General features: G+C 43.7%; 4 protein-coding genes and 1 long non-coding RNA gene across 5 annotated transcripts; 4 read left to right on the top strand and 1 right to left on the bottom strand.

The window, feature by feature from the left end:
* Window positions 1-13920: 13920 nt before the first annotated feature.
* Window positions 13921-21243, top strand: LOC127776620 (protein decapping 5-like). Its single transcript, XM_052303098.1, has 8 exons — window positions 13921-14154; window positions 16532-16632; window positions 17013-17081; window positions 17192-18439; window positions 18578-18655; window positions 20234-20416; window positions 20493-20603; window positions 20688-21243. Exons 1-8 carry the CDS (start codon window positions 14016-14018, stop codon window positions 20838-20840), a joined length of 2082 nt encoding a protein of 693 aa, XP_052159058.1. The 5' UTR covers window positions 13921-14015; the 3' UTR covers window positions 20841-21243.
* Window positions 21244-39182: 17939 nt separating this feature from the next.
* LOC127777679 (transcription factor PHYTOCHROME INTERACTING FACTOR-LIKE 13-like) lies at window positions 39183-40590 on the top strand. The gene is made up of 2 exons (XM_052304289.1): window positions 39183-40002; window positions 40148-40590. The coding sequence occupies exons 1-2, from the start codon at window positions 39388-39390 to the stop codon at window positions 40415-40417; spliced, it is 885 nt and encodes a 294-aa protein (XP_052160249.1). The 5' UTR covers window positions 39183-39387; the 3' UTR covers window positions 40418-40590.
* A 5748-nt stretch (window positions 40591-46338) lies between these two features.
* Window positions 46339-55005, top strand: LOC127776914 (uncharacterized). Its single transcript, XM_052303478.1, has 5 exons — window positions 46339-46627; window positions 47059-47183; window positions 47250-47447; window positions 53551-53607; window positions 54925-55005. The coding sequence occupies exons 1-5, from the start codon at window positions 46339-46341 to the stop codon at window positions 55003-55005; spliced, it is 750 nt and encodes a 249-aa protein (XP_052159438.1).
* Window positions 55006-59638: 4633 nt separating this feature from the next.
* Window positions 59639-61674, bottom strand: LOC127775776 (uncharacterized). The gene is made up of 4 exons (XR_008018034.1): window positions 61299-61674; window positions 60623-60667; window positions 60285-60362; window positions 59639-60024 (listed from the first exon to the last, which is right to left on the bottom strand). It is a non-coding gene; the product is annotated as an uncharacterized LOC127775776 (long non-coding RNA).
* A 5878-nt stretch (window positions 61675-67552) lies between these two features.
* On the top strand, window positions 67553-70550 carry LOC127778077 (cysteine-rich receptor-like protein kinase 44). Its single transcript, XM_052304726.1, has 7 exons — window positions 67553-67927; window positions 68015-68128; window positions 68207-68352; window positions 68416-68629; window positions 69126-69363; window positions 69473-69623; window positions 69918-70550. Exons 1-7 carry the CDS (start codon window positions 67816-67818, stop codon window positions 70245-70247), a joined length of 1305 nt encoding a protein of 434 aa, XP_052160686.1. The 5' UTR covers window positions 67553-67815; the 3' UTR covers window positions 70248-70550.
* Window positions 70551-71256: the final 706 nt, after the last annotated feature.

The following is a 71256-nucleotide window of genomic DNA, read 5'->3' as shown; positions in this document are numbered from 1 at the left end:
TTGTCGTCTTCTTTATGTACATGCGCATGGTTTTTTCTTTTCTTTTCCGGTGAACAGTAGTGAGCTATTGTTTTGTTTTTGTGTACGTAAGTACATACGGGAGAAGAACGTGGTTTGCATCGTATAAACTTGTACGTACATGACAACAGTAGTAGTAGCGCTTAAATCGTATAAAGAGGAAGTTACTATTTTTTTTAACAATAGATCTTTAATCTAATGGCATAAAATAATGGGTCCACCAATTTAAGTAAAAATCAACCGAGAGATTTGATAATATCATATGGCGGTTTAGGAGCATTTGTAGGTGTGCCACGTGGCGGCTTGGAAGCGTTTGTAGGAAGTTTAATGGACTTTTAGTATATAATAGATAGATAGATAGATAATAAAAGATAGATTACATCCTACAACCGTAATATCTGATATAACACATTTCTCAACTTAGAAAACCAGAGTACATTAGGCCTGCTGGGCGGTGCGTTCTTCGCCGACGGTACAACAGTGTAGCATTCCGCGGCGGCACCTGTTTATACCCAAATTTGGTACCTATGGACGAAATAGGGGAAATTGCCAAAGTTTGGAAAGTGCCGGGTTTCCTTCACAGGGCCGGTTAGACCGCAGGTATGTGGGCGGCCTGTCCGGCTAGTAGGGTCGGTCTGACCGTAGGTATGTGGGCGGTCAGACCGTCAGGGTCTAAGTCCGAGTCTGTTTTCGTCGGGTCTCGGGTTTCCTTGCTCGGGAAGATATGTTTCGTATTTCCTTTGGTTTCTATCCCGAGTTGGACGTGGAGAAGGGCCTGTAGAGGGCAAGACCAACCCCTATTTAAGGAACAAGGCCGGTTCGTTGTAATACCCCGAATACAATCTATTTGAATTGTTCTTTTACCATATTTTCTACTTTACCCTAGTTTTAGTTCATCTTTGTTGATTTGCGTTGTAAATCGTCCGCCGCCGTTGCGAGAGTGTGACACCTCTTTGTAGGTTTGTCCTGAAAAACTTCCATTTTACCCACGAGACGGGTAGTTATCCTCATATCGATTTAAATTGGCCTAGAGGCTGATTTTAATCTCTAAATCGGCTCTACTAGCCGGTTTAGCTATTTTTCTATAAAACACATCTTAATTTAGCCGTTTAGCTAGATCGAGGTGGTTCGCGACTCCATATCACCGCAAGACATTTAGGTGCTGCGATCGTGCTTGTCGACTTGTCAAAAAAGTTACCAACATAATTTTTAGCGACTTTGCTGAGGAACAATCTAATCGGCTATATGGCGGCCGAATTTTGTTTAATCTAGTAGTTTTCGTCAAATTGAGAGTGTCGGCTAAACAGCCGAAATCAATTCATATAATCATCACTGCTGCTGTCACGTTTGTCTTTGCGCCGAATTGATCTATTATTCGGCGGCGACGTTGCATAGTCAATAGGAAATCAATCTACTACGTCGGCGTTTAGCTGTTACCAGTCCGAAGCCGATTCAAAGACGAGCAGCATTGACTAGTTTTGCCTGTGGTGCTTCGGTTTTGTGCTCCTGCATACACGCATACATCCAAGCCGGCAAGCAAACAGTCCTGTTCTTTTCTCCAACAAGAGTTGAATAGTTGAATGAACATTAAAATTTTTGTGACATGTTTTTCAAACTGCTAAACGGTGTGTTTCGTGCGAAAACTTTATATATGAAAGTTGCTCTAAAATATCATATTAATCCATTTTTTTAAATTTGTAATAATTAAAACTCAATCAATCATATATTAATACCACCTCGTTTTGCGTAAAAACTTAATCTTTATTTTTACATCTTCAGAAGATTCAAACAACACCAATCGAGAAGAGAAATCAAGATCGGTTTCAAATAAAAATCAAAGCCGATCCAATTGTATCGGCTGTCCTGTGAAGCAACAAGCAGCAAATACTACTTCTTCATCCCATTGTGCACGGTTATCATAGGAGAGATTAGCAAAAATAATTAAGGACAGTTGCTAAACATAGGAGATCGGCTGGCCAAGGCTAATCTCTTGATTTTTGTAAATTTTTGCTAAGTACAGTAACATACATAGGAAATCAAAACCGTATATTAATTTATTCGGTCAAAAATTTTGGCTATGAGCTATATGGCCAAAATTAATCAAGGATTTTCTTCATCAACTATGACGAGCAAGAACGAGATCGACAAGATCACATGGGAGGATCTTGATGAGGAGCAACGTCAAGTCATGTAGGAGTGGATCAAGGCGATCATGCAGGAGATTTTGATGAGATCGTGCATCAGGACTCGTCAAGGTGTGGTTCTCAAGCCTGAACCGTTGCCTAAAGTCATTTTTGATGAGGTAAGTACTGAAGAGGTATCAATTCCTATCAAGAACATGTAGCGAGTACAATAGATTCATCCATTGCTGCTTTAAATACTAAATTAGATGCATCTATTGAATCTCGCTTTGATGATTTTTTAGGAATAAACTCGGTTCTTTCTTAGCCGATTTTATATCCAAAGAGAGCCTCTACCCGTGCTAGTAAGCCTCCTGTAGATCAAATATATAGTAAAACCGATGGAGCAAATATGCAAACAACCAGCGAGGGATGGACCGTGCACTCGGCCGGTCTGACTGGCCGGTCAGACCGCGGCTTTGCCACTGGTCAGACCGGCCAAACGGCTGGTCAGACCGGGTTTCCCCCCGGCGGTCAAACCGGACTCCAGACCGGTCTGACCGCGCCTCTGGATGCCGGTCAGACTGGCGCAATAATCCCGATACAGGGATTGATTCTATGACCAATAATGGGGTTTTATACCATATTCCAATACATGACCCCCCCCCCCCTTATCTACTGTTAATACCGTTAGTCATGCTACTCCACATATCCCTAAAGCTTACAATGGTCCTAATAGCGGATATCTTCATGACACTGGGTATGGCCAGTACAATAATATTGTGCCGCAACAACCACCTCTTAGGCTACCAAACCCACCACCAAATCGACATAAGCCTGAAAATATGGAGGAGTTAACTAGTATCGTTATTAGGGATAAATTTAGGATTGAAGCGATGGATCGTGCTAAGGAGTACCAAAAGCTGTATCCTGATTATTATGACAATCTCCCATATCCGCATGGTTATAGAATTCCTGAATTTACCAAGTTTAGTGGTGAGGATAGTAGGACCACATGGGAGCATGTAGATTAGTTTTTAGCGCAATGTGGTGAAGCTAGTAGTTCTGATACTTATAAATTGTGCTTGTTTTCTTTATCTTTGTCCGGTACTGCTTTTACATGGTTTACTTCTTTACCGGCAAATTCTATTCATGCTTGGGCTTAATTAGAACAAAAATTTCATGATTATTTTACACTGGTAAAACTGAGCTTAGGTTGTCTGATTTAACATCGGTTAGACACGAACACGATGAATCTGTTGTTGATTATATTGAGAGGTTTAGAGATGCTAAAAACCGATGTTTTAATTTGAATATAACTGATAAAGATTTGGCCGACATTGCATATGATGGATTGCTTGATTCTATTAAAGAGAGATTGAATGGCCAGATATTTCTTGATGTTGATCATGTGTTGCATGAAACTCTGGCTCAGGAAAGCCAAGTGGATGACAATAGCTTAAATGCTAGTTTAGATGATAGTGCAATATCATGTGTAGCCGAACCAAGCGATGGTTCGGATTGTGCTAATAATTTGTGCAATGATGCCGTAACGAGTATAGCTGAACTAAGTGCTGGTTCGGATTGTGTTACTAGTTTAGACAATGATGGAATAACCGAACCAAGTGATGGTTCGGATTATGTTGCTAGTTTAGACAATGACACCATTGAGAGTATAACCGAACTAAATGACGGTTCGGATTGTTTCACAAGCAAAAGAGAAATAGCATTGTCACCTAAGACTGAATCACATATCGGTCATGTGGATGTTGGAAAGGATGATGACAATATCTTGCGGGATAGTAGTGAAATAGAATCCAAAGTAGTTATGCATATATATCAAAGGCCGTATTCTAAACACGTAGGTCCCATACCCGCAAGGATTTGAGGTGCCCAACTTCACAAAATTCACAGGTGAGGTTGCTAGAACAACAATGGAGCATATCAGCTAATTTATTGATCAATGTGGTAAGGCCGTTAGTGATGATTTGCTTAAGTTAAAATTGTTTCCTTTTTCTTTGTTAAACTTTGCATCTACATAGTATAGTTTACTTGCTCCTAGTTCAATTTCTACATGGTTACAAATGGAGCGTGAGTTTCATGATTATTTTAAAGATGCAAGCTTGATGGAGCAAAGACCGATTGATACTTCATCGGTCACTTGTGAAACTATTTCGGTTACACCTATGCCTAAAACCGGAATTGTTAGTAATCCTCTTCCTATTGCTCCTATTGATTCTGACAAGAAGAAAATGTTGATTCGGCCTAGTCAAGCCGAATCCACAAAAGGGAAAAATGTTATTATTGGGGATCCTCGGCCCGAGATAATTAGGATCAATAATGCAAAGGCCAAAGATCGTAAAGTTGCAATGGATGAGTCATCTAGTTCCCAAAAGACTAAAAAGCCGAAGCTCACTTTTGAGGTGCTTATGGCTAAGTACAAGAAAGGATTAGCCGGTCAACGATTTGATAATCAAAGTAGTGATTAAAAAGACCAAGATCGTCTCATAGGAAAAGATTTGGTCAAACACCAAAGCAATCGGAGCCATCAACTATACCAACTCCATACAAACCTCAGGTTGTGATGCCATGGTATCCATATCCAATGTCACTATATGGTTATCCTTTTATGTATTACATGACGTGGATGCATCAACCACCTATGCCGTGTCATCAAGAATGGAAGCAATCACCTAGGACAGTATCAAGTCATTCTAACTCAAGACAAGACCGTTTACCACAAAAGAATCGGTCCGGTGGATTAAAGGTGAAAAAAGTGAAGAAAGTGTGGGTGAGGAAAGAAGCCAAAGCTCCGGAGGTCGTTACTATCAAGGAAGAGTCTCAAGATGTTCAAGTACCTACTGGAGATGCGGCAAAAACTATACAAGCAGAGAAGACCGAAGCCGACACCATGATTGTCAAAAGCGGAGGTCTTCCCAGACAGCTGGCCGGTTTGACCGAGACAGCTGGCTGGTCTGACCGCCAACCTGTGGCTAGTCTGACTGACCCTACTGGTCGGTCTGACCGACGGCTTGTAACCGGTCTGACCGGGCCTAGAGGCCGATCTGACCGGGGGGCATTGGAGAAGAGTGGGAAAATTGAGAGCAACACAGGAGCTTCCACTTTGACCAAATATATCAAGAATCATTGTTTAGCTCTTGGAACACAACCACAGCTGAAGTGGATACCTTCTGGCTTATCTCACTCGCAAAAGAGGAGGCTACAATGTGTTCGGGCCATAGGTCAAAAAGAAAAGGAGGCCGAAGATGTGAAGAACGAAACATGTAATAATTCAGAGCCTCGAACGACACCTAAGAGAGTGTGGAGACCCAAGGAGGTAAAAGTTGAGAGACCGGTGGTTCCCCAGAGTAGTGATAAGTTCAATTTGATGAGAGAAGAATCATCGGTCATTAGAGAAGACTCTTCTCTACATGATGCTATCGGTGTTAATGTTGTATTCGTCTTGCCTTTGAAATCGTGCAATCAAGAAAGCCGATTTTGCTTGGGGGCAAGACATTAATATGCTCATGAAGAAACCAAGAGAGATGAACGGTGATGGATACGACATCACATCTTTGAGCCGCCGTTTGTTGGATGCTAAGGCAAGGTATGAGTTTATTGTGTTTACCATTATATTATATGCCTATGCCCTGTTATTAGAACATTGCTTGCTATCTAGCACATGTGTGTTTTTGCTTATCAAATTGATATTATACATACATGTTGCAAATGCCAGTTCTAAGTAGTGGAATTGATAAATTGGCATATAATTTGTTTAAAGTATGATTTGGCTCATGAGTCTTTGATATTTATTTAAAGCCAAATCGTATGTGTTTTTATGGATCACCATATAAGATATAGATTTCATACTTATTGCACCATGAAAGTTTTGCTTATTAGTAATTCGGCTAATGTCAATGGTCCATATGATGATAATGTCTAATGTCAATGCCGGTCTGACCGGTGGTAGCCTGCGGCCTGACCGGTTCTGCATGGCCGGTCTGACCGGGCGGACAGAGCGGTCTGACCGGCATTGCGTGACCGGTCTGACCGGTCCTAGACAGGAAGCTGGGGGCACGAGACAATTGATTTGGAGGCCGAAATAGTTGTAAATTCGGACATTTGTGCCCAAGAGTTAGAAAAAAAATTGGAGAATCCCTTTGGTTGAATATTTGAAAGATCCTAGTCTTAAGGTTCATCGGAAGATTCGGCGGCGAGCGTTCAAATACACTTTGCTTGATGGAGAGTTATATCGCCGAAAAATAGATGGAGTGCTTTTGAAGTGCTTAGATAATGATCAATCTAAAGTTGGCAGGGAAGAAGTGCATGAAGGGATTTGTGGAATTCATCAATCAGCCCGTAAGATGGATTGATTGCTTAGGAGAGCAGGATTCTATTGGCCGAAAGTGATTGATGATTGTTTCAAGTACTATAGAGGATGTGAAGTTTGTCAATGGATCGGCAATGTTCAATTGGCGCATGTCGCTATATTAAATCATATCATCAAACCATGGTCGTTCTGAGGTTGGGCTTTGGGTTTCATTCGTCAAATTTATCCTTCGTCATCAAAAGGGCATCGGTTCGCGTGCTAGTTGCGACGGGTTACTTCACCAAGTGAGCCGAAGCAGTGCCGCTCGAGAACATGATTCACACGGAGGTAATTGACTTTATTTTGAAGCATATTCTTCATAGATTCGGTATTCCTGAAACATTAACTACGGATCAAGGAGCTTCTTTTATGTCCATGGAGGTGAGAAGTTTTGCCAAATTTTATGATATTAAATTGTTGAGTTTTTCTCCTTACTACGCTCAGGCTAATGGATAAGCCGAGTCGAGTAATAAAACATTGTTGAAATTAGTCAAAAATAAGATTGAAGAACACTCAAAGAAGTGGCATGAGGTGCTTTCTGAAGTATTATGGGCTCATTGGATATCTAAACATGGTGTTGCCAAAGTCACTCCTTTTGAGTTGGTTTATGGACAAAAATCCATTTTGCTAGTTGAGGTAAATCTTGGCTCAGACGACTTGTCGGTTGAAGATTACAAGACTTTGATGGGAGGTAATTGTGAAGACGTCATCGATAAGCGTTTGAAGACTTTGAAAGAGATGGAGACACTTCAAGACGGTGTTTTCAGAGAGCAATCAATGGGGAATTCTTGAAGAAATACTTCCCTAGTGTTTGGCAAGATGCTTAGGAAGTCCCTTGGTCGGTAATTGGATTATCGCCCTAAGACAACATGTTCTATGCTTTTAGATTCACGATGTTCATAAAAAAGGCAGAGGGGCATGTGTTTACACCCCAATTTGGCACCTATGGACGAAATAGGGGAAAATTGCCAAAGTTTGGAAAGTGTCGGGTTTCCTTCACAGGGCCGGTCAGACCACAGGTATGTGGGCGGTCTGACCGGCTAGTAGGGCTGGTCTGACCGTAGGTATGTGTGCAGTCAGATCGTCAGGGTCCGAGTCCGAGTCTGTTTTCGTCGGGTCTCAGGTTTCCTTGCTCGGGAAGGCATGTTTCGTGTTTCCTTTGGTTTCTATCCCGAGTTGGACGTGGAGAAGGGCCTGTAGAGGGCAAGACCAACCCCTATTTAAGGAACAAGGCCGGTTCATTGCAATACCCCGAATACAATCTACTTGAATCATTCTTTTACCATGTTTTCTACTTTACCCTAGTTTTAGTCCATCTTTGTCGATTTGCGCTGTAAATTGTCCGCCGCCGCTGCGAGAGTGCGACACTTCTTTGTAGGTTTGTCCTGAAAACCTTCCGTTTTGCCCACGAGACGGGTAGTTATCCTCATATCGATCTAAATCGGTCTAGAGGCTGATTTTGATCTCTAAATCGGCTCCGCTAGCCGGTTGTCACGCCCAGAAATTCCCGAATAGAATTCCAAGCAGAATGTGCATTGAAACCCCTGTCTAGGACCGGCCGGGGTAGACAAACGACAAAGTTGACATACAGATCCACGTCTTACAAACATTATAAAAGTCTTACATAAATACAGCGGAAAATTAAAAGATAACTGGAGCTAAGCCTTGACTTGGACTGCAGCGGGAACACCACTCCACAGGCATCCTCGACGGCACGGACGAAGCCTACTCATCGGAAAAACCACCATCTGACGCATACTCAAACTCTGGGGTTTGGGGAAAATAGAGCAAGACTGAGTACTACCCACTGTACTCAGCAAGTCATACCGGAATAGAGGTATGATGCAGGATATAACCAAAGGATAGCTAGAGCGGTTCATCTGCATAAAGCGAGCATTTAAAGACAGTAGTTGAAAGGAGTAAAAACAATTATAATAATTAATCAATATTAACCGTCCACTGTCCAACGCTACACCACGTTGCAACAGGCCCAACCACCCACCTGAACTAATCAATTCCATTAGACTAGACTAGGGTGAGACTAATCACGGTGAATCTGGTTGACCGCCCATAACCGCGGGCATGGCTATTCGAATAGTTTTACTCTGATCAGAGGTGTACAACTGTACCCACAAGACACAGCCCCACGACACGTTTCTGTGCACCGACATGCCACCACGACGTACCGGAAAGAGGCCGTGACAGGACCCTTCGCATAACCCCCTCTAACCAAGCACACCACACCTCAGGTTTCACCCCCACTCCTCGCAAGGCAGCAGGCAGTCCCCTCTCGTGCCTAGGTGAATCCGGAAGCCGCATAGGCTGTTGCAGGGCCCATCCAAACTCCATCATGCCCACCCTTGCCTAGATGCGTCAGCTAGAGGAAAGCTACACTACAAGCCCAGCCGTTGCCCACGCTGGCTTGTGATAAGTACGATAAGTTCTTCCAGGGCATCCCGCGAACCGGTCCTTAAGTGCCATGGGCGCGACCATCAAAAGCATGCACCCACAGCCCACCATATGGTATATTTTAATTGACCAACACCAGGACGGTGGCAATAATCCAACATCAACACTAGAACCTAAAGTCTATGCATTAATGTGATTCCCCCATTGTGTGCTAGTTGAACTAAGCATGGCTAAGCAATCCCTAGTCCAATATCTAGTCATGTTATATTCCAAGCTAACAAAGGAGCATGGTACAAATAGCATGGCTGAAACAGTAGGTAACCATCCCATGGTATCATTGTAAAACAATGCAGTATTTAAAGGAAAACAATAGAGCATTTGCAATATAGGATCAACATGTTCAAGTGACAAGCATGACTTGCCTTGCTCTGCTCTGGAGGAACCTCGGCGACTATTTCAAAGTACACCGGAGCGTCAGGAGAGCCGGAATCTAAGCGACACACAAAGCAAACAATACAAACAGGCCATAAGACTACTGAAATAGAGAACAAAACCATTTTTAATGGATTCTTTGCATTTTTCTTGATTTACTGAGACTTGAATGGGCTTAAACGGAGCTCGGATGAATTTTCTATGAATTTTGGAAGATTCACTGTGTTTTTACTATAAACAGCAAAATCCTTAATTGATTTATTGAGCAATTATTAGCCCTGGTGACATCATCAGAGAGAGAGGGGGCAGCGCCGACATGCGGGCCCCACATGGCAATGGCTCGGGGTGGCGGTCCGTGGTGGACCAGGTCCACGGACCGGGGAGGGGGCGGCGCACCACGAGGTGCACACGTGGCGCCGACGTGGCGCGCACGTGGCGGCCACGTGGCAGCCACGCGGACAGCGGGATTAGGTGGCCCCGATCTACCCTCGGGTACGCGGCCGGCGCGCCCGGGCGGCTCTAACCGGCCCGGCGGCCATGGCGCGTGGCGGCGCGGCGCGACGCGGTGGTGGCGCAAGGCGGCGAGCGGTCGGTGGCGACGTGACGGCGATGCGGGTGGCGCTGGCGGCTGAGCGGCTAGGTGGCGGCGCGATGGCTAAGCGGCGCGGGAGAGAGAGGAAGGGAGGGGTTCCTCACCGACGACGATGATCGACGGAATGAAGATGGCGACGAGCGGCCGAACTTCGGGATCACCTAAGGAATCAAGAGAGAGGGATTATAGAGAGAGAGAGACCATGGATGGCTAGGACGCCGGCCGAAGGTGGCAGCCATGGCGAAGCTCACCGGCGTGCGGTGCGAACGGTGCTCCTGCGGCGGAAATCGGCGGCGGAGGGGCGGACGGCGTGGCCCTCGGGCTCGCGAACCCGACGGCGGCAATGGCGCGGCTCGGCGCGGCGGCTAGCGGCGACTGGAGCGGCGGCGGCGGCGGCGGCGGAGAGGAGGGCGACGGCGCTAGGGCGAAGGAGGGCACGGGGGAGCTCGCCGAAATGGTGAAAAAGAGAGAGGGAGGGGCGGTGGTGGTTTATATAGGCTCGAGGGGATCGATCGTGGCCGAGATAGCCGCGATTTCGCCGGCGGAGTGGGGAGAGGTGGGGAAGAGAGAGAGGCGGGATTCGAAATTCGAATCCCGGCCGTCTCGAGCGCGAGCGCGGGCGGGAGAGAGAGGGAGTGGGCGCGGGGAACTCGGGGAAGGCGGCGACGTGGGCGACGTGGCCTAGGAGGCGAGGGAGAGGCGGGAGCGGCGGTTGGGGAGGCCGGCCTCCTCCTCCGGCTGGAGGTTGGGGACGGGCCCGACAGGTGGGCCCCACCTGTCGGCGACCCCGGGAGAGAGAGGAGGGGGTGCGGGCTTAGCTGGCCTCGGCCGGCCCAGCAAGGGCGCGGGAGAGAGAAGGAAATGGGCCGGTAGCCCATTAGGGGAAAAAGGAGGGAAAAGGAAAAAGAAAAAAGGAAAAGAATTTCCAGGGATTTAAATAATGATTGTGCTCATTTTTAATTGGTTAAAATTATTTCTAGAGCTCTGAAAATTCCACTAAAAATCTTGTTAGCATATTTCGACATGTAGAACTAAAGAAAAATTCCACATGCCAGTTCTGATTATTATTTGCATTAATTTAATTAGGGTTTCACTCTTGCTTTTACACCGGTATTTTCTCGAGACCATTTATAAATTAAATTTAGGCTTGGGAGAAGAACTTTAGGATGTGACACCGGTTTAGCTGTTTTTCTACAATACCCATCTTAATTTGGCCGTTTAGCTAGATCGAGGTGGTTGGCGACTCCATATCACCGGCCGCAAGACGTTTAGATGCTGCGATCGTGCTTGTCGACTCCAACAGCACCCTCTGCACAAGCATCAAGATTCAGGTGCGGCTCACCACGGCGCGAAGCTTGTTCGTCTTTGCGGCCCTCCTGCGCGCCGCTGGCCCGGCCGCTTGCTGCGCAGCCAAGTGAAGCAGAGCCAATGGTTCGATGACTAGACCTTTGCCTTGTGTAGCTGCGTTGGTTTTAGGCTTGTAGCATGAGGCTTAATTAATAAGCAACTCCCCCAGATCGGTAACGGCCGCGTGGCCGGCTGATCGATCCCTCCCGGCTAAGTTCGGAACCCTGTGTTCCTGCCTCCACTCTCCCGCACGCAGACCTTTCAAATGGTTAAACGGTGCGTTTTTTACAAAAATTTTTTATACGAAAGTTGTTTGAAAAAATCATATTGATCCTTTTTAAAAAAGAGCAAATACTTAATTAATTATGTGCTAATGGACTGCTCCATTTTTTTTGCGGGCAGCTTCTGTCGGAACATCCGACAACAGAATATGTGATTGTTACAGATGTATTAGGATGGACTATTACGATTGATTTGTATCGTGGCTTTTTTTATCTCTAATTATTACTTATCTCTACTGATATATTGTCCTATATATACCAGCCTTTAAATTTTAAAGAGTCTAATATTTGTAATATTTCTTTCGCTCTAATATTTAATATGGTATCAGGGTGAGTGATCTAGATCTAGAGCCATTGCTCACCGCTCATGATTTAGCCGTTGTCGCTCCTAGGAGGGTTCCGATCTCCTAAAGGTGGCCATCGATTTTTTTTTGTCATTCATCTTCGTCGTTGTTTTGTCGCCGAGAGGGATTGATCTTGGTCTGAACTTCGTCGGTCCTCGTTGCCCGCCGATCTGGATGTGACAGTTCCCTGAGTCATCGGCCTCTACCACCACATCGAGCTCCCTCCCATCCGCCACCACCGACCATATCGACCTACACCTCTAGGATCCCTGTCACTAGCATCACTACCTCACCCACCCACGGGCCATCAGGCGGCTCCACCTCGCCACCTGACATCGCCTCCTTGACCTCTCCATCGGCCCTCGTTGTATGCAGGCCGCTGTGTGCACCAAGGGTCGTCTCCTCACCGGCTTCGCCTACCTCCACCATCATCACTGCTTCAGCGCTTCTCCGCCCTAACAATCAGCCACCGGCTTCGCTTGGATCAGCCACTCCTCCCGTCGTTCCGGGAGAACGACCACCTCTCCACTGCTCGTCGCTCGGACCTCGCTGCTCCGCTGGTTTCTTGCTACCTCTGCTCTGCCTTCCTACCTCTCCTTTTCCCGTGTGGTTGTCTCTGGCCTTGTGGCAAGAGGACAGAGTAACAAAGGAGAGAAGATACGAGTAACCCAGCCTGAACTGGTTCAATGGACCTGATCTGAAAAAGAAATGACAAGAGATAACCGCACAAATCTCTTTCAGCGTCTAATCGATTGAATGATTGATTTTAGGGTTTTGAGTCGATGGTCATAGGGCCTCACTTGCCTAACTAACCGGTATTAGCCAATAAAGTCAACCAACATCTCCTCTTGATTTTGAGACTAACTAACGAGTCTACTAAATAAATAAAGTAGCTCCTCGAGGTAATGTGTTAAACTTTTGGTGGGCTAAAACTCTAGTGGGGTGGTCTGGATCTTAACCTATTTCTAGGTCCATCCTACTAGGGTATTTATATAATTTGATGGCCCTAAACGATCACATAGCCTACACATCCCCTGATAGTATGATACATCTCTTCTTCCTTTTAACTCTCGAAGAGATTGAGGGGTGGCTTTTTCCATCTCTTTTACTATGTTATCATATGCATTATGTAATTCTAATTTTATGCGATATACTCTTTAATACTCCATCCCTCCCAAAATATAACAACTTTAGCCTTTTGAATTTGTCCCAAAATATAATAACTTTAACACCAACATTCCCTTCTCAACAGTCACAACTCTTCTCCATTCAATTTCCCCACCTACCTTCGCATCTCAACCAATCACAATCTTCCACCACTTAATTCTACCTACTTTCTTAATAACTGTGTTTAACTCTAAAACTCCTCGTGAGACGGAGGGAGTATCTTAGGCCCTGTTTAGTTCCCACGCAAAAACTTTTCACCCTGTCACATCGAATGTTTGGACACATGCATGGAGTATTAAATATAGGAAAAAAACTAATTAGACAGATTGCGTGTAAATTGTGAGACGAATCTTTTAATCCTAATTGTTCCATGATTTGACAATGTGGTGCTATAGTAAACATGTGTTAATAACGGATTAATTAGGCTTAATAAATCCGTCTCGCGGTTTACTGATAGAATCTGTAATTTATTTTGTTATTAGTCTATATTTAATATTTTAAATATGTATTCGTATTAACACGCGAAAATATTTTACCCCGCAACTAAACAGGGCCTTCGTCTTGATGAGACGAAAACATATGTGGTAACTCCACCCTCACGGTCCTCCCCTCTCGCCACCACCACATCACGCCGCCGTTTCATGCTCATCATCTCTATCCATCAAACCCCATCCCGCCGCCGTACACGGTACACCTGGACCACAAAGCAGCGGCGCGCTCGCTGCCACACGGGCCCGGACGCGTGACCCTCGGTGGGTCCCACCTGTAAGAGAGAGGCGGGCGACCTCCACGCGCACTACTCCATCACATGAAATTGGGGGTGCGATTAGCCGGGGCTTTAAAAAAGGGAGGAGAAATTGGGAGAGAAAAAAGAAACCCACACTAGTGAAGGGAGAGAGGGGGGATCGAAACCCTAGGGCGGCGAGCTCGGCGGCGATGGCGGCGGCGGCGGCGGCGGCGGCGCCGGAGTCGTACATCGGGAGCGTGATAAGCCTCACGTCGAAGAGCGAGATCCGGTACGAGGGCGTCCTCTACACCATCAACACCGAGGAGTCCAGCATCGGGCTCAGGAACGGTTAGGCTCCTCCCTCCCGAGCTCTTCCCCCTCCTCCTCCCGCCTCCCCTGGTTGGGCCGCGTCGGCGATCTGTGGGAGAGGGTGTGTGTGTGTGCCGCGTCGCCGTGGAATTATGGATTCGCTGTTTTTCTTTCCTGTTTGCTTAGCTTCCTGTTGCTATGGGTGCATATAATCTCGAATCATCTATGCAGGATTACCGTATGGTTGGGGGTCTAGCTCTCATTTTTTTTTTTGCAAGGATTGTATGCTCTTAGTTCTCGATTACACTGTGGACTAGTCATCTTTGTTGTGCGATGCGAGCTAGAATTTAGAATCTAACAGCGTGGGTAAAGATCTGGGACCGGATGCTGAACAGTTCCACTTGTACTTAGTTAATTTTGTGTTCTTCTGTGGAGTAAACAGCGTGGGCTGTGGTCTACAGCGACTAGGTATGGTTGGTGGGGGATTACTCTTCTTAACGGCCTAACAACCTAGTTTTGTTATTAATGATGGGAAGTCCTTTTGTGATAACCCATTCATAGCAATCCGAATTCAAGTAGTGTAGCATTCAGTGCCTTCTTGCCAAATCGTTGGCGGTCTTAAGTTGGGTAATGTCGTTGTACATCTGAAAGAGGCTAGGGATCTTTCCCTGTTTGGAATATATAGTTGAACCCGAGAATGATGCATGTGGGAAGGTGCCATTGCGGTAGGTGCTTTGCCAAACTTTCTATTGTGAGCTATTGGTAGGAAATGTTTCCCTCTGACAGTTGTCTCTTTCAAGCTATTCTTATTATTACTATTGATGTGTTGGTGATGCTGTGTCTTGACCTGTATCATATAACTCAATGACCCAATCCTGCAGACAACCTTTCCATGCAAAACTCACTGACTGATGTGGGCATTTGTTATTTTTGTAAGGTTTTGCATGTTCCATTACACAGCCAATCATATATTTTCTGTTTCTTAACTGACTTGGAGATGTTACTTCGTCAAACAATCAACGGTTTCTGTTTTTAGATAAGATCCTGTTTTCAACATTGGGTATTGGTGTGTGAGCTAATATTATCTGATAACTTTTCAATGCGTGGAATGCAATCGGATATGGTTTTTACAGGAAGTTTTACACCTTGATAATATTTTCTTTTCTTATTCCGTTAATATTTCAATCCAAGCTTAACTTTCATACCACATTCAAATCTGAAAAAAGCAATACTTCAATATATGGCTAATCTGAACAGTGCAGTTTGCCAATAAGAATTGGCAATTTCATGTAATTTACCTGAGGTTTTTGCTTGCAGATTTGATTTTCTATTTTTTCTTTCCACAAATTTAGAATTTAACATATATTGTAATTTGGTCCCTATGTGTATGTAGTACAGCACCAAATTCTTGTTAGAATAATAGTGATTTTTGGATTTGATCTGAATTTTTGGTTCAAAATGTTGATATGGAACCTTGTAGGGCCATTATTTGTCATATTTTACTGGTTGCAACCCTGACGTTAATGTAAGCTGGGGATGAGCTGAATAGTCTACTCCCCCCTTCTGCTTCTCCTTGTTCCCATCTCTTTCTGCATACTTGTATCATTCTAGCTCTCTATGCAACACTGTGTATTCTACTATTCCGATAGCTACTAACATCCTTCTGTACGATGAGGACATGGCCATTGTTTCATTTGTTATGTGGAGAGGCTAGTCAAAAGGGCCTTGATGTCTGTTTGACATCATTTTTGCTTTGTTTTGGATTTTCCATAGAAAGATCATTTGTGCAAGTAGGATATCATAGCAGACATAATTTATGAGCAGTGTTGCAGATGCTCCATATATTTCTCTAGGAAAGTGAAATGAAGCTTTATCCGTGGCTTATATTCCCAAAGTTCTAAATGTTTTAGTTAAAACACTAGAAAATAGACGTGGCTTTGCCGCATAATAGACCAGCCAGTATGAAATACTCCATCCGTTTCATCGCGGGTGGCGGAGGATCCGGTGGGCGGCGAGGCGTGCATCGGCCATCGGGAGGAGGGATGGGTGGATTAGGGGTCCGAGCGCTTTTGCAAAAAAAAAATTCAAGCTTCGTTGGTCCATTGCAGCGAACTTTCGGGGAGCAAGGAGACACGTGGCAGATTTTTGGGGAGGGGAAGCTTAATTTCTAGGACGCCACGTGGCGTAATCTCCGGCCAGGGATAGAGCCCTGAAATCGGTATTAGAGATTTGAAACTTAACTTGAAGTAAGTTAAAAAATTGTTACCACAAAAATGTATTTTTTTTCTCTCTAATCTTATGATTTGAGTATCCATGGGTGTTTGATATTTTCCTGTGACCTTAAGAAGAGATGCTGTTCTCATGTTCGTGTGCATGATATTATTCTCACTGAGTGCTTCACTGTACTGTTTTGCAGTTCGCTCATTTGGAACTGAAGGTCGTAAGAAGGATGGTCAACAGATTCCAGCCAGTGACAAGATATATGAATACATACTATTTAGAGGAAGTGATATAAAGGTAATGCTGGTAAATCAGAAACATTACTAAAACACTAAATAAATCTGTGATTATTGTTGAATTATTGATCCAAGGATTGTAATATCGTACTTTTGGATCATTATTTTCTATTGCTTAATTTTGGTCACATACAAGATGTGGATTAGGATTATCCCATTGAATAATAGTATTTGGAAAATATGTGACTCATTGGGGTCCAGTGATCACATTTTTTTTTTGTCAAGTTCTCCGAAACCTTTATTTAATCCTGATACAAACTTTTTCTTTCTTGCTGATTTAATGTCACTGTTTACATTTTTGTCTTGCTCTGTTTGTTCATCTTGTTGTATTACACTGGCAATCCCCTTTCCTATGTCTTAGCTTTGATTGCTCCACTGCAGGATTTACAAGTCAAATCCTCTCCACCAGCTCAGCCTACTACTTTACACAACGATCCAGCGATTATCCAGGTAAATATACATAAAATGTTAGGCATCTTTTGGAAGGATGCTGGAACTATTTCTTTTGAAGAATGGTTTGATATTTTAGATGATGAGTCTTTGCTCACTATTTTGTGTAGTCACATTATCCTCGTCCTGCCTCTACGAGCTTACCGCCTCCTGCAAGCACAGCAGCTGATCCTGCCTCACACAATGGTCAGTCAGGAATTCAGATGCCTCCACCATTGCCCCAATTTCAACCTGGGGCCAGTTTACCATCATGGAACTCATCACCTATGCCATCATCTGCAAATGGCGCTCCTGCTAGCACAACAACAGCTGATCCTGGCTCACACAATGGTCAGTCAGGAATTCAGATGCCACCACCGTTGCCCCAATATCAACCTGGGGCCAGTTTACCGTCATGGAACTCATCACCTATGCCATCATCTGCAAATGGTGCTGGCCTTACTATGCCACCAATGTACTGGCCAGGATTTTATACACCACCAAGTGGGTTTCCTCATTTGCAACAATCGCCCTTTCTTCGTCCACCACATGGCTTGACAATTCCACAGGCCTTGCAGCAGCCCATACAGTATCCTGGACTTAATGCACCTTTACCACCTTTTCCTAGAATGCCAGAGTTTGCTTTACCACAACCTGGTAGTGGTAATAACTTGACCCAGAATCTAGGTGTATCCACATCAATGCCGGTCCCTGCCTTATCAAGTACTCCAGCAACTGAATCATCTGCAAACCAGCTTCCAAATATGCTGTCATCTGTTTCTGCTAGTGTATTCTCTCTGGGTTTAACTCCCCCATCTGTTAATCCGCCAGTCTCTACAATTGAATCGACTATGTCCCAATCGCAAGGCATCTCTCCTCTGATGAACAATAAGCCAGTCTCACTTCCTCTTGACTCTACTGTACCATCTGCCAGCAGTAATAAGCCTATGAATATACCTGTGCCAACCTATCTACCTTCCTCTCAGCCACCATTGGCTAATATTGCAGCAAGTGCAGCCACTGTTGCAGAACCAGTTACATTGGTCACTCCTGGCCAACTTCTACCAACCATTTCATCTACAGTCCTTTCGGCTGATGCCTTGGAAACAGCTTCAGCTATGATTCCATCCCCTAAGGCTGCCTCCTCTATGGTCTCATCCTCTCAGGCTGCCTTGGCTGCATCCTCTCAGGTTACTTCCTCTGTAGTTTCACCCTCAGAGGATCAATTTGCTTCCTCACCTGTTCCATCACATCAACAGCTGGAGCAAAACAATGAAGATAGGCACACCAAGAAACCTGAATGGAAGGCTAAACAACACTCTGTTGCTCCATCCAACAAGGAACCCCTGTTGCCAGCACCTAAGCCTACTCTTCAGAAGGTAATAGCATACTAAATTTAATTTTTATTACACAAGTACAAGGGAAGATTATTTTTGGTACCATTATTTCCATACTCAGTTAATGTGCGCGATTTGTATACTCTGTAATTAGTCCCGTTTTCAATCCTTTGGTTTCAGCCTGTTGGAGCTTCCTCATACATTCAATACAACAATAGAGGCCGAGGAAGAGGAAGAGGCCGAGGAAGAGGAATTGGGGTATGGTATCTAAAACATGTTTTATACGCCTTCAACTGTTCAAATGTAGAAATCCTTAATGGCTAAAACATTCTTGGATTATTTTCCCTGTTTGGTACTGTTACCATGTTTGGCTACTGCTCCCATGTTAGCATTCTTCTGGATTTGATTGTACTCCCTCTGTTTGAAAATATAAGGTGTCCTTGTTTTCCACAAAGTCAGCATTTAAAATTTTTGACTATCTGAAAATATTTTCATGCGATATTAATTTTGTAGTTATTGATAATATATTATGAAAGAAATTAATGTCAAAGTATAATGTTGGAGACTATTTAGAAACCTAATACGCCTTATATTTTCAAATGGAGGGAGTAATGTTTAGTACTGGTTCTATTCACCTCTCTTCTCTGGGTATCATTCTGTACGGTATTGTGGATGCCCTTTTCTGATGTTCGTCATGTAGGACAGTATTCTCAACATTATTATTTTCAAATTCCAAGATGCTAGGTGTGCAATACTGATGTAGGACAATCATCTATTGATGTCCAGTCATCAGATCACAGTTGGGCTCATTGATGGAGTATACAAGAGAGAATGTGGTTTTTGGTATTGGATGAGGAAATCTCTTGTGGCTATTGTCAAAATCAGTTGGAAGTTATTAGGATACTCCATTGTTTTGTAGGTTGTTGATCATGTGGCTACATTTGATCCTAATAGGTTGTTGATTTTGTTTACAAAATGCTTGTAGAAGATAGTGTTACTAAATTCCCAAATGGCCAAAATAGCTGGTATTAATACTATTACTCTAGTCCTCCTCATTTATTCCTAGCCACGGTAGCACTTTTCCTGGATGTGTTAGTACACAATTTATCTTTCAATTTGCTGCTTGCCTCCACACTCATTGCTGTTATCATGCTCCCTCTCAGCCACATTGAAAATTGCCGTTTAGCTTTGTGCTATCCACCATGGGATGGGAAAATGGTTTGACTGTCAAATAATTTGGACTACCAGTAGTGAAAGGTAAATCATATGTAATTGGGTGAAGCAGATTGCAAGTAGAAAGGCATTAGTACCTCCTTTGTCTGTCTTTTGACCTAAGAATATCTTTATTCCAAATGGAGGGATATCCAGCCTAGCCGTTTGGCTCCTTTGTTTGCTCTGATTTCTGAAGTTGGGAAGGATTTCAATGCTTTTGAGGGAGGGCTAATTTGACTCTCCTCTCCTAGCTAGATTTGCTTGCCCAGGCTAGAAAAAGAACAAAACATGCCCTTCGTAACTGGGTCATCAAACTATTCGATGAGACCACGTTCCACATTTGACACTTGTTCTTGAAGTAACTGTTCCCTGTTTTGACACACAGTTTTAGTTGCTTCCTGTAACCCCATTCATCGACCTAAATGCTCCATGTTCCTGTTAACTATGAGCAATTTCAATATATATATTTGTCCAAATCATGCTAACTAGACTGTCAAAGGCACATCCCTCTGCTAGCATATGAGTTTTGATGTATTATAGGATGCTGAAATCTGTTCTGCATGAATCATATGCTATGTTATTGAAATTGTAAAATTTGTATACTTATTAGTTTCCCCTCTCCAGCAATCACGTCCTATAACCAAGTTTACAGAGGACTTCGATTTCATGGCAATGAATGAGAAGTTTAACAAAGATGAAGTATGGGGCCATCTCGGTAAAAGCAAAGGACAGTTGAACGATGATCCTAATGAGTATGAAGATGATGTTCTAGAAGATGATATTTCTCCTGGGAAGCCAGAAGTTAAGGTAGTAGCGCTGTTGCATTCTTGCAATTTGTCAATATGTTCGCTGACTGGCATTTTTCTATCTCATCTTTGTGCAGCCTGTATATGTCAAAGATGACTTCTTTGATTCACTGTCATGCAATACCATTGATAATGGAGGGGGGAATGGAAGAATCAAATTCTCGGAGCAGAGAAAAATAGACACAGAGGTAATCAACAGTTACACATTGTGTCTTTCTCGTTTTCACCTTATGACAACATGAAGTGCTTATTATAGCAAGTTTTGGTTGTAGACTTTTGGTGATTCTGCAAGGCATCGGCCCATGGGCATGCGTGGAGGAGGGAGGGGTCCCCGTGGTGGACCCCGTGGACGTGGTTACTATGGGAGGGGGTATGGATATATGGGAAGGGGGCGCGGCTACTCCTACCCAAACCACCAATCTTAGTAAGGAGGGCTATGCTTTTCCATTCCGATGAGCAGATGAATGGTGGTTGAATGGTGATGAAGAAGGAAGAGCTTTTATGGCTATATTTGTAGTGTAATCTCGCAGGTATCTCAGGTCCCGGCTTGTTGGCAACGAACGGGCCTCAACAACAAAGCAATCAATTTGATAAATTAAGAAATTCTCACAACGAGTTTTCTGTAGAGCTTTTACCTGCTTTCCTGAATCCCTGTCAATGTTGATGCTCGTTGCTCTCCCTGAGGATGCTGATGGGATATAAACTAAAAACTATTTTGTGATTCAGCGAATGATTATATCCAGTGTTAATTTTGGTACTGTGGGAGCATATATGTTAGTTCTATCAAATTGTCAATGTTTTTATTGAGCTCAGTGCTTAGTAGCTACATTTTGGAGCATTCCGTTTACTGTGTTATTATCGATTTGATTTATGTCTACGGCCGCTTGGATTTGAACTAGTGCATTGTACAGCTTAACATCCTATTGCTCGGATGAGGCAGCGTTGGTGATTGAAGCTGAATGATCCGAAAGATACTGTGAGCGATATATATCAGTGGTAGCGACAAGCAAGTGTGTAGATGGAGCTCTAGGTTGCTATGGCATAACATACTACTTCGTAAAAAAAAAAAAAAAAGAATTCTTAGCTATGAACCTTGTAGGTAGGATTTTTATTTTTTTTAACAGAGGGGGTAGTTGTGAATATGTAATAGGTAAAAAGGGTATGGATAAGTGGTGAATCCAAATATTAGAAATCGTTGATGCCTACTAACTTTTAAATTCGTATAAGTGTGTCACATCATCACTCACTAATAATTATTATCTAATTATTATCTAGAGTATTTTAAATCATATGCACTCTCTTCGTCAAAAAAAAACAACCCAATTCTATGTCTAGATTGAAACTCAGAATTGGGTTCTTTTTTACAGAGGGAGTAAGTATGATACATTATCATTTACTAGCAATTAGTATTATCTAGAATATTTTAAATATCATACAAATATTACATATCACTTACAGTTGTGTTGTATTATTACAATATATGCAAGTAAAGTCAAATTATTATTATCTCCACATCATTTTCACATTATTTAAACATATACATTTACTATTTCTATAATATATATAGCATGCATTTATTCACATATCCCACAGTAAAGCGCGGAGTATCAACTATGCCATGCAAACAAAGTACTCTCTCCGTTTCATAATGTAAGTCATTCTAGCATTTCCCATATTCATATTGATACTAATGAATCATTAGCATCAATATGAATATGAGAAATGCTAGAATGACTTACATTGTGAAACGGAGGAAGTACTACTTTTTTTCTTCAAAATAGCAAGTGTATGAGGTATTTTTCATAAGAAAGTACTGATGTTTTACCAATCATTCTTTCTCACCTATCCGCTAGGATTAACATCACCATTTCCTATACCATTCTCTTGAATTTTATAATAGTTATCTTAATCTGTGGCCGACCACTTCAAATGTATCTTACATTTTGATAATGAAGAAATATTGTTGTAACATGGTACTCTCACCCCTATTTGGCCCTATACAAATACAAGCTAGTGAATGGCAACAAGGGATGGGCTTCTACTCGATTTATCCTATGCCTAAGTAATTTCTTGGTAGCTTGTCTTATGACCTGTTTAGTTCCTAAAAAGTTTTTCCCAAAAACATCACATCGAATCTTTGGACACATGCATGGAGAATTAAATATAGATTTTTTTAAAAAAACTAATTGCACAGTTAGGGAGGAAATCGCGAGACGAATCTTTTAAGTCTAATTAGTCCATGATTAGCCATAAGTGCTACAGTAATCCACATGTGCTAATGACGGATTAATTAGGCTCAAAATATTCGTCTCGCGGTTTCCAGGCGAGTTATGAAATTAGTTTTTTTTTATTCGTGTCCGAAAACCCCTTCCGAAATCCGGTCAAACGTCCGATGTGACACCCAAAAATTTTCTTTTCACGAACTAAACAGGCCCTTAATTTGCCGACTTGTATCCCTATAATATAGGGGAAAAGTTGAACAAATCTTAAGAAACTTCATATGAATAAAACTGATTGAACTTCAAATGTATATTATAAAAACTCTACTAACCCTTCTCGGTATATCCTTTTGGATCTCCAATATTCGAATGCTTGAAAGGCATCATCTGAATATTATGATTACATCACGTCAGGCATATTCTCTACTTCACTTTTGTGCATTTGACTTGCATGAATCTGGATATAGAATATGCAGTTGCATCAATGATCAACCATTCATCCACAAGCCAAAAATAAACCTATATTTTATTAACTGAATTAAGGTGCTGACTTTGCAAAGTCAACATCTTAATTAAGGGAAGAATAACAGATTATTATGTCCAGATACTTCTTCATCAAGTGTGCAGTGTGTTGCTTCATGCCTTCTTATACTGTTGTACATATCTGTTGTGATAAGAGAAAATCACAACAGCCACATTTAAAAACTGATCTGAAAGGACGCTAGCTCGGTTTACTCTAACCTTAATGGAGAAAACATTTCTGTAACATTATTCACTCTTGGACATCAGAAATATCCCATTTGGAACAATTATTCCTTTGAAAAATAGCACATCCAAAATTCTCGGTGAAAATTTTACCGTGGTATAACAGAACTTATGTCTCAGTTAATTTCTCTTGGTTCTATACTATTCTATCCTTGTTATTGAATACGAGGTATTGACAATATAGAACTTATGACCGCACACAATATATATACATAACACACAAAGTATCTTGGATCGTCAAATCAAAATGGTATTAGGAGAATTTTTGGTCATATGTTTATACTCTCTTCAGGAAATGTTTTATTAAAAAATGAACAATCAAGCGCATATGGTAATAAGAATAGTTCGTGGTGATAATAAGCATATGGTAAAACTTGTATGTGGCCGCAACATGTGCTATCCAGTTAAAATTCATGCCATATCCTACTTTAATTATAGTAATAGGATTGTAGTAATTATAGAGATTCATGAACTATGCAAGATATATATAGGTTGAGTTGACAAAACTATACTGTGTAAATTAAAGCAAATATGCTACAGTTATATACTTATCAAATATACTACTCTGTTAAAAAAAAATATAAATATATCTATAGGTTATTTAACATAGATTAAAGCTACGGCAATACTCCTCACCAGGGGCGGATCCAGGAATAAAAAATTAAAGGGCTCAATTACATAGTTTCTTCAACCTCCAGCCATATAGGGACGTTTAATTTATCATTCATGGTGCAAAAAATCGAGAGGGTGCTTTGAGGGGTATCCATGGGTTTTGTGGGTTTAGGGGGGGACTTTGTTCCCCTGCACCCACGTTGGATCCGCCCCTGCTCCTCACTAATTAAGGGTGGATCGGTGGTGGGAGAATGATTATGGTAAGAAATTTCTTACCATAAGACAGAGTAATATTTGAGCACAACTAAAGGAATATGTCGGAGTGTCCTACCACAGTTGTTGAGCTGGTAAGTTATTCTTTGAGAGTGTATATTGTTCCATACGCAATTGCATTACACTAAACTCCTATATCTCTATAACACCAGATATTTCTTGCAATGGTTCATCATACTCAGGGTTCTGAATACCCTTTTTTTTTTCTAAAGAAACATAATGATACCCCCGAAATTAAGCCAGTAACCCACAGTTACCAGCCAAATATTTTACTTCAAAGTTTTTTGAATTGGCATTAAGTTAGATAAATACTCCCTCTAAACCATGCATGTAAGTATTTTCAAAGTTCAATTTTTTTCTACAACTCCCTCCATCCTAAAATATCAATCATATTTTTTCCATGTCTCATAATATAAGGGATAGATGCATGCATGCAATAAATTAGCACATCCCTCTCCTTTTAATTTGTTTTCTCAAATCCTCCATCCTCAACATCTCTATTCCCATTGGATGTATGGATTGTATTTATTGGAGTGATTAAAATGAAGAGACGATTATAATTATTTCTTGATCTTCCCATTACTAGTGGTTATGGCTTATAATTTAGGGTAGATGGAATACTTTCTTATCTCAAGGCCCGTTCTTTTCTGATTAAGATGCAAATTTTACTTGTATTTTCATTATCACGTTTTTCAAACTGCTAAACGGTGCGTTTCATGTGAAAACTTTACTATATAAAAGTTGCTTAAAATATCAAATAAATCTATTTTCCAAGTTTATAATAATTAAACTCAATTATTCTCATTTTACACGTCCTTCCTTATTTTTAATCTTCATCTATCTGAAACGGAGAATGAGGGCATCAAGTGTTAAAGGTTATGGATAAGACATACCCCGTGATCTTGTGTTAAGCTCGGTGGGGCCCACCTACAAGGCCACTTGGATCATATCCATATTTGTTTCCTAGTTTTACTTGGACAAGGGGATATTTATGGGTATAAATAATAGACCCCTAGGAGGAGAGGGGACATGCTCAGTCATAATATACACCAATACACGTTGTCAGACATCAACATTAGAGATAAGACTAGACGTACCCAATCTAGAGCCACAGAGGCTGCCAAGAGAGATCTAGCGCTATCTCTAATCTCGCCGAGTTCATATTTGAGGAAAAAGACTACCCCATCGTTGACTACGTTTGGTGTTCCATGCCACCAAGTCGACGATGACTAGATAGGTTATCCTAAATATTGTACTTGTATGGTTCTGATAAATAAGAGCAACACCGGCTTCGGTCAACAGAAGTAGGGCTATTACCTTACAGATAAGGGGCCCGAACCTATATAAAAATCATTGTCTCTGTCTTTTTTACCTCGATCTTGCATATACCCTGGTGTTAACAACCAAATTTGGTAACATCGGTGTCAGGAAAGAAGATTGGATCAAAGCGAAGTCGGAAGCGGAGATCGAGTTCGGAAGCAGAGCAGGAATCGGCCGGAGTCCAGATCGGCTACGGTTAGGATCGGCTAGGTCTGAGTCGGGCTAAGTAAAAACGATACAGCCGATTCCGACAATATGACTTGTACACGACATCGGGTTCAAGTTAATGTACTTCAAGATGATTGCCACGCACGGATAGAGTCCTAGGAAGGCAATTATATCTATTAATTAGGATATCTTATGTAAATTCCTTATAGATAAATATGGGCAAAAGTCTGCCGCAAAGACTTATGGTATCTTAGAGTTTGTTAGAGATAATAGTCGTGTCCGGTATGGGCATATCTTGTAATTCTCGGGTATAAATAGACCTCGAACCCTATGTAATTTAACAACACATGTTCAACACAATTTCAGCGCATCGCCACCCTTTTTGCTTTAGTTTTGTTTCGACGAGTTCTTGCTTTCGGGTTGAGCTGCATCGATTTCGATCTTCAACAAGAGGTAAAATTCGTTATGACGGATTGCGTTCTTAGGGTTAGTGCTTCCATCTTTATGATACTCTAATCCCGTTTATGTAATTCGTCGAGTTATCATATGTCTTACATAATCTCTAGCAATATCATCATCTAACCTGCCATCGGTTAACATCTGTTAATAGAGGGTAGCCGATTAGGTTAAATATTGATGTTGATCTAGATTATATGAGATATCTACCATTCTATGAAACTTCTAGCGGCTTGATTGTCTAGATATCGTTCTTCTTTTCATACTTAATGCTGCATCAGTTGAGTCTGATCTATTAAGTCGTGCTTAGAATATCGTTCTCTAGCCTGCTTTCTAGTTGCTGATTATAATAGCATCGGAGTTTCAGCCGATCGTATCTGATTTAACTTCATTTGTTCTATATGCTCCATTGACATGTTAAATCTGCCCTTTATATTAAGATATTGCTGTATCTAAATATGTTAGGCTTTTGCTCAATATAATGTACTTGCTTTAATATCCTGATATAGAGTAGAATCGGAGTATTAGCCGATACATGCTAGATCTATCTGATCGGCTATGCTATAAACATATATAGTCTTGTTATTGACATATATTTCGATCTAAGTGATTTATACTGTCTCGGCATAATGACCGATCTATCCCAATCACTTGATTTAAGTATACATCGATATAAGAAGTATATTTTGTTAATATTTACAGCCGATCGAGTAGATTTAGTCCTTCTTTACTTATTCATGACTGTCGATCGATGCACAGATGACATCGGCTTAAAGGTAAATGATATGTCGTCGGCATCTAGCCGATCGGCTATCATTTGTAGATTTAACCATGGTTGCTTTGCTTCTATTTCTTGTAGATTACATGATCAAACCAACTGGCACGCTAACAACATCCGAAAGCGAGCTTTGAACCTGCACTGGAGTTAAGCAGATCTCCCAGGCCACGTGTTTTCTATCAACACCTGGTACCAACGATCCTCATACTTTGCAAATACCGTAATCGCGATCTACTCCGTCGACATCAAGGTCTTCCATTTGTCATTAGCCTCTTCAGAAAACTTAGAAATCCTAGCTCCATCCCAAAATATAGGCAATCATTTAATTTTAATTTTAGATTAAGGTAGAAATAAATCAAATACTTTTAGTTTTTTTACGATTGTGTCCCTAAGAAGTTGAACCGGGGAGTCCCAAAGAGAGAGACATTGCAAATTAAAAAGAAATTAAAAAGAAAGAGTCTGCTTTGCATTTGTGGACGGAGGGAGGGAGTAAACCTGTAGAGGCATAGATAGTAGATTATAGGATAGTGTTCATATGAATAATAATAGTAATATAGGCCTGATACATGGCGTCTGACATTGCGCACTAGTATTAGAGCTTGCCGTTAGACAAGAGCATTAATTAGCAGAGCTAGCGTGACATATAATATTAGGAGAAAACCGAACTCGTGTGGTTTCTTATTAGCGAGACAATGAGAGCCTAGCAGTACAAGGAAGATGCTGATTGGTGCAGGGATCTGGCTACATATCTTAGCCAGGATCGAAGACAGAGGGGATTAACACTACTAATTTACACCGTCCAATGCAATTTGCAAGCATCATTATCTTACCCTGGATTTAATTAAGTCATTATGAGTTCAATTAATCTATATATATACTGCCTATGTACTCGAAAGAAAGTCGTTTAGGACAATGTTTAAGTCAAACCTTGAGAATATAAATCATGAATAACTATCAAGTTGTTGAGTTTGAAAATGTAAAAATTATATGAATAGATTTGTCTTGAAAAATACTTTCATAAAAGTATACATATATTATTTTTTAATAAATATTTTTTATAGAAACAAGAAGTTAAAGTTATGTTTTGGAGACTGTGTCGCTGTCCGAAACGACTTTCTTTACGAGTACGAAGGGAGTACATTCTTGCTTCGGTGGTGAAAACCCACCACTCCAGCTAATTAAACACACACTGCACCCTCACAGATCTAACTAACTTATGGTTCCACAATACCTGCATAGTCATATACAAAGATGATTATCATTAAAGAATCTCCAACGCTTATATATACTCGTTGGTTAATTAATTAAGAACTGTGACTAATTAATGCTCCTGGAGCAATATATAGCCTAGAGGGAGATTTAATATGTAGTGAGTTGAATACTACTCAGATTAACTAGCTGTTGCAGCTCATGCATGCAATGCACGGTGGTTGATGAGGATGTTTTGTGTACCAACTGGAGACTGCGCTACCACTGGCAAATGGATGAAAGAATGGCTCCATCTCGGCAATTAATCGTGCGAAATTCGTATGTTAATTAGATGATGGCCGTGGGAGGTGGTGGCCTGGCGGTGGGCGCCAGCAATGAGTTCTACTTACGGAGGACGCATTTGATGCCTCTACAGGAGGTTTGGGCGACCCATTTCATGAGTGCGTTGTAAAAGAAGTCAGTTCCGTTAAGAGTGTTTGCAAGACCTGTTTTCATCACTATAGTTGTTTGTTTTTAAAAGAGTAAATTGCATTCACGATAAATCAATTTGGCAAGTGGGTGCAATTTAGTGCAAGAACTTGATAAATGAGCATGATAGTATAATAACTTGGTAAGTGCGTATAACTTAGTAAAAAAAACTTAATAAATAAGCGGACGTGTACTATTTTGATACAATAACTTGGGAAGTGGTCTTAAAAACTTAATTATTTTGAGCATTCTTGCTATACATACTCGGTTTACTTATGTAGATTCATACTTTTTTTTTGTCATTCTAGTAATTAAAAGTCAAACAAATTTTTCTGTGTAAAAATTTTCTAGTTGGTATTTGAGATGGGAAAAAAAATCTAAATCGATGATGCAAATTGGATGAGCAATATATTTTTATACATTATATTAATATATACGGGATTGCTATGTGATGATATATATTAGCATCGTGAAAAAACTTACATAGTACTCATTAACAAAAATAACATATGTCTAGCTAAGTTATTGTACCAAAATACTAAATTATCAAAATCTTATATTAAAGTGCACCCACTTGCCAAGTTATTGCACTTAGGTGTCACATCCTCAAGTTCTTGTACTAAATCGCACCCACCTGTCAACTTGTTGTACCGTTGATGCAATTTACTCTTTTTAAAAATAGTGGTTGATAAATGCCTTTTCAAATCGAATTATTGTTTCTCAACTGTTTATTTATCTTTTGGAAAAGGTTTAAGGTTTAAGGAGAATCCTTTTGCCCCGAACTGAGCCAGATTTTATGATTTGAAAAATCATGAAATATGACAAGCTAATAGTCTAAATATAAATAATATATCGTCTAAGCCCCCCCCCCCCAAGGGGCATCCTCGCATTGGTAACTATCATAGGATACGATCTCCTTTGAATCCATCTAGTGGGCTCTTCTTGCTAATGGTTGTGAGAAAGAGTGGTCCACAATCAGTGCCTTCTTGTCTTTTCTTGCTCAACTCTTTTACCTTTCTTATCAAGGAATGTATTTTCCTTGGCGTCGGAGTCGCGAGGATGGAGTAGGGCAGTGGGCTGGAGTTGGTGGTGCAAGAACTTAGATGTCTCCTAGTTTGTGTGTGTCTGTGGGGGGGGGGGATAGACGTTTCCTGGTAATTCTACACTTGCATTGATCAAATTCAACATATCAAAACCTCCGATCCCTATGGTTGGATCCTCTGACCAGGTCTTTCGGTCAAACCGAGAGAGCTGGTCGAAACCTTCGGACCCTAGACCTGGGACTTCCGATCAGTTGTAAGTTTCTCTCTCTCGAGCAACTCATGGTCACACAATAATAATAAAAAAAAAGCTCAACACGTATGCAAGGCTACAACATGAAGATAAAGGAGCATGGAGAATAGAGAACAACAGCAAAACAAGAAAGCAAGTTCAACATGAGAGGACAACAAACAAGACAAGCTATTTTTAATCCAAGTTTGGGTCACAAAGACCTGCGGGCCTGTTTATGTGAGCTTTAGATTCTAATAAGCAGCTGATAGGAATCTTGCTAGTGAGAATCTAGAGAAGCTAGGAAAACTAGATTCTTGCTTTTGTTTCATTTTTTTTTTTGATTCTATAACTATAACTTCTTACAATGTAGATGAAAAATTAGCCTGTTTGTTTTGGGGAGGAGGGGGGAGGGGGAGGGGGGGGTGGTTGCCCTCACAAACTTATCTTGGACAATCCACAGCTTCAGCTTCCGAAAGTTCGCGGGCAATGCCTAACTACTTAGGATCAGGTCACACTCCAAAAGTAATAAGCTCCTAGCAGCAACCCAACATTGATTCTCAAGTGTTTAAGGTCTTCCTAACTCTCTCACAAGTGCAAATCCTGTTCTACCCTCAAACTTTTATGGGAGCTAAGGAACTAGGTGGAAGAGGTCTTGGAATCCTGGGAGAAGCTAGAAGACAAAAAAATAAAAATAAAAGTGGAATGGCAAAGGCTCTAGAGGGGATGGATGGGTTAAATACCCACATGCTTACATCAATCGTTACTCATAGATTCAATTGCTAGAACTTTCAATCCCTGGGTCCCAAAACCTCCGGCCAACACTTAGCACACGGGATGAACATATGGGTCAGAACCTCAAACCCAAGTGGTTAGAACCTCCCACCCACTCAAACGAGGCTGCACCAATAACCTATGAAAGTGTTGTGTATGGTGTCTCTGATACAGATTGAGATTTGGACTTTGAGCACTTGGTTAGACATGGACAATCATTTGGAACCATATTTTTCTATAGTTTGCCATCCTTACGGAGGGTGCAATTGCCTCTCTCACTTACACATGGGACCATATGGGTCATTGAAATGCGGATCAGGATGGCGAATTGTATGCCACTCATATGCTAAGGATGGCATATTATCAAATATCCTAGAACACCCTGAATAGTACAACTTTCCTATACTGAAGATCAAAAAGTAAGAAAGAAACTTAAAATAAGCTCCGAGTCTTCTCGTTGCGTCGCATTATGTCTGTAGTGTCTCCACGCATCACACTACGCAATTTGGGACTAATTATGGCAAACATTTCAATATAATCATTAGTCCTTAACCGTTTTATCATTAATCAATAAAAACCTACTTAGGGGGATATGATCACTTATAGGAGGTAGGGGAGAAACGAGCTTGTGGTTAGGGGGTGGCGATCGGTGGAGGCAGATTTGACATCGGGAGTTGCCGGAGACATAGAAGTTGGCAGGGTTGGGGGCACCTCACCACCGCTAGCTTGAGGAGGAGGGATTTGGGAGATGGGGAGGGGAAGGGTGAGAGGGACTTACCGCGGCGTTGACGCTTTCTAGCTAGGCAGAAGCGTGGTGGGGTTGTGGGAGTAGAGGGGGTGTTGGGGTCGAGCTAGCGTTGTGCAGCCGTGGCAAGGGAAGAAGAAAAGGAGGGAGTCAGGGTTTAGGGGATTTGCTCCATTTTTAAAACAATCTGATAGTTTAAATTTCATATGACCCAAGGGGAGGTTTTCTATCAAATGCTAGATAGACAGTCCTAATTTTGTTTCTACCATGTACCTACATTCAATATCTCAAGTTTGAAATTTTAAATAGTAAGATAAATTAATTTTGAACTTAATAGAAAATGTGATATAAAATCATTATGAAAATTTCAAACTCAAGGACTACTTACAATGTTTTAAAATCTATTTTGAATGTTATATTTTGAGATTTAGGCTGTGTGTTATGATATGATAATTACAGGGGATGATAGTATGTGAGCAGGTGAGCAGTTCGTACAATGTAACCTGTCTGTCTTCTCTAACAACAAACACTTAATTGAAAATTAGGGGCCACTTTGGATTGATGCCAAAATGTGCCATGCCAAATTTTTGGTAGTTTGAATAGTAAATATGATGGTTTGGTTTGAAGCCAATGGATGGTAATGCTCAATTGCTCATGCTTAATTTGATATAATTCTAGAAGTTTCTCCACCATAATATAAAATTTGGCTCCCAATTGATATCAATCTAAACATATTGAAGTAGTTACAATTCGTCTCTACCAAATTATTGGTAGTGCCAAAACATGCATATGTTTTGGCACTACCAATATTTTGGCATGGCACTGAACCAAACAAGCCCTAGGTATCCCCACCCAGGTTCTTCTAGGAATAGTTATAAAAGAACAACCATTTTCTTGCCATGTCAAATATTGAAAGATCGAGGTGCTAATCGCTTAAGGTGTAAAACTTATTGTCTCATCTATCTATTATATTACTAAAACATCTTCTAAAAGATTCACCATGTTTAACGTTGAGGCTAAAAATTATCATATTAATAAAAAAAAGAATTTGAGTAGGCATACGATATAGAAATAGTTGAAATTGGGAATAAAAATAAGACATATTGAAAGAAAATTAGTAAAATAAAACAATTTTCGGAATTATAAAAATAAAAGTGTTATTTCAATTAGGACTACATTTTAGAATTAAGAAAATCGAAATTAAAAATAAGAAATATTGAAAGAAAGGGTAATCAACAACACAACACGATATTTGAAAAAATAAAAATTAAAAAATAAAAATAAGAGTTCAAGTAGCCATAATATGTATAAATAACTAAAATTTGGAATAAAAATCCCCACATTAATTGGAGAAAGAAAAGCTAGAGTTAAGTAGGAATATAATTTAAAATAACATAAATGTGAAAAAAAATAAAAATATGTGAAAAGAATAGTCTATTAGAAGGAATTTCTTTTTTTTAAAAGTGAGAGATTTTTCTTTGAAAATATGCATTGAAGATGCTTTTTGGATTTGCTTCACAAAACACCACAAACCATTTGTTGTTTGCCAATGATTTTCATCAAGGGGGAGATTGTAGAATCAAGGAGTTGATTTAGATTTTGTGATGAAAATATTGGTGCTTTGCTAATGTTTATTTGGAGATTTTATAAGACGGTTGGTTTTGTGAAGTGGTAGTTTTCAGTTGACCCTGGCGGTCAGACCGGCTGAGTGCCGCCGGTCAGACCGACCGGCCCGACGGTCTGTCCGGCAGGATCCTGATCGATGTCGGTTTCGCGTTGTTTTGTTGGATTTGGATATTTCCTTCGGGGATTTGGCTTCTAGATGGTTTCTATGCATATGGATACTATTGTTATACTAATGTGAGTCAAGTTGGGACGAACTTGGGCTCGGAATATGGTTTCTTGGTTGTTGCATGTGCAAGTGTTGCTTGAGGCCTCAGGAGAGTGTTGCCGGTGATAGATCGGAGTCAACTTGGGAGAAGTTGATGTCCAGGGATCAAGAGATCATGCGGGATACTAAAGGCTAGAGGACAATGCACGTGGTGATGAAGAAATTCATATGGTATACAAGAGGGATTGTGTACGTATGGAAAGAGGAGTCAAATTTGGAAGGGAGTCCGAATTCGGGAAGTTTGATTGAGATAAGGAAAGAGATGAGTTGTTTACTTGCAAGAGAGGGTTTCCTACATGGGTTATGGAGTCCTAAGTTGTGTTAGATTCGTGGGGTTTGCACAGCCTACCTCATGTATAAATAGAGAGGGAGGGTGAGGCCTCCCGGTATCGTTTTTAGAGTGACTAGAGTTGAGAGAAAGTTAGGGTTTCGAGTTTAATTCGAGATTTTGGTGAGGAATGCTGTTGGTGCACTTTGTAAACACTAGTTGATGCAATAAAGTCAAAAAGTTTCAATCTACATCTTCGAGTTTGTCATCTACCGGTGTTTCTGGGTCCCGACGGTCTAACCGCAGGTGTGCGCGCGGTTTGACCGGTGGGATAGCGGCAGTCTGACCGTAGGTGTTTGGGCGGTCTGACCGGTGAGGCTTCACTGGTCCGACCGTGTAACGCTCCGCTTTTCGTGGGACGTTAAAAACTAATTCGGCAAAATCCTATATGCGAAAATTTTGTTCTTTGTGTGCGAGTCTAAGTCGCGCCATGGATCTCAATTCATATCCCCTTGTTCCCTATCCTCGACATCAAAAGTCAACCTCATCAAAACTCCTATTCAAATTTCAACCTTCCAAAATCTACATTCCAAAATTCAATATCTCCCTTTGGACTCATTTCCAAATATTGCCCTCGGTTCCGATAATACCAAATCCCCATTTTGAATCCCTTCGTCGACTCCTCCCTCTCCCCCAAATCCAAAAATAACCGAGTCCACCTTGAATCCATTCCTTGGCTCCTCCGTATTTCGCTAAGTTCAAATATGCAATTTGAATTCAAACCTAAACTCCAATTCTCTCCAATTCAATTCCTCTGTAGAAGTCTATTTTGCCTCCTCCTAATTTTGGATGGGCCGAATCCCCCTCCCCTCGGCCCATCTCCTCTCTCAGCCATTTCCCCTCCTCCCCTCACACGTGCGTCGCGCGTGCGCCGTGCTCGAGAGAGAGAGCGCTCGCTCTCTTCTCTTCCTCTCTCTTTCGCCTGATTTTCTCTCTCTCTCTCTCTCGTCGCTCCCCACCAGCGCCCCGCCGATTCAAACCGCCATCGCCGCTTTGCCGATTCCTGCTGCCGCCATTCGATTTTTGCCGCCGCCCGTCGGTTTCCCGTGTGTGGCTAGTCGCCCGGTCGCCGCCCGTGCCCGCGCTGCCGCCCGGTCCCGTTGCTCCACGCCGCGTGCTTCCAAAACCGAGAGGCAGAGCGCCTCTCTCACGCGCTCTCCCTCCTCCCTCTGCTCGCCCAAATCGGCAAGGAGCAGAGCTCCCTTTTCCCCTCCCTTTTCTGCTTTTTCCCCTGACCACCACCGCCATGCCCTGTCGCCGCCTGGTCACTTGCGCTCGTGACCGCCAGCTCGCGGTCCTTGCACCTTTGACCGCTCTATGTCGGTTCCCCCTCCCAAACCGCCTCTTCTCCATCTATAAAGCCCAGGCCGAGCCTCCCCATCTCATTCTCTGTCAGCATCTCTCTTCCACGGCCGCCGCTCCATTGTTGCCGCCTTGCAGCTGACGACCTCGCCTCCCTTCGCCATCACGCGTGTTGGTGAAGCCGGCGTGCACGCGAGGAGCCGAAGAGGACTCCGGGCACCCTCCTTCTTCCCCTTCCCCGACCCGAGGCCGGAGAGCCCGCCCCGCGCCGCCGGCCATCACCCAGCGCCCGTCCTGACCCGGCAGCCTTCCGTTCCCCTTCCTTGCTCTCTCTCGCCACCTCCAGCTCACGTGGTAGCTCGGCTAGCCTCTCGAACGCGCACAGACGAAGCCCCACGCCCCGCCGCTGCCCGGCATGGCCTCGCCGCCATTGCCGCCCGCTCCCAGAGGTAGCTCGCCGTCGTCGGCCTACCTCAGAGGTCCATTGCCCATCCTACGCCGGAAACGGATTCCCCGAGCCCCGGAGATGCTCCCGCCGCCCTTAATCGATCCCTCGTCGACCGCCGCCGTTTCCCCTCTTTGCTCGCCGCCGGCCACCCTCCGGTGAATCCGGACCAGTGGTTCGCTCCCTCTTGTCCCTCCCTTCACTCCGGTGTCCTCACCCTCTCTTGAATCCCCATGAACCGCTCTGCCGAACGCCGTCGCCGTCCGCCGTCGAATGCCGGCGCCCCTTTCTTCCTCCTCCCGCTGGACCGTGTGGTTGCCACGTAGGCGCCACGTCGGCGCCACATCGGCCGCGACCGGGTCAAGCACCCAGTCAGCCGCCCCCACCGCCCTTTCTTCCGTGCGCGCGGTCCACGGAGAGCCCTAAGGCTGCGCGTGGGCACGCCACCTCTTTGTCCACCCGTGTGCCGCGCCGTGAGCCGCGTCTGCAAAACCCTAGTGCCCCGCGCCGCATGAACCCTTCCCCCGTGCACCGAGTCGCTAACTCGTGGGCCCGTCCCGGGACCCGGCACGATGGATCCGGTCCACCCGAACCCTTCCCCCTCTCTCTCCCGCGCGTCCCCTTGGGCCGCCTCTCTAGGCCGGCCAGCCCATTAGAACGGCCGAGCCGTGCCTCTCCTCTCGGGCCGCGCCCAAGCCACTCGCGGAAGTCTAAATCACATCCCTCCTTCAATTTTCCTTCCAAAAAGGTTTTAATAAATTATTAAATCATTTTTCCTTTGATTAGAAAATCCAATAAACTTCGAAAATCCATATCTTCTCAACCGCTCGTCCGATTGACCCCGTTCTACTTCCAGTAGTTCCGTAAAATTGAGATCTATCTAATGGCACTATTATTTATTCTAAATAGGATATTTTTCTTGGTCTTTTTTTTAGAGTTTGATTGTTTGCGTATTGTTGCGGTTACCGAATTTTCGTCGATCGCGGGTTTTCTCGAAGATTCGTGAAGCTTCGTGAAGACCTTGAGCAAGGAAAGTCACCCTTTAAACAATTGCTCCTATAATTGGAAAATCATTATTATTTTGTTTGTAACTTGCATTATTAGAATCACACACTTAATTTGCTTGGCCTCGGATTGCGTGCCAAACCGACGGACCTACCCATTAGTTGCACTAATTCCTGTAGGCTGTACTACCGTGATTCCTTGTCGCTCCACCCTTGTGGTACTGTGGTATCCGTGCTCTCTGAGTGCGTATACCAAAATATCCCACATACACCGTTGATTGTCGAGAATTTGGGAAATGGGTTTGAGAAGCCTTGAAAACCCGACATGTGGTGTCGGCGTGTTTGAAAACAAAATGAATTTGTGAAAAATCGCGATGCAAGTGTTGTGCCTGGGTGGCGCCGTCCCGTATTCGCATATAAGGACCGATTCCTGTGGGAAATTCATCAAGCATAAGAAGTGCAACCACATGGTGGTATGGGACACCCTGGCTAAGTAATTAGCTACTTTTGGGAAATCTTGTATGCCAATAGAGGCAGAAAGCCGGGATGTGGGGGTAGAGGCATCCTGGGAGTCCGAAACAGAGGAAGGCACCCGGGAGTCCTAAGGGAAAGCCGGAGTTGGCCCGATGTTGGTTAGGGAGACCCTCTATGCGGCATGAGGTGACCCAGAGTTAGCTTTGGAAATGCCTTGTCGTGAATCTCCCTTTTCCAGCCGTGCATCATGAACACGGGTTAGGTGATGGGAGCAAGATCGCGTTGTGTGGGTAAAGTGTACCCCTATGCAGAGGTTAATTAACTGTTCGAACAGCCGTGCCCACGGTCATGGGCGGATGTGAGGTGTTTCCCGTTGCGTAGATTTGTTTGCCTGTGCTTTGTGAAAAGTTGTTGTGGAATGGGAATCGTCACCAGAATCAGCCTATGTGGCAAATGGATGACCTGAGTGGTTAGAAATGAATCTGTGTGATTCGGGATGTCTGCGGGCATCATAGACTAGGCTTCCCGAGTGGAAGCAGATTGTTGTGCTGCTGGGCAGCTAGACTCTGGGAGTCCGAGAAAATGAAAAAGGCTCTGGGAGCCGATTAATCAAGTGAAATGGCTCTGGGAGCCGAGAAGTAATGATCTGACCCAGGAGGTCGGTATATTACCATTTGAGTTGTTGAAAAGCATCTCTTAAAGTTGAATCGAGAAGCAAGTCTCTTTTCGACCCAAAACCTGAAAAGAAATAATCACTTAGTGATTCCAAAATGATTTCAAACAAAACATTTGCAAAACAACCTCGCCTCTCTTCCAAGCTTGCATTAAACACCTAAATTCCCGTGACTTGCTGAGTACGAAAGTACACACCTTTGCTCTATATAAATATATATAGTTCCTCTGCCTTGAAGTGAAGATGAAGTGAAGTGAAGATTAGGGTTTCGTCCTGGTTCCCAGCCGTCGCCTGTGGTGTTGGGTGTTAGACCGTTGGTTCCGCTGCTGCTGCTGTTGTTGGTGTTTCCTCGTCCGCATCGTCGGTTGCATTCTCAGGCTGTTTTGAGTTGCAACCTAAGTTAAGGTAAATAAGTCCTCTATTTATTTTAAGGATTGCAATGATTCATATTTGTCACCGTGGGTACCAGCGCTATGTCCTGGGACTGGTACTGAGATCGTGGTTTTGTAGGAAGCGGTTTGCGCCGTTTTTCCTACGACACGCTCCTGTCAGGTGCCGTTGTACGGCGGTGCCGGATCGGCGTGTGACAGACCGGCGGCAGGCAGGCGGTGTGACCGGCGGCGACAGGGCTTCGACGTTTACTCCGTTCGAGGGTAATCTTTAAGGGAGTAGCTATATTTATGGCGCGATATTTTTCACCAAAAAATAGTCGGCATATATTTATATTGTAAGTCCCTAAATTACATATGTAATTTTAGTGTATTTACATGTCGCAAAATTACATATGTAAGTCCTAAAATTACATACTAATTACATATGTCAGTGGTGTGTAAGTAAGGTGTAACTACTATAGTTACATAGGAATTACACGTGTAACTACAGTGTAATTTCACTATAATTATATGTAACTGCAGTGTAATTAAAGCCAGACATTGACGGTGAGCTCCCTATCTTCCCTGGCTTCTCCTTTTCTTGTCCTTTTTGCCTGCCATCTGTGCATGGCATCTTGGTTTTTTAATCTGTAATGATGAGAGATTAGAGATTAGTATAGCAATAGTAGTTACGATGGCATTAGCAGTCTCAAACATGCACGAATCTCTAAACTAATTGCACGGTGAAAAAATCGACTGTAAACTAGGAAGGAATATAGCGCAGAATTGCTATAAATATGACGCAATATTCCTCGGAATTGCTATAAATATGGCGCTATATTCATTCCCAGACAATTAATTTTTTCACCGTGCAATTAGTTCAGAGATTCGTGCATGTCCGAGACTGCTAATGCCATCGTAACTAACCGCAAAAGAATTTTGGGTTTTTGATTTTCCCTACCATTCACCCTCCTTTGGTAGTTTTGTTTGGTCTTGTGTGATCCTACAATTTACTATTCAATTAAAACGGTATTACCGTTCCATAGTATTTCTGTTGTATAATAGGAGAATTTGCATCGCAGATGATCCCGTTTACTAGGGAGAAGCCTACGCTTCTCATCACGAGGCAGGCAGGAGGTGATCATAGCAATTAAGAACATTTAATGCAACTGCGTTATTATAATGCAGCCATGTTAATCTCCTCCAGCACATGCGCTCTTGTTTAATCGTCGTCTTCCCCATTGGCCATGTGGGTGTCCCTCTCCATGGAATCCATGGCGCAGCTCAGCTCCCATATAATCCATGGCGCACACTGTCTTGCCAGTTGCCACATTAATTCAGCATCCCTCTGCTTAATTGCTTCGTAGCATACCAAGTAGTAGTGGTAGCAGCAGCAGCAGCAGCAAGTAGCACCTGTGCTTACTCGCCATGGCTATGGTGGCCGGCGACGAGGCGATGTCAATGCCATGGCACGACGTCGGCGTCGTCGTCGACCCCGAGGCGGCCGGGACGGCGCCGTTCGACGCCGGCGCCGGCTATGTCCCATCGTACGGTCAGTGCCAGTACTACTACTACTACGACGACCACCACCACCACCCGTGCAGCACGGAGCTGATCCACGCGGGCGACGCTGGCAGTGCGGTTGCGGTTGCGTACGACGGCGTCGACGGCTGGGTTCACGCCGCCGCCGCAGCCACCTCCCCGTCCTCGTCATCTGCGCTCACCTTCGACGGTCACGGCGCCGAGGAGCACAGCGCAGTGTCGTGGATGGACATGGACATGGACGCGCACGGCGCCGCGCCTCCCCTAATCGGCTACGGCCCGACGGCGGCGACCTCCTCCCCCTCCTCCTGCTTCAGCTCCGGCGGCTCCGGCGACAGCGGCATGGTGATGGTGACCACCACCACCCCGAGGAGCGCCGCCGCCTCTGGTTCGCAGAAGCGGGCACGTCCGCCGCCGTCGCCGTTGCAGGGATCAGAGCTGCACGAGTACTCCAAGAAGCAGCGCGCCAACAACAAGGAGACACAGAGCTCAGCTGCCAAGGTACTACATTACATTGCATCCATGTCGACGATCTATATATGAACCTAATCGTGCAGTGTTCATCAGTTGGATCGAGATGCAAGTTCTCCGACGAATTGAATTGAACTGAACGCATGGTTGTGTTTGTTTGTTTTGACATATGCAGAGCCGGCGGGAGAGGATCAGCGAGCGGCTGAGGGCGCTGCAGGAGCTGGTGCCGAGCGGCGGGAAGGTGGACATGGTGACCATGCTGGACAGGGCCATCAGCTACGTCAAGTTCATGCAGATGCAGCTCAGGGTGCTGGAGACCGACGCGTTCTGGCCGGCGTCCGACGGCGCCACGCCGGACATCTCCCGGGTCAAGGACGCGCTCGACGCCATCATCCTCTCCTCGTCCTCGCCCTCGCAAAAGGCTTCTCCTCCTCGGTCGGGCTAGCAAATATATCGACGAGCTTCCGATCTCCCAAAATCCAAATTACGCTTACTTGCAACTCCGGATGTTGCATTGATTTCGTTCGTCATGCATGTATAATTTCCCGGCTTTGCTATGTAATTAACTACTGTATTACGTCGTGCTAATTAGCTAATGATACATGCTATTTTGCGTTGCTAGATCGATCATTTTCTTCTTCACTAGTCCCTCTATCCCTAAATATAAGGCAAATATTTGGCTTATAATTTCTCATATACCATAAAATTTGTAGTAATAAAAGTAAATTAAAATATCAAATCAATAATATTATTTTCAGCAAATAAAATAAAATTTATATTATGCTAATGGTTACCAAATGTTTTAAAAGTTAAATCTTAAAATATGTGGGTGTTTTATATTACGGGATGGAGGGACTATGTCGGTTCTCAGATAGATAAGTGCTGGAGAAATGGGAATCCGAGTCCCCATCTCTGGCTGCTCGGGGCGCTAAAGATCTCCGGAAGAGGTCACATGGTGCTGCATCCTGCTTGTTACAAATGGAACCAAAAGCTTAGTCCCTTGGTCGAACTGGTTGTGCCATGAGCTTGGGGCGTAAGCACACGACATAATCGTGATTCAACCTACGCCTTCATTCCCTCATGTTCCATAGCCAATCTCGCATTTAATGCAAGGATACAAATCCGTCGGTTGTATACGGGGAGTGATGTACGACAAGACGACACATCCCCACCTTGGAACATGCCATCATCACCCCTAAATGCTAGGGACGTGGACTGTCAGGCGACATGGTTAACTATCATATCACTTAGCCGGGCCCACCATAACCGATGTGTCCACCTCAGTACAGCTAGCAAGTAGGCCCACTAGGCATCACCAGCATCCTAGTAACCTACTCTAAGCCATGCACCGACGCAAGGAGGAGGCGATCGGGCTACCCTGCTGCGTACAACGCTAGCTCCACCAAGAAACTCCCTAGCTAGGGACCTCCATGGGCCCTATCTGTCAACATATGAGAAGACTCTTCATACCTAGTTCTCTCATACGGATTACATTTGTAAGTGGCAGCCATTGTGGTAACCCCGAGTAAAATCGGCTATAAGAAGAGGACCAAGACTACAGAGGAAAAGGACCGAAGATTGAACCCTAGTAGTCCTAGCTAGAGAAGTAGCTTCACACACCTTGTAAGAGTTGCTAAAAGAGATTGGGAGAGGAAAGTAGGGTATTACGTTTCCGAGCGGACCAAACCTGTGGCACATAGCTCTCTTCATGTCACCCAAGCACGAGCTTGTATTCGTACACCTGCTTCTTTGCCGAATCCACTGAAAGGGTTCTTCCACTCTTGGCTATTGGAGCTCAGGCTCTGACAGTGAGGTATTGAAACGTAGAATTTAATAATAAATCATTAATAATAAACTAAAAGACTAGTAGAATTTAATACGTAGAAAAGGTATTACTCCCTCCGAATGTAATTGCAGCACTAGTAAATGAGAAGGAAAAGAAAGTAACTTGAATTGCATTTTTTAAATAGCCTACTTAAACATACTAGGGGAAAGGGAAAAAAATGCTTCGAGGAGAAAGGATTCTAATCACGAGGACTCTAACTTTTTTTACTTAAATTCAACAAAAATGGTTGTGAAAAATTCAAAAAAAAAATCTAGCAGTGTAGAGTATAGTAGCATCTACCACTCCACCAAAAAAATTATATTCAAATTCAATCTAAATATTGGGAAACAAAAAAAAGATAAATTCAAATGTTAATAGCACCAATAGTATTCAAATGTTGGATTTTTTTTAATAATTCAATGTGTAAGTTTGGTTTTGACATGATTTTTTTTGGAGTAGTTTATGTATATGAGATTAATGTTGTCATATTTTTGTAATTTTTAAAAAACAATTTGGATGATGTTTAAACTCTTGAAGGATATCTTGGAGAGTTTAAAACACTTCTACTGCTTAGAGTGTCATTTCTTAAGGATAATAGCTGTCCATGTCCTAACGACCGCCAAAAACTAAATTAGGGGCCCAATTAAAGTTACAATACTATTCATATATCGGATTTATCTTTTTATATCTCCATTTATGAGTTAATTTTGACATGATTTTTTAAGTAGGTTATGCATATGGGATAAATGTTGTCAATTCTTTTATAATATTTAGAGGGAGACTACCGAACGGGGTCCCGTTAGAACGGGATATTTTATGTGGTCCTCCCTTTTCTTTCCGTGAGCTTTCAGGTGAGTTTCCCTGGCACATGGTACCTTGGGTACCATCTGGTGGTACCTTTGGTACCGTCTGGGTATCGACTAGCACGTGGTACCTGATACCTTGGTACCGGCTGGTACCTATGTATTATAGACTTTGGTACCTAGGTACACGGTACCTTAGTACCGACTGGTACCTAGGTATCACAAACTTTGGTACCTAGGTACCATGCCTAATACTTGTGGGTACCAAGTCTGATACTGAGATATGACGACTGATACCTAATGGAGAAGGCCATGGCACGGACGCAGAAGGTCTCCTTGGCGACATGCGGTGGAGGTAGAGTAGGGGTGACCGGCGGCGGCTGTTTACTGTCCCCGACGACAGCAATAGCCCAGGCCAGCGCGGGCGCCATGCCCAGCCGATGAGAAGACTGACGAGGGCGGTGAGCTAGAAAGGCGCGGCAAGGGAGGCAAGCTTGAGGGTGACCTCGTGTCACATCCTGATTTTTGTTTCAGGATTTATAAATTATTTAATAAAATATTATTATAATTTATATTAAATGTTCATTAATTTACTAGTGAAGTTAAATGTGGGAAATCAAATTTCTTAAATATAAAGCATGGCTGGATTTAATTTTTATTAAATTCTCCATGGTTAATTCTACTATCTGAAATTTTCTCGGATTTTTCGGAGCTCAATTTCTATTTTTAATCATACAAAGAACATTTCAGTAATTATCCACATATTAAATTAATTATTGAATGGTCTGATTATAATCTTGTTGAGTACTTTGAGTGTCTAAGTATTTTCAGGATTTTTCTTGAAATTATTTGAGCACTGAAAGTATTTTTAACAATTCAAGGATCATTTCAGTGATTAATTTAATTGGAAAAGTAAATAAAATCCCCTTTTCCTTTTCGGGCTGAAACTGGAAAAGTTCACCTTTAGTCCTCTGCCCATTCTCCCTTCCTTTCAGCTGGCTTTATTCCTCCTCTGAAGTCCATTTCTTGTCCCTCCTTCAATCGGGCTGGAGAAAAAGAAGCCCAGTTAAAGTCTAATTAGCCTCCCTGCTACAGTGTCGTCTTCAAGCTTGGACAGAGCCCGTGCAGCCACCGAGCCGTGTGTGCCGCTGCCGATTCCTCCGCCCGATTCGCCCGTTCCTCTCGGCCGTTTCTTGAATTAGTTGAGGGAAAATATTCCTCCTATTTTCCTCTTCCTTTTCCCCTAAGGAATTATATTTTATCCCTTTGAATTCGACGCGAGGTTGGATTCGTTTTTGAGTTTATCTCTCCACCAAACCCTAGGTTTTCTCTGCGCGATTCCTTGCGTTCCAAGCCCTCTCTCTCTCCCGTGGCTATAAATAGAACCCCCAGGCTCTCCTCTTTCGTTTCCAACCTCTAGCTCGAGCTCCCGTGCCCTAGCCGCCTCTCTCCGCAAGCGCCTTCTCTCTCCGTCGTCGGTAGCCGCTCCAGCCGCTCTGTTCGTCGTCGTCCATCGTCGTATTCGGTCGACGTTGCCGCCTTTGGGTTCGAAAGAAGGAGAAGAAGACCGGCCTCCACCTCCGCGAAGCCGAAAGCCATCGGAGCACCGTCGTCACCGTGAAGCCGATCTATTATATCTTCAGCCGAGCCGCAACGCCGTTGCCGTCTTCGCTGGTCCTGGCTGAAGCCTCCATTGGCATCGTAGAAGCAAGGAAAGCCCGTCCACCCCTCCGTTGCTGCTGCTCGTCGCCGGAACGCCGCTGTCATCGTCGACCAGTACCTCGTCGCCCTTCGGAGTTCGAAGCCGGCTGTCTCCCGTCATCGTTCGTCGTCGTGCCGCCCTCAATGAGTTCCCCGCGTCGGGCTCGTCGCGTTGGTTCCCTCCGTTCTCGCCGCCGTGACCTAGATCGCCGGTGACCGTGATGTCCTGAGCCTCTCGCTGGTGATGACGTCATCGATGATGTCATGAAGCCCTTTTCCCTTCTAAAAATAAGTCTTAAAATCAGATTAATTTTAGAAAATTCATAACTAAATCATCGTAACTCGGATTCGAGTGGTTCAAGTTGCTAAATTCACTTAAAATCATGATCTACATGTTTGTTTACTTTATATGTACTGTTTATTTGGTTTTTATTAGTCTTTTTGTCCGTTTTGTGTGTTAGCTTGTCGTTTCCGTCGTTGCGAAGGTTCGTGAGTGCGTCGGAAGAGATTCAGAAGACTAATTGAAGACCGATTATTGCAAGGCAAGTCAAAAAGATCCTAAACACAATTCCTTTGAGCATGTTAATCCTATATTTAAATTCTCTATTTATTTCAACTGTGCATTTATTTTCGAATGTCACCGAGTGGTGTGAACCTATTCCTTTGTTATGGCCAATTTGCATTGATTACTCTATTCCTTGATACCTTGGGTAACAAATTGATTAGCTTGAACCTTATATATTGGTTTGGTTCCGCTAAAAGCTATATATATATAATTGCTTAGCCATGCTTAGAAACATTAGCTCATTAATGGGATGAATCATACTACATTATTATTTATGATTATATTTAATGGTAGCTCATGATGGTTAATCGTGTTATGATAATTAAAACTTGACAATGGTGGGTTGTGAGCACATGGTTTTGAAGGTCGTGCTCATGACAATTAAGGACCGGTTCGCGAGCTACTATTGTGAAACATTAACCGTGCCTGTCGACGGGGGATACCCGTAGACTGGATATAGAGGGTACTAGGGTACACTGGTATGAGGATCTACGTAATACGACATCAACGAAACAAGAGACAAAGATTATACTGGTTCAGGCCCCTTAGCAGGTAATAGCCCTAATCCAGTTGATATGGGATTATATGAAAAGAACCACATATTACAAAGGGAGTAGTAGAACTCGGCGGTACCGACGAGATCGTAGTCGAGTTGATTCGACTAGATCACCCGTCGACTTGGCTCCTGTAGTCTCCAACTTCGTAGGCTATGGTCGTTGTGTAGGTTCTAAGATTCGATGCCATAAGTTCCCCCAGGGTGTCCCTTTTATATCGCAGGTCAAACGGTTTCCAAGTAGGACTCGGAGACACCGGACCCTGCACAATATAGTAACGACCCAGTCCTATACGGGTAGTAACCTTTCAATTGGCAGACTTCGTGATGGATTTCCTTAGCGTGTTCAGAGAATGTCCGTATATGCACCGATATACTGTATTGCCGTATAGCATACATCCAAGGGTAGAGGATATACCTTATCTGTAACCCTGACAGTAGCCCCCGACTTCAACTTAAATGAACTCATCTAACCAATCGCGACTTCTGATGTCGGAATTGTTGTCGTTCTCGACTGGTCGATCTCGGTGTGAGGGCCGTAGAGACAAAGAGCGTTCGACAACAACATGTGAAGTCCAACGGTTATGAGTGAATTTAAATTGAAGTCCAAGAAACCGCCTCACGCAACGGACCCAGAAATTTTCGGCGGCCACCTCTCTCTTTTCCTTGGAATTTGCACCGTCGGTAGTGCGCCTATTTAAGGGAGTTTTGGGAATACATTTTGGAGTCCGGCATTTGTGAGAAACTTCCTGTTTCCAAACGTTCTTTGTCTTCTCCGCTCCCACACAAACCCTAGGTTCGCCTGCTCCGGCTTCTTCTCCGGCGATCTCCCGCGGCAATGGATCTCGACAAGTCCACCTCCAGCCGCGCGTCCATGAATAAATTGCAAGAGGAGGGCGCTCTCCCCGGTCGCGGTACCATGGAGAGGGAAACGGGAGGTACTGAACCTGAACCCGTCCTAGGCCGCATGATTGTGATTGAGGACTACATTCTTTGTGGTTTTCTTCCCCCGCCTTTCGAGTTTTTTCTTCTCGTCTTGAACTTCTATGGTCTTTCTCTGCTTCATTTGAACCCCAACTCCATAGCCCTCCTTAGCATTTTCTCTCATCTTTATGAGGCCTACATTGGGGTAGAGCTGTTTCTCGACCTCTTCTGCTTTTACTATGAGTTGCACTGGATGGAACCTAAAAAGGTGTCCGGATTTGTCGGTTTCCGACTTCGGGATGGCCTGAAGTCGCGATACATCCCCTTCCAGTGCCCCTCATCTCGCAGCAAATGGCAGGGGAGGTGGTTCTATCTTCAGATAGAAGATTCGGATCCAGTCTTCATTGTTCCTGAGGAGCAACCAGACAAGATTTCATCTTGGACCGCCAAACCCGCCTTGATCTCATCCCTCCAATCTTTCATCGATATCATTGTTGACCTCCGAGTACGGGGGTTATCGGGGTATGAAGTCGCTGTCGACTTCATTGGTAGACGGATCTAGCCGCTCCAGGCTGGAGCCCATCCAGCCTTTGACTACTCTGGGCCGGAGGACGCGAGCCGGATTTCTTCTCGGGGTATTTTTCTTGTATTTTGGGTTCCTCTCCTTTTATGCGCATTCCTCCTGACTTGTCAAAACTTGGTTCTCGATCTGCAGGTCTGAGCGGCGCAACCGTGGAACACCGTGTTGCCCAGGTGATGATTAGCGGTCCCACGACGGCGAGCAATGTCCCCACCCCTCTTTGCGAGAGGGAGGCGGCTGAGCGTGAAGCCGCGATCAACGTGAGTGTAGTCGACGGTCCTTTCCCTTTCAATACTTATACCGCATCGTGACTTCATGTTGCGCAGGCTCTGCCCTTGACTGACGTCATCGGGCCGCTCGTGGACCATCAAACGGCAGCTTTGTTGAAGGACGACGTTGCCCGGGAGGCGTCCGATGCGGCTGTTGCCACTGCTGCTGCAACGACCAGCGGTGGCAAGGTTCCGAAGACGGGGAGGAAATTTTCCTCCGTGCTCGGCAACCGCCGGAAGACGCCCACTCCATCGGTAAGCTTCCCTGGTCATTGATTCACGTAGTCGGAGAATGTCGCTGTCACATCCTGATTTTCGTTTTAGGATTTATAAATTATTTAATAAATTATTATTAGAATTTATATTCATTAATTTACAAGTGAAATTAAATGTGGGAAATAAAATTTCCTAAATATAAAGCATGGATGGATTTAATTTTTGTTAAATTATCCATGGTTAATTATACTCTGTGGAATTTTCTCGGATTTTTCGGAGCTCAATTCCTAATTTTAATCATACAAAGAACATGTGTTTGCTGTGAAATTGACAAGCTTCACACCGTTGTACCATGTCGCAATCGTCTTTGAGGGCGGTTGGCCAGAAATATCCTTGTCGAAAGGCTTTTCCGACCAATGTACAACTGGCGGCATGTGACCCGCAGACCCCTTCGAGTATGTCGAGGAGGAGGTGCTTGCCGTCGTCGGACGAGAAGCATTTTAGAAGTACCCCGTTCGGCGCCTTCTTGTATAAATCGTTGCCGATCATGCAGTAGATTTTTGCTTGACGGGTTATTTTCTCGGCTTCTGCGTCGTCTTCGGGCAACTCGTCGCTGTTTATGAATTTAATGAGTGGGGTGCGCCAGTCGTCCGTGGTCACGATGTCGGCAACGACGCGTTCTGCCTCTGTAGCCCCCGGGCTAATGTCGGGGGTTACTGGGCTATCTTCGTCGTTTGCCTCTTTCACTGATGGTTTAGTCAGGATGTCCAGAAAGGTGCCGGGTTCGAGTGGTTCTTGTCTGGACGCACACCGTGCTAGATCGTCCGGCTCGATGTTGTCCTTGCGATATACGTGTCGGACCTCGATCCCATCAAATCTTTTTTCCAGCTTCCTGACTTCTGCGAGATACTTGGACAGCTCAGGGCTAGAGCATTTGTAGTCTTTGTGCACCTGGTTTGCGACTAGTTCGGAGTCCCCTTTCATGATCAGTCGCTTGACTCCAAGTGCAGCTGCAGCTCTCATCCCAGCGAGTAGTCCTTCGTACTCGGCTGTGTTGTTGGTCGCCCTGACGTTGAGGTGAATTGCATGGTTGAACTGATCTCCCGAAGGTGATGTCAAGATGAACCCTGCACATGCTCCTTGGCTGTTGAGCGCGCCATCGAACGCCATTGTCCGTGTTTCGTTTGGCTGCCTGACCTGTTTTCAGGCATAGTCCAATCGGCTACGAAATCGGCGAGAACCTGGGAATTGATGGCTGTTCATGGTACAAAGTGGACGTCAAACTGGCTTAGCTCGATTACCCATTTCGCAATGCGGCTGACAACGTCTTTGTTTCTCACGACCTCGCCAAGAGGGAAGGCGGAGACAACTGTTACCTTGTGGGCTTGGAAGTAGTGGCGTAGCTTTCTTGACATCATGATTACTGCGTAGAGCAGTTTTTGGATCTGTGGGTACCTTGTCTTTGTGTCGTGTAGAGCTTCGCTGATGTAATAGACTGGTCTCTGCACCTTTTCTCTTTCACAACAATGACAGTACTCACAGAGTAGGGCGTAGCGGCAATATAGAGGAACAATTCTTCATTAGGTTGGGGAGCAACAAGTATAGGGGGATTTGACAAGTAGCGCTTGAGTGCGATGAACGCCTCTTCGGCTTCCTGTGTCCATACAAATTTGTCTTGCTTTTTTAGCAGTGCGAAGAAAGGCTGCCCTCGTTCTCCCATCCTAGCGACGAACCTACTTAGCGCCGCCATGCATCCGGTTAGCTTCTATACGTCCTTGAGCCTTGTGGGCGACTTCATGTTCTCGATTGCCTTGATCTTCTCGGGATTTGTTTCTATTCCTCTGCCAGAGACGAGGAATCCGAGCAGTTTGCCTGACGGTACCCCAAACGTGCACTTCTCAGGATTGAGCATGAGGCAATATCGTTTGAGGTTGTCGAAGGTTTCCCGTAGATCGTCAATCAATTAGTCGCCTGTCTTGGTTTTGACAACGATGTCATCGACGTAGGCCTCAACATTGTTACCCAACTGATCACTAAGTGCCCCTTGGACCGTGCGCTGGAAAGTGTTCCCTGCGGTTATGAGTCCAAACGGCATTTTGACGTAGCAGAATACACCAAACGGTGTGATGAATGCTGTCTTCTCCTCGTCCTCTTTTGCCATGCTAATTTGGTGGTAGCCGGAGTAGCATCAAGGAAGCTTAACAGTTCACAACCAGCTGTTGAGTCCACCAGTTGGTCTATTCGAGGAAGAGGGAAGTGATCCTTGGGGCACGCCTTGTTGAGGTCGGTGAAGTCGACACACATCCTCCACTTCCCGTTGGCCTTCCACACCATGACTGGGTTGGCTAGCCACTCTGGATGGAGTACCTCTCTGATGAAACCAGCCTTAAGAAGTTTATCGAGCTCTTCTCGTATGGCCTGTTTTCGATCTGGTGCAAATCTCCGCAGTTTTTGCTTTAATGGCTTGGCATCGGGTCGCACCATAAGTTTGTGCTCAATCACCTCCCTGGGGACCCCCGGCATGTCGGACGGCTGCCAAGCGAATACGTCCGCATTGTCACGGAGGAAGGTGATGAGCGTGAGTTCCTATTTCTCGTTCAGTGATGCCCCGATCTTGACCGTCTTGTCGGGGTTGGCACTGGAGAGTGGGACGATTTTGATTGCGCCGTCTGGTTTCGGCGTCTTAGTTGTTTTGATCACTTCCTTGGTTGGCTCGGCTGTGGCAGGTGGGCTGGGAGTGTGCTCGACCATGTCGAGGCTCCGCTTGTCGCATTGGACCGCCAGCTTTGCGTTCCCTTGGATAGTGATTGTTCCCTTCGGCCCGGGCATCTTGAGTACCTGATACGCGTAGTGAGATGCGGCCATGAACTTCGTGAGTGCCGTTCTTCCAATGATGGCGTTGTATGCTGTGTCGAACTCAGCTACATCAAATGTTATCTACTCCGTTCGGAAGTTGCTTGCTTGGCCGAAAGTCACCGGAAGCGTAATCTTGCCCAATGGCTTGGATGAAGATTGAGGGGTGATTCCATAGAAGGGTTGATCGGTAGGTGTCAACTCGCTTCGTGGAATTCCCATTGCGTCCAAAGTGCTGGCGAAGAGAAGATTGATGGAGCTGCCACCATCGACGAGGACTCGCGCTACTTTAATATTCCGAATAGTGGGTTCGACCACGATCGGATATCATCCTGGTATAACAGCAGCCTTGGGGTGGTTTTCATCTGAGAACTCGATCTTCTATTCAGCCCACTTCATCTTGGGTGCAGCCCCCTGCCATGTCGAACATACCTTACGCTCCACTTTTTTGTATTCTTGCTTTGAAGAGTATGCTGTGGAACCTCCGAAGATGTGCGAGACATGAAGATCGGAATCTGGGTACGCGGAGTCCGAGTCCTGAGTAGTTGTCTCAGTTGCCTTCTCGACTACACGTACTCGCTTGCCCTTCTCCAAAGCCAGCTGCCTTTCCAACGATTTTTTGAAGATGAGGCACTCCTCCAGAGAATGTCTGTCTGACTTGTGTATGGGGCACCATATTCTCTTTGTATCACTGCCCTGTGGGTCTGGGTGTTTGGGCGGGCACTCGTATTCAGATGCAAGGACTTCTGCTTGAGCTTTCCTCTTCCCACTCTTGCCGCTTTTCTTCTTGCTTGATTCGGATGCGTCCTTGGCTGGCTTCTTCTCTCCTCCCGCCTTTGGTTTGTCGTTTTTGCGTCTCAGCGCGTCGTCTACGTGGGCACATCAATCGACAACCTCGAACAACCTTCGAGTAGTAGTGTAACATCCTAAAAATCCTCAATAATAAAAATCACTAAAATTTTGAACTTTTTAAAACTTTTGCATCATGCTGGTGTTATTCGTTTCTCTATTGCAAATATATTGTTTAAATTAAATAATATAAGATAAGTAAGTTGAGATGGAAGTCAAATAATAAAATCCAGAATATGGCGAAATAAGAAAAACATAATACAAATAGAATATTAGTTATTGACATAGGGTGTAATAAATCAAATATGAGGTTATAGAAAAACAAAGGTTAGAATCTATAAAGTTGAGAATTAAGGAATATAGATCAAGGGTAATAATATTAATCCTTAATTCTTGGGTTCAATAAATCATGAAATTAGAAGTATATGATGTGGGTAGATCTATAATGGAAATAGGGGTAGTGGGCTAAACAAAAATTCCATAAAAATTTTCATTAGAAAACCCTAATTGTGATGTTTCTCGGGTTGCTACTGTTCATTGCGCGCCAGGTGTTCGATCTGTGCCTAACCCGTCTGAACGCTCGACGCCGCCCCCTCCAACTGCTGCCTTGCCGCGCGCCCACTGTCCCGACCTGTGCGCCGCACCGCGCCGCGCCACGCCGCGTGGGCCCATAGCTGACCGAGCCGCCAAAAGCCCGCGTCAAAGCTGCGCCGCCACGGGTGCCCGCGTCATCCCATCCCCTCGCACGTCGCCCTCGGGATGGAGTGATAACAGCCGCCACGACGACCCCGCGTCACCCTAGGGCATAGCCCTGCGCCCCTATCCAAGCCGTTATCTCTATCCGTCGCCATCGCTCTTGTCGCCGTCACGTCGCCTCTTGTCGCCCCCGGTTGAGACCGCTAGCTAATGCGGTGCCCCTTTGTCCAGCTAGCGATACCTCTCCTGCATACTACCACGTAGGCAATCATGCTGCACCTGCACATTGAACCGAAACCTGGGTGAGATCGAACCAAAGCCGAGTCATTGATTATCCTTATCCATTAAGAAATCGCCCTTCCTCTCGCTGTTATAAGCTCGCCTTTAGCTCGACTTTATCCAAGATCAACCCCTCATCTGTTTCTCTGTTCCCCAAAGCTCTTGCTCCATCTCAGAGGAAAGAAAACGCGTCGCCGGGTGTCGAACACCTGGTGGGCGGGGTCCGCGCCACCGCCGCAGGGCCTCTCGGCTGGTGTGGGTGGCAGGGTGTGTTGAGGAGGTGCTCGCGTTGCTGTTGCTGCTGTTGGAGGGAGCCGGGAGCCGCTACGCGAGGGAGGACGAGCGTCGAACACCTGCAACCGTCGCTGACCGTCGTCTGCCCCTGTTTCGGCTGCACCACGCCGCGTGCCGTCGAACTCCGCCATTCCGCCACTTCGTGGTAAGCCCTCGCGCCTGTAGTATTGCCTGGACACCTAGAAGCCAGCGGCCCTCTCGATTTGGGGTGTGCGCCGCCGTAACCGTGCTGACTTCGGCCGCCACCGCGCCATGGCCGAGCTCATCGTGGAGGGACCTCGTTCCAATACAACCTAGGCTAGATTTTTGCTTCTATATGCTCCATGTGGACCCTAGATGGTTGAATCGTCGTTGCTTGCGCTCACATTGGTCCTCATTGTGCCGCCGCCGATTTTGGGATCTTGGTGCCGTCGACCGCCGTCGCGCCGCACGCCGGACGATCGCCGCGCTTCGCCGCCGCTGCCGGCGGGTCTCCGGTGATGCGCCACCGCTTGCCCCACCGTGCGCCGAGCCGTTCTGGCTCGGGCCGTCGCATCGTCGCACGCCGCTCCTCTGCTCCGTCACGAGCGGAAGGAAGAAGACGACGGGGAGAAAGAAAAGAACGAGAGAGGGAGAGATTATGACATGTGGACCCCACTTCATTAGTGTACAGTAATCCTCGAACTAATGATATTATTGTGAACCTGTGACATGTAGGCTCAGATGCTTAGAAATCTAATTAAATTGGGCTTTAAGTAAATGTCTCAATGACATGCGGGTCCCACCGGAGGTTAAAGGTCCGGCTTGACCTCAGTCAACAGGGGGCCGGACCCACCTGTCAATGACACAGCAGGATTTCCTTTAAAAAAAATAAAAAAACCAGAAATGAAATAGGAGGATGGCCCACAGGTCAGCCACTGTGGGTGTTGGATAATGTTTCGGACAAAAAAAATAAATCATTAGGAACAGTAGCTTTTCACAATTTTCCGAATTAGTTCAAGTTTGAATCTTTAAACCCTCATAACTCACTCATTTTAACTCGGAATTGAATGAAACTTGAACCTAAATTCATCTAAAATCAAGGTCTATCTGATGATACCATTTTCTCAATATGTTTTGTACTGTTTGAATTTTGGTGAATTTATTTGAATTCTAATTGAATTCAAATCCGATCTTTCGCACGTAAATTTAGATTCCGAGGGAATTGTTGAGTCGATTGAGGAGCAGGGACAACAAGACTGCGATCAAGGCAAGTCATCACTAATCTTTGAGCATGTTGAACCTATTGCGAAAATTATGTTGATTTAAATAAAATTGCATGCTATATATACGAATATGAATGCCCTACTTGTTATATATGCCATGCCTTGATATTGATTATCTGTATGACCCTTGTAAACCCTGTTATCATGTGTACTTAGTCAATATTGACAAATGCTTAGTCCTGCTAATTAGAATCATGCATTCTCATATTTATCAAGTGCTACATGCTTAGGCAACTACCTTAGGGAAAGTAGTTGAGATGCGGCATGTGGAGACATGAGCGCCACATTGCCATGACAAGGATGACATGAATTGTGAAAGGAGAAACAAAATTAAACACTGTTTTCGACTGGGGCGGCTGGGGTACTTGGGTGGTGTCCGGAAAAGGCTAGTGCCGTCCCTGGTCAATTAAGGACCGAGCCATAAAGTTAAGCATGAAATGACCCTCGTACAACCGTACTTCTCGTATGGGTATAGACCTACCGGAGTACATAGCCGAGCGGAGGCAGTATCCCTGCATAGTGGTTATTCTTGATGTGTGTGGGGCAGGGCCTACGGTGGGGCAACTATTGATGGGACCGCGAGGGGTGACTGCTTACAGTGGTGTCGCCATCGGTAGGACTGCCATGTGTAAACTTAACTTAACTAAAACTTAATGCATGTGTGAGTCTTCCCTTCCTGGGAGCGCCAAAACTCCTCTCACTGCTAGAAACTTATGACGCCTAGAGTGCATGAGGATGTAAGTTCATGGAGCGGGTACTGCCAATGTGAGGTTATTGAAAGGCTTTGCCGTGGGAAGTCTCATTCGTTGGGACGTAGGCTCATGTGTTGGGCAAGTCGCGGAGTACGGGTAAAGTGTACATCCACTGCAGTGTGAGTAAACCAAATCTATTCGAATAGCCGTGCTCACGGATAATGAGCACCGGGACATGTATTACACTTGGCTAGACTCTAAATTCTTAAATTGATTGGGATGGGATATGCATGATGATTTTGTACTGGCGGATCAACTTCTCGAGAGGCGAGAAGGAGTAAACCCCAGAAAACCATTACGGCTAGTAACGGGAAGCCATCTTTGGGAAGACAATGGATGGTGAACAGAACCGTTGCTGTGTAATAAATACTGGAATTAAAACTGGACTAGTCTATGCTAGATAATAGGCTTGTGAAAAGAATTGTTAAACTAGCTTTATGCAAATAAACCAATGGCCATACTTTGACTACCACTATCATATGCATTGTTGTTATGGTGGCTTGCTGAGTACGGTTAGTACTCACTCTTGCTATTGCAAAATTTAATCAGTGGATAGCAATGAAGTCGAAGAGGATCCCTATGCTTATCTTCAGGAGGATGCGGAAGATGGCGGCGCTTAGTAGGTCTTAGTTACGGTCGTTGCCTGTGGCAATGGTGTCGCCGCTGCCTTGTCTCCGCTGCTTATCTATTTTCTGCTTTTGGATGTATTCCGGACCATTTGGTCCTATGTTCTAAGACTGCCTGCGGGCCTATGATGTAATAATTCGCGCTAGACAATCTTTGTATGCGCACTTGATATTTCAGCAATGTAATCGTGAGTACAAGACTACTTGATCCAGGGAAATGGTACTATTAACACGAGTGATTCCTGTTATAAAAATGGGGGCCTACAAGTAGTAATTCGCCTTGTTGCCAACTCCTGGGTAATATAGCGATCTCTGACACCTATTTTGAAAGCGCGGATCACAGAAGCATCAGTGATATCGGGGATCGTATTTCTGCACTCATTAAAGCACCGAACATAGTCCCTCAAAGATTCACCCTGATTCTGTGTTAACGCGTGTAAATCGTCTTCGATCGCGTGGCGCTTGTAAGTTCCTTGGAAGTTCGCGACGAATTGTTGCCACAAATCTGCCCATGAAGAGATCGAGTAAGGTGGGAGGTGCATTAGCCACGAACACGCAGAACCTTTCAACGCCGTTGGTAAATAGTTTGCTAACGCGTTGTCGTCTGCCCCAACAGCATATAGTACCGTGGAGTAGACTTGGAGGAATTCCTCAGGGTCAGTACTTCCATCGTACTTCTCTATTGATCCGGGTCAGAATCTCTCAGGCCATCGGACATCATGTAGAGAACGGTTGAAAGCTCTACACCTAGCGCTGAGGGCAGCGGGTTGTCGGCGATTGTGTGTCCTCCGTGGACGTCTATCGGATGACGAAGACGAAGATGATGATGACGATGACGACGATGGCTCACTCGGCTCCGGCGTGCGATTCCGAGGGCGACGTTCAGGATCTCGAGAATTCTGTCATCGTCCACCATTGTTGTCCTGGCGCTGGTCACCATTATCATCTTCTTCATGTCGATGCCCCCGACCATTATCTTCTGGTGTCCGCTATTCGCGGTTATCGCGATCGCGGCGGTTATAACAATCACGGTGATGTTGGTCCTCGTTCGAGCGGCCTCCTCGCTCCTTGTTCTCGCAACGTCGTGAGGAAACACGATGTCGGGAACGATTCTTGTTGTCTCACGCGCGTCGTGCTTCTCGTCGGCCGTTCAGATGGTCGCGGAGATCGCCGGTGCCGCGAGGTGGAGGGGTAGCTCGTGCAGGCGACGTCCGCTGCTCCGGTGGTTCACCGTCGGCACCGCCAGCTGTCGGTCGTTCCGGTTGTGCTCTGGTAGCAGCTTCCTCGAATGCGTTACTGAGATTGGCCACCGATTCCCGTAGTCGTTCCGTCCATCGTGCGAGGTCATCGTTAAGCATGGGGTCATAGGGAGCTTCTCTCAATATTGCATTGACGGTGCCGAGATGTTGGGCTGGCGTGGCCGTCTGGTTCTCCGCCTCTACGTTAGCCTGTGCAGACGTGCTAGTTCTACCGATGGCAAACACGTCGCGTGTTGTACTGGAAGATGACGAGCCATAGTCTTCAAGCAAGTGAAGGACTGATGGTTCGCGGGGATCGATATCGATTACTCCAACGAAACGATCCGAAGTCAACGTCGCTCCTTGTTCCTTGTCTGTCTCCTCGAGAGAGGTTCCTGACTGTTGGACCTTGGGAAGCGTCGTCTTCATGGCACGGAGAAAGACCTTGCAGCCTGAGAAGTCGTGATTCTTCGTCTTGTGAATAGGACAATAGACATCATGAGTTGGAGAAGTACGCTGAATTCCACGCTCTTTGTAAGCATGGATTTCGGCTTGTGCGTTGAGAAAAACCCAGCAAGCTTGCAAGTTGTGCTTCCTGGACTTGTGGATAGGACACCAGGACTTGATGACCTCGGAAAGGAGAGAGGTGGCCAACCACAAGCCAGCGTGGGCAACGGCTTTACCCTTTGTATAGCATGATTCATTGCGGGGCACCAGACTGAGAAGCGGCGAGAAGTCCGTGGGGGTCGCTGGGGAGTCCATGCCTCTGGTTGTAGAGGGGGTGATTATGATCCAGGAACGGTGCACTGTGGTGAGTTGTGTTGTGCAGGGGGTATTGTCACAACCTTTATTCGGGTACTTTCCAGTATCGCGACGCATAGTAGACATGATGTTGAGGCTGTGTCTTGTGGGTACAGTAGTACACCTCTGGCCAGAGTAAAACTATTCGAATAGCCGTACCCGCAGTCATGGGCGGGTTGAGCAATGTTTTTCGTGATTAGTCTCACACCTCTCACAATAATTGTTGATGCTATAACTGGTAATAATTTGTTTAGCTCCTGGTTTGGAGTTAGATCTGTACAGCTGGATATGATTGTTCAGAATGGTTGGGCCTGAGCAGCATGGGTGTGCTGTTCAGTGTTGATTAAAATTGATTAATTACTCTATTGTTTTACATTCTCAAATATTTGCTAAGTGCTGCTTTTGCAAATGAGTCTATATTATGCCATCCTTTGGTATCCTTGTGCACTTGCATATTTGCTGTGTGGCTTGTGGAGTATATCATATGCTCACCTTGCAATAATCAATCAACCTCAGTTGAAGAAAAAGGATCCGGAAGGAGAAGACGTTTGGCTTATACCCCAGTTGAGCTGCCTGTGGGAGTGGAGCTGAAGCCATCGCTAGACCGTTAATTCTGCTGCTGTTTTCTTTTCTTTTGTAAGTATGTAACGTTATTATTATGATATATTTGTATATTAAATTGTTAGTTTGTGTACCTCAGCTGATTCCTGGATGAGGGTTTTATGCACAAATAAGTTCGGAAATTACTAGTGAATTTTTGGGCGTGACACCTCGCCGAGGCCGCGAAGTCGTCATCCTCCTCGACCACCAGAGACGACGACGACGACCCGTTCCTCCCAGCCGGCTTCGTCTCCGCCTTCTCAGCCTTCTCCCTAGAGGGAGAGAGAGAGAGTGGATGGGAGAGGGAGATAGAGGGGAGTGAGGTGGCACGAGTGCCTGCGCCCGTCGTCGCCGCCGCTGCTGACGGCGCGGGCGTCGGTGGAGGAGGAGGATGAGGAAGCGGCGGTGGGGAGGATGACGACAACGATGACATCAAAGAGACAGGCCTCCGGCGTCACGCCGGCATGGTCGAAGCGCAAGGCGCTTACCTGGCGCTCGTGACAAGAAGCATGGCAACGGAGGCAGAGCGATCGGGTGGATAAGGATGAGAAAGTTATCCCGTCCCCACGGGATAGCGTGGACTAGTTTTTTCTGTAATATTTAACAACAATTCGGATGGTGTTTGAACGCTCGAGGGGACCTCGAGATTTTAAAACACTTCTACTACGGCTATGTTTAGATTTAGGGGTGAAAAGTTTTGGCGTGTCACATTGGATATATGGACACACATTTGAAGTATTAAACAAAAACAAATTACAGATTTCACATGTGAACTGCAAGACGAATTTATTAAGCCTAATTAATCCGTCATTAGTAAATGTTTACTGTAGCATCACATTGTCAGATCATGGAGCAATTACGCTTAAATGATTCGTCTCGCAATTTACACGCAATCTGTGTAATTAGTTTTTCTTTCTATATTTATACATTTAATACTCTATACATGTGTCCAAACATTCGATGTGACATGATGAAAAATTTTGCCAGGGCATCTAAACAGGCCCTACCTCGACTCCCATTTCTCAACGGTAATCGCTATCCATGATTCCATGTCCTAACTAGCGTGTAATTAGTTTTTCTTTCTATATTTATATATTTAATACTCTATACATGTGTCCAAATATTCGATGTGACATGATGAAAAATTTACATATGTCCAAACATTCAATGTGACATGATGAAAAATTTACATGTATCCAAACATTCGATATAACATGATGAAAAATTTTGCCATGACATCTAAACAGGCCCTACCTCAACTCTCATTTCTCAACGGTAATCGCTATCCATGATTCCATGTCCTTACTGTCGCCCAAAATTCACAATTAGGTGCACAGGCACAATTAAAGTGCGTACCGGGCCGGCCAATTCGTTCTGTGAAGTATAGACGTCATGGGCCTAAATCTCGGAAGGCCCTGTACAAATTTGAGTTTCGACTGGACCACTGCCCATGTTGACCTCAACAAAAACAGCGCTCGCTGACGCACGCCGGTACGATGATAGCCCAACAAGCGAATGCTAGTATTTGGAGTTTTTTTTTTTTTTTGAGAGCTCTCCACTTTGAGTACAACCTTGTGCGTGACGCACGGGAGAGGTAGAAATTTAGGCTTTGTTCGCTATCTGTGGAAATTAATCCAAAGGAAAATCAACCCACGTGGGGTTTGGGTTGTTCCCCCACCTGACACCCAATCCCTCCCTGTGAATCCCCCTCTCGTCCACTTGCGCGGGTGGTTGGTGGGATTAGCAGGGATTATCCCTGGGTTTGGATATAGGGGATTAGAAGGATCACTACCATTCAAAATAATTCAGAAATGATAAGAAAAAAAATGATCATGAAAACAGAACAAAAAATCAATGTGTAAAATAATTCTAAAAAGCCCAAAAAAAAGAAAAAAAAAAGTAGATTTACCACAGACGAATCTGAAAAATAGTCCAGAATATTAAAAAAAATCATAATTTTGGATAAATTAAATTTTACAAGCTGTAAAACATCCAAAATAATCATATGTTTTCCATAGATATGCTAGTCACAGACAAGAGATTGATTTTTCATTTACATTGTCTACTAGTATAGCAAATGATTGGAAATTAAGCGCATATATCGTCTTCCACATTCGGTCCTGCATATACTGATCTGTTGAAACAGTACAATTACAGACTCCTAAATCTGCAGTTCTGCTAATTGAATTACCATTCTACTAAGAATAACAGTTCTGCAGGCAAAACCCAAAAGAACTGACGAAACTAAAACTAGTTTATCATCAAGCCCTTGAAAACAAACTTTTCCTTGTCTCTGAATTTTTTCCCAAAAATAAAGAGAGTTCGGCAACTACCACCATCAGCTTCCAAATCCATCAAAAGTCCTGTCTCTTAATCTTAAAAACCTGAAAAACAAACAGGAAACATTATGGACACCTGAATAGTCATATGAAAATTTGTTTGGAAAGTGACAATTATTGTGTGTTAATTTGGAAAAACTAAAATAAGAAATGAGTTATCATCTACAATTCTGGAAAAAAATATTTTTAAGACAAGGAAGAAGGTCAGGGACGATTTAAGCCCAGTACATGTACTCACAATTTTCAGTTTTTAAGCACCATACTTGCTATAGAAAACAAGGACTATTTGTACTTAAAGTACTTACCCTGATAAATATCATCTCTACTTGTCTTTGTCTGAACGGACCAGAAAGCCAGCGTCTCATTTTTCATATTGTTCTTCCCTGAAAGGTTAATCTTCGAATGTAAGCACAAAACTTGCAATGCCAACAGTTGCAATATCAACACAAATGAGTTATATGTCGATTTGTCCGCAGTTCTGCACTACATATAGTAATAATTGAGCTAGTCAATGATATTCATGTTTTTGTCATATCTGTGAGACCATGGGCAGTGGAAGCACTGCTGAGTGTGGTAAATTCATAAGATATATCATATAGATAGAGCAGGTAGCTCCTTGGAAAAAGAAAAGTATGCATAATACCTGTTATATTTGTGTTTCTTGGAGTATCAACCAATAATGTAGGACCTGTCCAGCAAAGAGGAAATCGGTCAACTTCAAATATCTATAACTACCTGACAAATTTTCACTCAAGTTTCATTTGCAATTTCCTTTGGAATGTATTACATTACAGAGACTGCACTTCTAAAGAATTGTTGAATAGGCATTTCACACTTTTCACAGCTATTATCTCACAACATTTCTTCAGCTAAACTGTTAATTTTGTTGATCGAATCATATCAAGTGAACCTTCAATGTTGGAACAAAGCCAACGAAAAAAATTGATCTTTGCAAGCAGCAGGACAAGATTAGCTGTGCTGATGTGTTCTGCACCTCTGCATGAGAGAAGCAACTAGAACAATGACAGGCTAATACTAGCACGTAACACTGAAATGGAGCTGTCTAATTCACTTGATCCTGTCAACTGCTAGTATACAAAGGGAGATCGTGCAAAATCAGAAAGACTGGTTTGGCTTCTACTCGCTCATCTTAATGATTGGTGGGAGAAAGGACAGACACCAAGCACCAACTAGGTTAGAAATATGACTGATACTTCAATCCATACAGCCACTCAATACATCAACTAGCAACAAATTCATCCACTAGATAAGTCACAAAATCTTTTCAGAGTGGGAAAAGAGGAGATCAAGAATCAGACCTGCTTCTTGATGTCCGGGCTGTTGCCCTCGACCTTGCCCTCTCCCGCAACCGGTGAATCCGAAGCGAGGAAGGAGAGATGGCGAGCGGCGGCGACTGGGCGGGATGGAGAGCAGGAAGGAGAGCGGCGGCGGCTGAAGCGGGATGGAGACCGGCGGCGATCAAGGGCGGAATGGAGACCGTCAGCGGCTGAGGACAGGATGGAGACCGGCGGCGGCTGAAGCGGGAAGGAGACTAGTGGCGGTTGGAGGTATGCTGCTCCCGGATCTCGCGCCGCCTCCCGAACCTCGCGTCGCCTCCAAACCCTAGCGCCGTGAGGAGTCGAGGAAGACGAGCGCCGCGTCTGCTCGGGAAGAAAAAAATCGTCTCCGAGACGATTTTTCTGTACCCGGGGGTTTGCCGTGGATCGGGCGGAGAATTTCCCCCACCCCGGCCTAGGCGAACGCGCGCATGGGCCACGGAAGAAAATTAGACCCGGCCGGGATGGCGCACGGGGATTTCGGCCCATTCCCCTCAAACCCAGCCTAAAAGAACAAGGCCTTATTTGGGAATAAATCCCGGTGAGACGCACGGGTTCGATCCCTGCTCGCTCACCAGCGATGCTAGCCAACCGAGCAATGCTATTATTTGGAGTTGAGAGTAACTCTCAACTTTTGACCATTATTTTTATTTTTATGTGATGTGATGTGATGTCAAAGCAAATATACTTCAATATAAGATGTTAAGTAAATTACTTCCAATTACAAATCTAATGCTAAATAATGGAGTATCCCCTAGCTTTTGTGAAGGATGCAATAATATTTAACAATCATTTAGAGCACACCAGGATTGAATTTCGTTTAGATCGATCACAAAGGTTGCTGTCGATTCATGCTGTGTACTATATGATGCCCCACATTTTGCTGTAAATTATATATGAATAAATATATGTTAAATATTATAGACGCGATGGATATATATATTGTTAAATATTGTGAAAATGATATGGGAGATTATAATTTTAAAATATGTTTGCTTGTTGAGCTCTATAATATAATAAATTGTAGATGACATGTCATGCTTACATGAGTTCTAATTAACACATAATAATTGCTAGTGCGCGATGATGTGTTATATTTGTATTTAAGTTTTGGAGGTATAGTGGTTTGTAATTAATAATTATTGATGGGTGATTATATGATATGCTGTACATGTTAATAGTCGATCTATTCTGATATAGGTATGTCTCACAATGCATTGCTGTTGTGGTGACGTGCATTGCGCGCTTTCTGCAGTTGTGGCAGCGTGCGGCCGGATATGCATTGGTTACAGCAGAAGACACAGTGATATTTCACCATCACTAGCTAGTTGCTTGCTTTAGTCAGGTGTTCCGGTCATAATCATGGATTAGCCCACTTGCAGTAGTTTTTGCCGATAAAATGCCTCGTGAGCGAAGGAGTCTTCCTTTTTGCCCAATGAATTCACACATGAGACACTCGAGGCTATCATGCCTGGAGCAACTTATCATTACAGTTACTTCCACAGAAAATAAACCAGGAACAGCTTTATTAGCATATATAGCTAGTTGTTTAATCGTAAAAGTCGCACGCATCAATCATAATAGAGATTTTTAAAAACACATACAACAAGTATCTGCAGTTTAGCTTGCACGTGGCTGCCTGTGCCCTTTTTCGTTTTGTTAAAGACTAGAGAAATAGCCACATGTTGCAAGGGATTCCGAGAAATACATCATAAAGCCTTAATCATCAACAAAATATTAATACATAACAAATTTCAATACAACTACACATATAATCTTAGTGTCGAGTTTCGGGTCTATTTATAAACAATATTTGAAGCGTCTATTTATATACTCCATCCGTTTCATATTATAAGTCATTTTGGCTTTTATTCTAGTCAAACTTTTTTAATTTTGATCAAGTTTATAGAAAAATCTAGCAATATTATTTTTAGACAAAACAAACATATTATCAAAATATATTAATTGTAAGTTTTAATGAAACTAATTTTGTATTAGAGATGTTCCATTTTAAGTGCAGCCATGATTTTCCGTGCTAAACTTTGATCGTCCGTCTTATTTGAAAAAATTTTGAAAAAATTAAAAGCATAAGTCATGCATAAAGTATTATTCATGCTATATCATCTCATAACAGTAAAAATACTAATTATAAAAAAATTTCAAATAAAACAGACAACCAAAGTTCGGTAAAAAACTCATGGTTTGACTTAAAATGAAAGATAGGCAGTAGGATGGAGGTAGTAGTGTTGAAGAACAACAGTTCTTTGTGAGTAGGTCTAAGGCAATAAGTAGTGTGTATTATATTACCAAAACTTGCTTATTACATAACCTTGTGGTCCATTTATATCCTAAGGCTCTCTTTATAACAGCTTTTATATAATTATTTTTTGGAAATGCTAATTGACAAGATCCCTGGCCCGTCCCGATCCCGTCCCCACTATGCGGGAAGTAATAATTGCGTTTATGCTTTCTATGTATTTGTGGATTTTAGGATAAATTTATTTAAGATTTTCTATTAAGCATATAGCTGATAGAACTATGTCAGCTAATTAAAGATAGATTTATACCCCGTCACATAAATCTGAGAAAGTTAAATTTTGTTTCAAAATATAAGGGATTTTAGAGTAGTACTACTTGTCCTATCCAAACAACTAACATTTATTGTTTACCCAATCTTACCCTAACCACCTTCTCACCATATACGTACTTTTTAATTAATAAGGGGTATCATAGTCTTTTTTTTCTGACAGATTTATTAAGATTGTTTGGACATATTGATATTGATATTTTAGAATGATGATAATATTTTTTTCTGAATGCTAATCACAGTTAAAATATTTTATTTTGCGATACCGTAGATTGCTTTGAATATTAAACATATAATAATGTCAAAATAACTTTCATGATAGATTTAATTAACATTATTTTGTTTCATAAAAAGATAACATTATAAAGGAGGTATTTTTTGGAGGGACTATTAGAATTAAATTATTTTATTTTGTGATATTACGGTTATAATATAATTATCTTTTTTAAGTGATATATGATGATATGATCTATATCATCTATTTTCTTCATAGACCTTTTAATCGTTGGGATGGCATGGCAAAAGGTCAAGATATATTTTTTTTATGTTACTCAAATTTTATTTATTTTTTATTTTTTACATCGTAGATCTAATTTATTTAACGGAAACAGTAATACGGAAGAAATAGATTTATATCTATTTAAAAGTCATGACTAAATTTTTTTGGTAAATTATTTTTATTTAAAGTTTATTAATTTTTAGAATTTTAATAACTAAAGAAAAGAAAGAAGGGGAGAATAGATAGGAGGGGAGGGAGAAGGAATGTACATACGTATGTACATATTGGAAAGACGGGCTGGTGTGGGAAGAGAAGAGGGAGGTGGGTTATGGGGTCATTTTTTTCTTTTAAAAATAAATCTAATAGTTAGAAATAATGGGTCCACCAATTTGAAAGACGGGCTGGTGCGGGAAAAGAAGAGGGAGGTGGGTTATGGGGTCTTTTTTTTATTCTTTTAAACATAAATCTAATAGTTAGAAATAATGGGTCCACCAATTTATTAGATTGCCGTGTGGCGATATCGGAACATCCGTAGGAGTCCCACGTGGCGGCTTGAGAATGTTTGTAGGAAGTTTAATAGACTTTTAGTATATAATAGATAGATAGATTGAATATATTTTTGCCGGTACTTTGATATGTCATCTGTGTTTGAGTCAGTTTTTAAGTTCAATCGCTTTTTAGAAATACAGGTCCGTGTTTGAGTCGGTTTTTAATTTTGTTTGTTTTTACAAATACGGGAGTCATATAAGAAATCACTTTAAAAAACTTGCATGCTAATTTGAGACCATCAGTCCCATAATTGTAGCTCGTGATTTTGTAAAAAGAATATCCAAACGAATTCCCCCAGTCAATTTCACTCTAGCTAAACCGTACACTAATAATAAAATTAAAATAGCTTTAACGCACGAGCTTTTTCTAGTAACTACATACGTTTCTATTTTTGATTTATTTCGATGGTACTACGTACGTTTATTTTTTGGCTTTATTTGTTTACACGTTGCTTTAAATTTTTTCATCGTAAATACGCTGGCATGGTTTTTTCCTTCGAAACGAATCGTAGCCTCGTAGGTGAGCAGCATAAGCTCGATTGCTCTTTCCTGATCTTATGTACTTATATTTATTTTCCCAGCGAACCGGAACCGATAAACAGTATTTGAGTTTTATTGTTTTAAGCCGTACGTACGTACTTACGGAATTCTTACTTTTTTTTCGGCCAACGGTAAGGGATTAGTTTCTTTTTAAATAAAATAGATCTAATCTAATCTAATGGTCCAAATTTTTGGGTCCACCAATTTAAATGAAAATCGACGGTGAGATTAGGCATTGCTACGTGGCGGTTTAGGAGCGTTTGTAGAAGTGCCACGTGGCGGCTTGAGAGCGTTTGTAGGAAGTTTAATGGACTTTTAGTATATAATAGATTTAAACGCTAAAAGTACTGACTAGATTTTTTAAAGCGAAATACTTACTTGCTCCGTTTCACGATGTAAGTCATTCTAGTATTTTCCACATTCATATTGATGTGTCTAGATTCATTAACATCAATATGAATATGGGAAATGCTAGAACGACTTACATTGTGAAACGGAGGGAGTATATATTTTAAGTAAAGGTTAGAAATTATCCATCTTCTAGCCGCTACTGGCCAGTAGTCACCGTTTAATAATAATAGTATATGAGACAGCTTGGTTATTGGCAAGATTGGGATGACGTTCCCTTCTGAATTTCTACAGTCGTGGAGTGGGTTGCTTACTTGCTTTCGCACGTGCTGTCCAGATTCGAGAAGCCCACGAAAAATAACAAATGGCCATGGAATTGTACCCAGCCTTCTGGAAGCATAATATTTCTCCTCTTAACAGTGATATTCCACTGGATTCAGTGTTAGACTTCAATCATTCCGAGTCCAACGTACGTTGGCAAACATAATATTTTTGTACTACATTTTTCTGGTCTGCCGGATTTTTTTTATTGTACGCCCTTACTCCGCCTAAAATATAGGAACTGCCCAACCAACATGCGACTGAAAGTACTACAAAAAAAATCTTTCATATCATAGTGTAATTATAACTAGCATGTAATATAATTACAAATGTAATTTAGGTGTAAACTATATGTAACTATAACAATAGAGTAAAGTACACGGACGGACGGTTCTTAAACTTGTAGCGATATTTCATCTGGGTCTCCAAACTCTCAAAGTGCATATCGATCCTAGAACTTGTCAAAGTGTATCATCTAAGTCCCAAATCGACACATCTCCTGTTAGATCCTACGAGACGCTGATGTAACCTGCCACATGTACGTGACGTGTCCTTTTTTTTTCTTCTTTTCTTTTTCTTTTCCATTTTCTTCTCATTCTTCTTTTTTTCCTTTCTTCTGCTTGGGTCACAGAGAAAGGAGAAGAAAGGAAAATACAATACAAGAAAAAAAGAAAAAAGAAAATTTCTAAATGGGTCCCATTTGTCAGTCAAAATTATGCCACGTCATGTCCGTGTGACATGCCACATCAGCACCATATAGGATCCTGAAGGGGATATGACGATTTGGGATCTAGATGATACACTATGACAAGTTATGGGACTTGGATATGCATTTTGAGAGTTTAAGGATCTAGATGACACACCGCTACAAGTTTAAGTACCGCCTGTGCACTGTACTCATAAAAATAAGTTAGCTCAGTGAAAGGGATGAGTTAAAAATCACGGATTTGAGTCATGGTATGTGTAAGAGTTTCTTTTTTCTCATGCCATGCACGAATCTCAGTGTGGCGTGAATTTAAAATACATCCGACAGAAAAAAAAAAACAAGAATAAGCCATACAAATCTGTCAGGAGATGGATAGCTATTCCGAATTTAAAATAATTAATACTGAATTAATCATGCGTTAATAGCCCATCTCGTTTTGCGTATCTTCTTAATCTCTTCTCGGCTTCTCTCAAACACAACAATAGTATATTTATTCTTTTAGTTTTCAAATAATTATTATAGAATAATTTTATTTTAAGATAAATTAAAGGAACTAAAGATGAACTAATTCTAGATGCGAGTAGTATCATTGGAGCAAGTCGTGTTGGGCATTTCTATCCTGGGCGGTCAAAAAAGCGTCCGCCGACTGGCGGTAACCTCAGGACAGAACAAAAAGGGAGGCAGGCGCGCCACATCCACATGGTGGCACCACGGCACGGCAGGTGGAGTGGAGAGGTGAGGAGGCTGGGCTCACTTGGCAACTACTTGTCAGCTGCCGCCGTCGCCGTCGTCGTCGTCGCCATCGCCGCCTCTTCGCTTCTTCATCTCCCCACTCATCCCTCCCATTCCCACCTCCTCTCCAGTTCAGTTTGCCCCTCTGATCGATCTGTTCCCTAGCCAAGAAGCATCGATCAGCTGAGTGAGCTGGCAAGCGAGAGATACTAGCTAGGATGTACGACGTGGCCGGGGAGCGGTGGAGCGGCGGCGGCGGCGGGCACCACCGCCGGCTGATGGGCGCGTCGTCGTCGTTGGCTCCGGCGCCGGCGGGGGAGGACGACGCAGGTGAGCAATCAGTTGGTGGTGGTTGGTTCTTCGTTTGATGGTATGGCTGATGGATCGCGATGAGGTTGGGTTGGTGGTGGTGTGCAGGGAAAAGCGGGTCGAGCAAGGACGCGATGAAGATCATGGTGTCCGTGCTGGTGGTCGTCATCTTCTGCACGCTGCTCTACTGCGTCTACTGCTGGCGATGGCGCAAGCGCAACGGTCAGCTTCTCCTCCTCCGCTTCTCTTCTCCCTCGATCCCCTCCTGATGGATCGAATTGGATTGGTTGGATGATTCAGCTGTGAGGAGGGCGCAGATGGAGAGGCTTCGGCCGATGTCGAGCTCCGACCTGCCGCTCATGGACCTCGCCTCCATCCACGCCGCCACCGACAGCTTCTCCAAGGCCAACAAGCTCGGCGAGGGCGGCTTCGGCCCCGTCTACAGGGTAACGAAACGCCATCCTCCTCCTCTCTCCTCTCCATTGATGAGCTGACCACCGGTGGAACAGGGCGTTCTCCCCGGCGGCGGCGCGGAGATCGCGGTGAAGCGGCTGTCGGCGAGGTCGAGGCAGGGCGCGGCGGAGTTCAGGAACGAGGTGGAGCTCATCGCCAAGCTGCAGCACCGCAACCTGGTCCGCCTCCTCGGCTGGTGCGCCGAGCGCGACGAGAAGCTCCTCGTCTACGAGTTCCTCCCCAACGGCAGCCTCGACGCCTTCCTCTTCAGTACGCCTCGCCCTCTTCTTCTTCTTCTCCTCCTCCTTCTCACCGCGCCGCCATTGCCACGGTCACGGCTGGTGGTCTCGCTGTCTCCTCTCTCTCTCTCGGTCACGGTTGTTGGAAAATCCAGCGGCTCTGAGCTCGCGCCATCAATATCCCACCGTACGAGCAATTAATCCGCCATTGATCTCCAGCGACCAAGCAATTAATCCGCCCATCGATCCACATCCACGGATCAACAGTAACCCACCACCACTAACACTGTTCTCACATACTCACATGGCCGTCCTAGAATACTGACAATTACGCTAGCTAGCTAACTAGATCGTCCTAATTAATCAAGATCTGATATGGCTGTTAACTAAAGCTTGCAATTTTTTTTGACCGTGCATTAACAACTACTAACTCTGTTTCGAAATATAATAAATCATAGTTAAAAATATTTATATTTTGAGACGGAAGGAAGTAACAATAAGTGACATATGGGTGAATTTTGTTGCAGACGAGGGGAAGAGCGCGCAGCTGGGGTGGGCGACGAGGCACAACATCATCGTGGGGATCGCGAGGGGATTGTTGTACCTGCACGAGGACTCGTTGCTGAAGGTGGTGCACCGAGACCTCAAGGCCAGCAATGTCCTCCTCGACGACAAGATGAGCCCCAAGATCTCTGACTTCGGCATGGCCAAGATCTTCGAGGACGAGTGTAACGAGGTCAACACCGGCCGCGTGGTCGGCACCTAGTACGTTCATTCACCTTATGCTTTCCCCCACCCAAAGTTCAGAAACTTTTCCTCTTTTTCCTATCGATTTGTACTCAAGTTTTAAAATGTCACAAATTTAATCTTGTAGTGGGTACATGGCGCCGGAGTTCGCGTTGGAGGGCGTCTACTCGGTGAAGTCTGACGTGTTCAGCTTCGGCGTGCTGCTGCTAGAGATCCTCAGCGGCCAGCGCAACGGCGCGCTCTACCTCGAGGAGCACCAGCAATCCCTCATCCAAGACGTATGTATAGTAATCTCTTCGTTTTTTTTAAATAGATGATGTTGTTAACCCTTAATATATTTTATTTAAAAATTTTATACAAACATAAAAACATATAAATTATGCTTAAAAATATTTTATGATAAATTAAATCATTATAAAATAAATAATAAATAAATTAAAAAACGAAATGGAGATAGTAGCATACATTGCCTCCCATATATATCAGGCACCATGCATGGATTGATCTGGATCGGTCTCAAAGCAAAGCAAAGCAAGCTCTGAAACTCAGTCATAAACTTAATTAATTTTCAGGCGTGGAAGCTGTGGACGGAGGGGTTGGCGGCGGAGTTCATGGACCCGGCGCTGGGGCGGGGGTACGCGGCGGAGGAGGCGTGGCGGTGCTACCACGTGGGGCTCCTGTGCGTGCAGGAGGACGCGGACGCGCGGCCCACCATGTCCAACGTCCTCCTCGCCCTCATCAGCGACCACATGAACCTCCCCGAGCCCTCCAGGCCGCCCATGTTCACCAGGCTCCGGAGGGCGCTCCTCCTCGCCCCGCCGCTCATGACCACCAAGACCGACTCCACCGCCTCGCCGGTGTCCGTCAACGACGTCTCCATCACCGTCATCGAGCCACGATGAGGTCGTCGTCCTCCTCGTCGCCGCCGCCGATTAATTGTCTGGGGCTAGCTTCTTTTTTTGTACATATAGTGGTAGTAGCTAAGTGTTTAGCAGTTAGGTAAGTCTTTTCCTTTTACTCCTCTGAATGTTGTCGATGGCTTTTCTGAAGCTCTCAAGTCTCAACCATCACTGCAGGCATTTATCTGGTAGTAGGAGGAGAGTTAGTGAAGAGATCCACGAGGAAAATGTAATTAAGTATTATCCTTCCACAAGAGGGTTAATTAATTAATAAATCAAAAGGGTTTGGGTTTGGATCAGTGCTCATTGACTTGTTGGGATTAACCGCATCAACAAATTCAGGATATTTTAGGTTTGTGTTTTATTTTTCTTTCACCACGTGGAGGTGCAGCAGCTTACGTACGTGAAGGTCTTTTTGTATTGTGGACGACACTGAAGCGACTGCACAACATACATTGAACCTTGTAACGAGCAAGTAGTAGAGTCAGTCCCAAAATAAGCATAGCCATGTTCTACTTTAATCGTCCGTCTTATTTACTTTTTTTTGAAAAACTAAAAAAACATAAGTTACGTATAAAGTATTATTCATGTTTTATAATCTAACAACAATAAAAGCACTAATCATAAAAACCTTTAAATAAGATGGACGATTAAAGTTAGATAAAGACACTAATTGTTACACTTATTTTGGGACGGAGGAGTATCTTGTTTTGTTGCAGCTAATAATGTCTTGTCATCTACTCATGTTATGTGACCTCTCATCAGCATCCGAAGAAAACGGTGGTATGAAAGAGGGAAACTTTATGACTTCTGCTGCTCTTGGGCCACTGTTCGTCCACTTCTCACCGCATGAAAGGCATGTTGTACTCTCACCGTTTTAAAGTAAAGCTATTAATTCTATCATTTAAATTTTATTCAAAAGTAAAACTATTTTGTCACCTATTATATATCTCACCTTAACCGATTATCACTATTCACCGCTTATTTTTTTTATAACTATTTTCTCCTCTCA

The sequence above is a fragment of the Oryza glaberrima genome, chromosome 6, assembly GCF_000147395.1.
Source record: "Oryza glaberrima chromosome 6, OglaRS2, whole genome shotgun sequence".
Lineage (NCBI taxonomy): Eukaryota > Viridiplantae > Streptophyta > Magnoliopsida > Poales > Poaceae > Oryza > Oryza glaberrima.
The sequence above is the reverse complement of the archived record's forward strand: the minus strand, read 5'-3'. Positions and strand labels throughout refer to the sequence as shown.

What these genes read in the sequence shown, in the direction of transcription:
- LOC127776620 (XM_052303098.1), top strand. Translation starts at nt 14,016, where the DNA reads ATGGCGGCGGCGGCGGCGGCGGCGGCGCCGGAGTCGTACATCGGGAGC. An exon ending in CTAAGCCTACTCTTCAGAAG is followed by an intron (nt 18,440 to 18,577) that starts GTAATAGCATAC and finishes CTTTGGTTTCAG; the next exon opens with CCTGTTGGAGCTTCCTCATA. An exon ending in CTGGGAAGCCAGAAGTTAAG is followed by an intron (nt 20,417 to 20,492) that starts GTAGTAGCGCTG and finishes ATCTTTGTGCAG; the next exon opens with CCTGTATATGTCAAAGATGA.
- LOC127777679 (XM_052304289.1), top strand. Translation starts at nt 39,388, where the DNA reads ATGGCTATGGTGGCCGGCGACGAGGCGATGTCAATGCCATGGCACGAC. An exon ending in CACAGAGCTCAGCTGCCAAG is followed by an intron (nt 40,003 to 40,147) that starts GTACTACATTAC and finishes TGACATATGCAG; the next exon opens with AGCCGGCGGGAGAGGATCAG.
- LOC127776914 (XM_052303478.1), top strand. Translation starts at nt 46,339, where the DNA reads ATGGAGAGGGAAACGGGAGGTACTGAACCTGAACCCGTCCTAGGCCGC. An exon ending in GGAAGACGCCCACTCCATCG is followed by an intron (nt 47,448 to 53,550) that starts GTAAGCTTCCCT and finishes ACGTAAATTTAG; the next exon opens with ATTCCGAGGGAATTGTTGAG. An exon ending in ACAACAAGACTGCGATCAAG is followed by an intron (nt 53,608 to 54,924) that starts GCAAGTCATCAC and finishes AAATTTAATCAG; the next exon opens with TGGATAGCAATGAAGTCGAA.
- LOC127778077 (XM_052304726.1), top strand. Translation starts at nt 67,816, where the DNA reads ATGTACGACGTGGCCGGGGAGCGGTGGAGCGGCGGCGGCGGCGGGCAC. An exon ending in GGCGGGGGAGGACGACGCAG is followed by an intron (nt 67,928 to 68,014) that starts GTGAGCAATCAG and finishes GGTGGTGTGCAG; the next exon opens with GGAAAAGCGGGTCGAGCAAG. An exon ending in AGCAATCCCTCATCCAAGAC is followed by an intron (nt 69,624 to 69,917) that starts GTATGTATAGTA and finishes ATTAATTTTCAG; the next exon opens with GCGTGGAAGCTGTGGACGGA.